Source organism: Papaver somniferum, unplaced genomic scaffold (assembly GCF_003573695.1).
Source record: "Papaver somniferum cultivar HN1 unplaced genomic scaffold, ASM357369v1 unplaced-scaffold_10, whole genome shotgun sequence".
NCBI classification, from domain to species: domain Eukaryota; kingdom Viridiplantae; phylum Streptophyta; class Magnoliopsida; order Ranunculales; family Papaveraceae; genus Papaver; species Papaver somniferum.
Window position 1 is genome coordinate 6,337,685 of NW_020618825.1, and position 72,089 is coordinate 6,409,773.

A 72,089-nucleotide genomic window follows, 5' to 3' on the forward strand; every position below is an offset into this window, starting at 1 on the left:
TTTTAGAAATGTGAGTGAAGATTCTTAAACGGGTTCTCATTTGACAAGCGAATGAAGATTGAAGAGAGAGACTAATAATTTAAGTTGAGGATGCTCTGTATTGTAGTCCATTTGCAGCGACGACCCTATAACCAAAAAATTGTTCCCTAATTGCCGCTACTTACCTGCCTCGGGTACTCATATCCCAAAATTCCCAGCTTGTTTATTGTACAATCCGAAAGAAAAATACTTCTTCGGTCAGGTTGGACACACACATATGAATACAAAATCTGTTTTAAGATCCGAAAAAGATTTTATCATATGTTATTCTCTATTTTACTAGTAATAATGGTAATGTTGTAGGTTTGATTTCTACACAATTTATTATGCATGCGAATCTTCTCCACCGACGTATCAATCAAATAATTGCTCTTGAACATGTGTTTGGCATATTTTGAAATCTAATATACAACATTATTTTATGCTCTTGGTACTACCAATAATAGTAATCCATGTTACTCCAGTTAACCTTCAATTTATTGCATTTAATACATTTTGTTCCTCTACGTGCTAAGCCCTTTCGCCTGAGCCCATTTCACAGATTCTGCAGTCTTCTAATTCAACTTGATCTCCATATATATATATATATATCTAATGCTTTGGAGGGTCTTACAACCAAATATATGGTTTTAGTGTCAAGAATTTTAATTTCAACATCGTTTTATGTGATCACTATAAACATCTTTCTTAGTGACAAACAGTAATTTGTTAAAGTTCTTGCTACGATAGGAAAGAGAAAAGAATATATGCCATTATCATTTAATTTTCTTCCATATGGTTATAGGTAAACTGTAATTTTAGGATTCAAATATTATCACATTTTAATTTCCACTCACTAATTTGTTTTGGGAATTAATATCTTTTACCGACACGGTAGATTTAAATGACTGTTTCCCGGGGAAAAAGGAAGGAATTTAGCACTGAGCTTATTTTGGATGACAATTCAGGTGTTATGATGGCATATCGGGCATTATACTGCAAATGTTAGCTCACAAGGGATCCCTATTCTCGATAAGAATCTAATTTTGGATGCTGAAAGAAATGAAGTTGTTTGACCATGTTAAAATAAAACATCAACGGAAAAGGAATACAGACATTTTCCTGTATTTATAACTTACGAAAGCAAAAACACTACTAGAGAAAAGAGAAAAACAAAGATCAACTAAGAGATTTCTTTCTTAAGTCTAGGGAAACACCATTTGCCTATATTGATCAATCGGTGCAATTAGGGATGCAGCCATCTCGCTTGTCTATACGATCATTCATCTGAACACCCAAATCATAAATCTTTCCAACTTTCCAGTCAGCTGGCAAATCTTTGTTGGAGTATACAAAAGATCGATCATATCCACTGTATACAAACAATCTAAAACTTAGACTTCCTTGAAGGGCGTTCTTCATTTCCCAGACTGCTCCATGTTTATGGTCCATATCTCTCTCGACCCTAGTGAAGTTATTTTGTGCATAGACTGTTACCATATAGATTCCTGTTTGGCCACCTTGGTTGAGGAATGTAAGTACTAAATGATCAGGTTTCTTGCTGCTTTTATCTACTCTTACCGACAGATTGTGGTTCATGTATTCACAGGATACTCTATACACAAAAGAAAAAAAAATGATCAGTGATTTAATTTAATTAAATTTATTAAATGGTACATCCTCTGTATTTTGAACAGTGATACTTTCTAAAAATAGAAAGACATGTATTTTGGCAGACAAAAATTATAGCTAAAAGTATCATTAACTACAAAACAACTTGGAATTACCTGATATAATCCACATCGACAGTTTTGAGTGCTAAGAGTTCTCTGGCTTTACCCTTAGCAGCCATAGAGATATAAGCTCTGTCGCTAAGAATCAAATCTATATTTGCAAGGTCTTTTATTTTCGGAAGACTACATGTTAAAACCACATTTGTACCTCTTCCTCTGCACAATGTCTTGTTCTTACAAGTTACCTATATGCATCAGAAAAATGTGAGTGATTTAAGCATATAACCCTCTTGGTCAGTGTCCATAAAGAAATTTTGATTCGCAATTATTATAGAGAGATAACATTTTTGGAATGGATTCAGGTATTTTTATGTACATGTAAGCAGGATCCACAGGCAACACCATTTTCTCCGAGTAAGGAAGGAATACCGGCTGCAATATATCCCTTGTTGAAGCTTTTAGCTATTGAACCATACCCACATGCTCCAGCTGCATTCATTAATTGAACAGGCAATCAATATACATGAACAAGTTATACAGATAAAGAAATTTGTAGCTAGAGGATTAGCAGATCTTACAAGGGATGACAGCCTTGGATAGAGGGAAATAACCAGCCTTGCTTTTATGCAAACAAAGAGGGTTACAAGGAGCAGCACTCACAGATGAGGAAGCGAGAAACAAGAAGATAATACACTAAAAAGTGCCATCTATGTATTCTTTGTTGTTAGGGTAGATTTGCTATAATAGTGTGTTGAAGATGAGAAGAAGTTGATCTTCATTTATAGACAAACAAAATATTTAGCCTTAATGGATGCGGCCTCTAGGCTCTAATTCAATAGTTGACTGCCTGATAAACATGAATTAGGATTATGTTCCCTAAATTAGATGTCGCTAACGTTTTAATAATCACTAAGATCAATGCTTCTCACATGTGAATCAATGCGCTTGCCAAGGCTAAATAATTATAATGAATCAATGCGCTTGCCGGGGATAAATAATGATAAACCAGCGCGAATACAGAGATAAGTAACGGTCATTTTATTTATTTAGACTAGGTGTGATGTCCGTGCTCTGCAAGGGCCCAGATATATAATTTTTGGGTACAAAAATAATTTGTGATAGTTGCTGTGCCCGTGCGTTCCAATTTCCTAAAATAAAATTTGGGATTTATAGTTGTTGCGCCCGTGTTGCATGGTCCCAAATGTTTCGTAGAGAAAACTATGTTTTGGTGAATAAAAAAGGCTTATGGTTCATGGTTAGGTTTTTTAAAATATTTTTGTGCCCGTAAAATAGAGATAGATTCTTTTTTACCTGTGAAGTATTTTTTTCACTCAAAATATTATTTTTTTTACCCGTGAAGTATTTTTCTATAACTCAAGATATTTTTTTCTTTTACCGATGAATTTTTTTTTTAACTCAAGATATGTTTTATTTTTTTCAAAGGAATAAATTAATAAATGGGTACAATGTATTAAAAAACAAAATAAACTTACAAAGTTCTTTTTTTTACTTTTACAGTGATTTTTTTTACTTAAGGAATTATTTTCGAGTGGGGACGATAAGATTTTTCATATTTAATGTTTTTTTATTTTAGTTAAAAAATTATTTTACGGTGGGACCAGAAGCTCTTATTTCCTGTTGGTGTAAATTTTCACAAAAGATTTTATTGATCTAAATATTCTCTGGTGGGGCCAGTAGTTCTAAGAAGAGAGCTTTGTTAAGCTTTTAACCATAACAAAGGAAAATCACCTGAAATCATATTATTAATAATAAGTCGAAAATATTCCGATATAAAACTACTTAATAAGCTCCGATTTCCCACGTTTTAGATTATATATATTATTTTATTTTTCCACACTGTTTCAATTCATAAATTATGTTATGTGTTGTTGTGCTGTACTGTAAGAAAAAAGCAGTTAAACGTTTGATAAAATATTAGTTAAAGTTAAAGCAGATTAAAAGAGCAATTTAAATGTATTTGGTAAAATATCAAATTCAACCATTATTATTGTAGCTAGTGACTAAAATAGACTCCGAAAATGGTTTTATTCAATTGTTTTAAAAAAAATTAATCTTTTACTATTAAAAATAAATATATATATATATATAATATTAACTTTACTAATTATCAATATTATTATAATGCTCAAAAAGATTATTTTACTTAATCACTTTTTATATATATATTAGTTTTCAAACAAAAAACCTAACTAATTATTTAATTTTTATTTTTATTTTTATTATTGATATATTAAATTAAATAGTATACAAAATAGTTTGAAAATACAAATATAATATTTAAAAAATAAAATATAAAAAATTAATTGTACATAATTAAGGGAAAGTTTTGTCATTTATAAAATAAAATAAGGATAAAAAGGACAAACAAACGTTATATTTAGGTGAGACTAAAGCTTATGCTTTTTAGCAAATAACATTGAAAAGTTGGATAGTTTTGGAAGTGCTTTGCGTGAAGAACATTTTAATTTCTTTTTGACCGTGTTTGGCAGATTTGACAACCGAATAATTAGATGAGATACGAATTATCTTAGCTTGGTTATAATAAATACAAAACTAAGTAGTTTAAATGTTGTTTGTCTCTGTGCATAACCTATTTCGGATCATTTATATAGGCTTTTGTTAACTTGTATCCCTGAATATATGTTAAGGAGCGATTATTGGCTGTTTTTATATATTGGGGTTAACAATATTCTTGGAAATAACAACTTTCTTAATAAAATAAATATATTCAATTAATGCTAAAAGAAATTCCTTAATTATCCCTCGTAAGTATATTTTAGCCTAATTATTGTTTCCCTTCTCACGTTTTACTTTTCAATCCTAACTCCTTTCCCGTTTTTTTCTCCTTAAGCCGATTTTTTTCATAGACAAAAAAAAAAATTAGATCTCTATATATTCTTCAAAATATATTGTCTCCTTGTTCACATTTAATCTCATTTTATCGAGAATCAAAATTTTCAAAGTTTATATAAAAGAATCAACCATCAAGAACTGCTTCTAAGAAAACCCTAATCATATATATATATGTGATCTTATACTTAATGAAGCTGCTATACTAGGATTACAGTAGTATGAAACATAGTGAAATCTGTTATGGGTTTTATGATAATCAAGTTTATCATTGATTATCGAATTAAATGTATTAGATCAGTGTGAAATCTTTTATGGGTTTTATGATAATCAAGTTTATCATTGATTTTGTCATTTTATTAGGATTACCTTCTAGCTAATTTCTTCATTGATTCAAGACTACCCATTATTATTTCACCAGACTGATTGAAAAGATGAATCAATAAAATAGTGAAAAAAGAGAAGATGGATTAAAACAACCTGCTCCTTGTGTGTGGGGACACCAACACCAATTAGGAGAGTCTAGTTATTTTAGGTAATAGTTTATGTTTCCTTATTCGTGATTTTCTTTAGGTACAAGTTACTATCAACCAATCAATCAGCTAATACAAAACTCATTTCTTTATTTGTTATTTTATTTGTAAATTCTATCTTAGGGTTCTTGTATAGTTTGTTTTGGGTTAGAACCCTAATATCTCTCATTAGAGCAGGTTTGATTATTCTCAAATTCCTCAATTTTTTTCTTTTCTATATCATGAAGTTACTAACTTTTGATGGAGTTGATCATGAAGGATGGATCTTTCAAGCTGATCGATATTTCAGCTTACTTGGTACAAAAATTACTAAAATGCTAAGGGTTGTTTCTAATCTTAAAGGTGATGGCATTGATTTGTATGAATCGGTAAAAAAGTCTCTTGTAAAGCTAACTTGGGAAGAATTTTGTTCTGAACTTCCTTCTCAATTATAATCTCGCAAGCATATGGACTTCTGTAAAGATGCAATAATTACACGCCCATCGCGCTTAGCTGCTGCATTAGAGAAGTGTCTATGTGCAGTTAAAGCAATCCGAGCTACACCAGCTGCGTTACCAGTTCCACTAGAAGAATTATTAGCTCACAACAGTGAGGTTTAAAAAGTAACGAAATTTGCAGAAGAAATTACTATGAATGTGGTAATTGATTCAAATTTATTAAACGATGAACAAAGTATGGCCGAGAAAAACGCCACCGAGCATTTTACTAAGAAAAAAAAATCGGTGGAGAAGGGATTGTTCAGTCGTTGTAAAGTTTTCCTTGTACTGGATGTAACAAGCCAGAAAGTTTACAAGGTACAAACTGTATGGAGCTGATATCTACTGAATCTAGGGAAACGACATCCTAGCAGCTGATTCAATCTATTACTGCTGATGAACATTATGAACCACCGGTCAACAGGAACCCAAATCTTCCAGGTGAGAATGGTTTTCATCGTAGTATTAGCTACACTAGGTCGTTCGATCGCGGGAAATATACAGTATACACTATACTAATTGGTAAGAAATACTTTACTCCGTATACTCGACTATTATTTGACCGTGGCAAGCAATTTGAATGTTTGAGGGTATGCTTTAAATCTTGGACGGAAACTTGTTCTTTGGTTCCGAATAAGAAGTGTTCGATTTATGGGGAGAATTGCACCGTAAAAGTTCTTCTTAATCTTGCCCCTAAACATGGGTATGAATTGAATATGTTCGTTATGAAATCAAGTGTAACTGCGTCGGAGAAAATTGGTGACAGTGAAGATAGTAACAAGAAGGAGTCATAGTCCAGGAGCGCGGAAAGAATTTTTGGATGATGTTAAATTCTTTATTTTCAAATCTCAAGGTGAAGATAATGTTCTACATTTCAGCTTTCGCTTATACAGCGTTAAACTTCTTTCTTGTTACCGCCGACTGTGTATTACATATCTACCAAGGAAGAGTAGTTCGTCCAGACTCCATGCAAGGATAATGAGTTTGTGGAGTGCAAGAATTTATTTCACAACTGCTAGTGCTAATATGGCAATTGCATTAGTGTCGCCAGTCCCTTTCATAACTGAGGTTACTCGCCACAAATTTGCAAGCAAAGACACTACAATTATTTTCGTTGTTGCTGCTGGATTTGAAGTTTACTGTAAGAACGTTGATGAACCACTTCACGACTTATTTGGATTAATAGTTCATTTCAATGGTTCAAGCCTATCAAGATTATGGAAGCCACCTTGGTTAGCTGATGCAGAGTCTAATGATGTGTCCATGATGAGTTCAGACGATCAATTTGGGGACAAGCTGCATTTCAAGGAGCTGGGAATGTGAGGATTCAGATTATATTTTTTGGCTAGATATATTTTAGCTTAGTCTTGTGATCCAACTTGAAGACAAGTTGTGTCTCAAGGGGTTGGGGATATTGGGACACCAACACGAATTAGGAGAGTCTAGTTATTTTAGGTAATAGTTTACTTTTCCTTATTTGTGATTTTCTTAAGGTACAAGTTACAATCACTATATATTCATAGTTTGTTCTGGTGTTAGTTATCAACCAATCAAACAACTTTTTATTTTTTTTATTATTTTCTTCTTTTATGTTTATAATCTTGTGGCTGATCTCCAACTCACTAGATCAAAGTTTTGTGTTCTTACGTGGTTCTTGTGCTTATTTGCTCTAGAACCCTAACATTGTCTCAATTAAACTAATGACATCTTTTTTAGGGATTTTTGATCCATTCCATTGATTTGGATAGATATTTATTTTCTTTCAAATTTTTGAGGTTTGATTAAAAAGGATAACATGAAAATATGGTTGGGATTAAAATCTTTAATTCATGTACTGTATATCATAAGTTTTCCATGAGATCCCCTTGAGTTTTAAGAGAGATGTAGGAGTAATGGATGCGGAGAACGAAGTAGTGAATGCGGGGAACGATGAAGGGGCAATAAAGGAATATAAGCGTCACTGATAAAAGAGTTTTGTAATTTCAAAAAATTAAAGAATTCAAAGAAATTCTCTAGGACCGATGCAAAATATTAATTATTTAATCACTCTTATCCCTTAAAGTCTATACAAGATAAGAGGACCCCTAGTATGATTGATTACTATGATTGATTACTTTATGTATTTCATATTACTGTGTTGCTAGTATTTTTTTCCTTGTTCAATACTAGCCCGTGTGACACCCAACTCTAAAATTTTCGGATAATCTGTTTTACAAAAACTAGGATACCAAACTAATTTAAGCATCCCAAACTTGGCTTGTGTCATTTCTCCAAATTTATATTTTTTACTTTCTTTGTTGTTGAAAACTTGAATCTTCAAGTCGTCTTCAATAATCAAGCCCGTCAGTGAACAAGATCTCCATCCGACCTCCACTCTGTGGCATCTTCAGTACTTTCTTTGTTGTTGGAAACCGATCTCCAGCCAACAAGATCTCCGCTTTATGGCCTGTTCAGTACTTTCTTTGTTATTGGAAACCGATCTCCAGCCAACAAGATCTCCGATTATAGCGTGTTCAGTCAATGAGGCCAACACCCCGATAGGATTCAGTTTAGGCTGCTTTACAGCGTCGTAGGCCCATGGTATTCTAAATTCTGAGCGCTGAAATCTTCTCTATGTTTCCTGGATATTTAGTGTTTGGTTTTGGAAATAGAACAACCACGCACCGTCTTAATGAGCACCTATATATATAAATACAAAATTATAGGTGCATGTCTGTGAACATAAATAAAGGAAGAGAAGAGTTATAGGTGATGGTGGGGTTGTTAATCTGATATATATATATATATATATATGTAGGAAATCACCAACTCTAAACATGCAGATCTCAGGACACGGCCAACTAGCAAACCATGAAAAGAGACTCCCACTTCTCTCGTTTTTCATCCCTCTATCAAACTTCCGACAAAGCTGAGAGCAGTGAGTGGTAAAGCTTACTGTTACCAATTTATTTGCATTAGTTATTGCGAAACACACTTTTCTTGTTTCTTGATAACTTGATTCTCAATGCGGCTTCTTTAATCCAGCGTATTTACCTCTTAGTCTTGGTCTGTTTTTCAACTTTTTAGTTTCTTTGGATTTTGGAAGGTGTCATTCCTGCCGGTGTACAACGGGTAAAAGTACTAATCACGAGTAGTGATATAATTGATCACTTTGTGTTCTTAGTATTTTTTTCCTTGGGTTACGCCTGCCTGACGTCCACCCTTAACGGAACCATCTACGTCTTGTTCCAAATTTACCTCTTAATTATTGTTTTGGTTTGTTTCTAAGAATTTCGGTTTCTTTTGATTTTTCTTAAGAATTTATGTTTTTCTTTATGGTTCCTTTTTGTTCTGTAATATTTGGGGAAGGTGCCTGTCATTCGTGCAGGTGCAATAGGGGCTAAAGTACTAATAACTATCAGTAGTATGATTGATTATTTTAGGTCTTTTCATAATATTTTGTAGCTAGTACTCTTGCCTTCTGTTGTACTTGCCCGTGTGACATCAACCTAACTAACATCTTTAAGTCGTATACGCATTAAGAACGAACTATCTTTATGGAAATCCAAACTTGGGTACCAAACTTGGCTACAGTGCTGTTTTTCATGTCTTTCTGATTAATTTCCTTATACGTATACAAAAACTATACATATAACTAAAAATTCTTTACTTTCTTTGTTGTTGAAAATTTGACTGCCAAGTCCGTCTTAATTCAATCTGAATATTAAAATACACAAATCAAGTAGGAAAGAAGAAACTTACCTGTAGCATATTTAGCGTTTTTTACTTAAAACTGGTCCGAAGTAAAGATATGATAATAATCCTTGGGAACAAGACGTAGATGGTTCAGTTAGGGGTGCATGACAAGTAAAGCCCGAGCTCCACTCCTTGTAATTCATGGAACATAGAGAGATACGTAGAACTTTTGATTGCTACAGTTCCTAAGCCTCACAGGAAGATTTTTCAGCAAGAAGCCATATACACAATCCTCTACAAAATTCCATGAATAATTAGATAAAAATTAATGACCATATATATCTTGAAAGAGTCATTTGTATCCAGAGTAGTCATTATATCGTTAATAATTACTGAGATAACATTTTTTGTTAAGGTTCTGTACATTATTTTGAGTGTTTTCTTTCTTCTTTTTCATTTTATAACAAAACAAGCACTGTTTTCTTTTTTTTTTTTTGGTATGCGATCTTGTTCAAAAATTACTTCATCGTTTTGGTTTGTCTCTAGATCTTTTAGTTTCTTTTGATTGATTTTTCTTAGGAATCTGTTCTTTTATTCGATATATCTTCTTCTATTATTTCTTTGTGCATCACGGATTTCCTTCGATCCTTAATTTTTTTAATTAATATTTGAGGAAGGTGTCATTCGTGCAGGTGCTTCAGGGGTGAAAGTACTAACTATCAGTAGTATGATAGATTGATTATTTCAGGTCTTTTGATCATATTATTGTGTTGCTCGTATTCCCGCCTTCTGCTGTACCTGCCCGTGTTACACCCAACTAATAAACCACTAAGAACATGCTTCAGAAAAAAAAAAAAAAAAAAAAAAAAACGCTATAAGAATGAACCAACACCAAACTTGACCACGATGCGGTTTTTTTCCTCCTTTGTTTCTTGTGATACGTATTCAAAAATTCTACATGTGCTTTCTCAAAACTTTAAACTCGTTACTCACTTTGTTGTTGTTGAAAATTTGATTCCTAAGGACGTCTTAAGTCAGTCAGAATTGACAAACAAATTAAATAGGACAGAAGAAACAAATTAAACAGCATATTTATCGTTTTATTCTTCAAATTGGTACCAAGTAAAGAGATTATCCTTGGGGATTCATGTCCACCCAGATGGGTCTAACAAGGTCTACTTACGTGTCTATGTTCCATGAATTACAAGGAGTGGAACTCGGGTTTCTCTGGTTATTGCGCTCCGACTAAATAACCCAGAAAACGGCGGCATATAGTCTCTTCCAAATTCCAGGACCTCTAGAATTAAAACTGAAAATAACCAGTTTTTAACAACTTAATTCCATAACAGTAGAACCTCTAATTTCAGGCATATTAGCCGATGAGATAAAGAGGTTCCAAATCTGCTGTATGAATATGGACACTACAGAAACAAAAGTTGACAAGTTTCAGGCAGCACAATGATAGATTTAGCGCGTGCACATATGCTTGGTGCATGTTGCAAGCCGCACAAATACTTTCCTATTGCACTTCTTACCCAGTTGAACAATAGTCACTTAGGACTTGCTACCTAAATATATCATAAGCTAAGGCTTTACTCTCGTACAGTGTGAATATACTGATGGTATACACCTGAAACAAAATGGTAGAGTAGAGCAATCTAAATATATGGCATGTAAACATTGCATATATCTAAATCTCAAGCAATCTTTTCAGTGAAAGAGTAGAGCTGAGAAAACAACTTGAGCAATTGAACTTAGAAAATGCAAGGAAATGGTTGATAAGATCTAAATCTGAGCACCTGAAAGAAGGAGATGCCAACACCAAGTATTTCCGTGCATTGGAAAATGGAAGAGGAAACAGAAATACTGTTCAAAAATTAGTGATAAATGGGGAAGACAACTTCTGTCAAAAAGACATTAAACAAGAAATCTCAAGCTACTTTCAGAATTTATTTCAAGAAAAACATCCAATAAGACCACAGCTGGAGGAATCATGTTTCACCAAGATATCAGAAGAAGAAAATCCAAGCTATGTGTAAAGCTTCATACATATAACCAAAACTAGTTTCAACATAACTTCCCATCTTCATCTAGGAAACGACAACTTCTAATCGGCAGAGAACTACGGTTAATAATCTTTCCCGCGATGCCGCCTCTCTCGCTCATACAGTCACACTACTTGCCTCCATTCTTACTCTGTAAAAAACTTATACCGAAACCCTAGAGCTTAGCTGATTTTATAGAAAAAATTGGGCGAGTTACTAAAATGCCCTTAAACTAGTTCCATTGTAAGTGCATGCCCGGTTATTACAATTACCACGGTTGGATGTGAACTGCAGCACAGGGTACAATTGATGACTACTTTGTCATTTTAAAGTGTACAAATGCTGCACCCCCATAGGAATATCGCAGCCCCATGCTTACCTGTATGTCGGAGCACAAAGTTTCAGCTCATTTGATCAGTATAGGAATAGCTGTAGTTGAAATTCCTTCACTGGCCTAGTTTGATAAAATTTCATTCTTCTCTGACTTTGAGCACATTGAACTGACGGGTTACCAAAGACAGCTCAAAAGTTAGAAGAACCCAAACCTTAACACAAACCTCAAAAGTCAAAACAAATCAAATGAACCCCATACTCGTCAAGCTACTATACCTGTAGTCCAAATTGTTTCTTTGAGAATCGTATATAATTCTGGTGAGGCCTTGACACACCCCTGATTACAGGAAACTCAATGCAACAAACCATTCCACAAAACACCAGGCGTTTTTCCTATCATATAAGCCAATCTCAATTTTGATATTCAAAAACATCCATAAACACGTCAGTTTGTAATATGGTAGCCGGAGTGGATCGCACGCTAAGCTAATATTACCGGCATAAGGTGGAACAAACTTTTTCTAATCTTCCTAATTGAAGTATGTGTTTTGAAAAGATTTCAACATGAATAAATAAGAAGACATTTATGCCTGTTTCCTGTCTCAGAACTTCGTTTGCTAGCCTTTTTTATCATGAATATTTGTTCTTCTTTTAGGCCAGACTTAAGCGACATAACTGGCATATCAAAATGTTGAAATCAGGAGATGAAGTCACCGTGTCAGCTAGGGAAATCAACAATGAACAGCATAAATATCTCGAGGTCAACCCTGAAGATGAGCATTGTCTTGCAATGTTCTTGGGCCCTGTCGCACCTCCTCATACAAGAATTGCTGTTTTTCAGAAAAACAAGATCTGATTTATTCCACTTGAGCTTTATATTTGTTTAATTTGTATTGCAACGAAACTGAGTATTTAACTACTTTAAGTTAAAGAACCAACCATGTCTAAGTTTGTTCGCTTGTCGTTGTTCCCAGAAATCATCTGAGAATAAAATCTAGAAAATAATAATGTGATACTATCTCCACCCTTTCGTGTGGTATTTATTCAAAGAGGGGACTTGGAAGAAGATTCAATTGAGTTTGATGGCTTATCAATTAGATGAAGTAGCAAGTCTGTTTTTTAATTTGTTTATTTTGAGGATTTGTTGCTTCTAATGATTTTGATTTAAGTTATGGATTAATTTGAGCCGGTTTCAGTGCACATGAGAATCAGAGCACGTAAAACACTATAAGATCAAAGTAGACGTCTATTTCAGATTCAAATACTGAGAGAGTCGGTTTCAATGTACCATCTGAATCCATACACGACTTTTGGCAGAGGATTTCAGGAGAGAAAACAATGGAGTATTCTAACTTTGATGACCTCAACACTTGGGCTTTGATGTCTGAGAGAAAGTATATTTCATCTTTTTTCCTTGGATGATAGTTACTATTTCGTTATACACATTTTATAGACCTCAGATGATATAATTGAGATATGTAATTGAAAAATCATCAGTAAAAACAATATCAAACTAAAAGTATAAGAAAGAAATGATAAAAAAAACCAACAACATTTATAAATCTAAACTAAATGTTATTTTCAACAGACTAACAATAGATATTGTCCATAAATAGATACAGTCTGTGCAACAAGACTTGGAGGTGGTGGCTCAATCAAAGGAGAATTTGACTGCTGGTATACAACATGATGGGGTCATAGAAGTGGCAGTGGAACCTTCAACAGAAAATTGGACTGTTTGTACTAAAAAGAAGAAGAAATGAAACAGAAAAGGTACTTCGCAAGTTCAACCTTGCTCCTTGAACCCTTTTTCTGTTTTAGATACAGGCGCTGATAGTGTGAATGCAGAATTAGATGAATCTTGTAATGAGGATAATTCTTCACATCTTCAAGACTTCGCAATACTTGTAATGTCTCATATCATATTACTTTCAAGCTAACCTATGCGAAGTTTAACTCTAGTACATAATCAACCGACTCTTAACATGAGTTTTGATCACTAAAATATGACAACCAAACTTGACATACCAACGCTTGGTTGGTTCAGCCGAGCAATGCTCTAACACATCCAATTATCAAAAAGAAAAAAAAAAGAAAAGAAAAAAAGAACTGACTCACCCAATTACCATGACATCCTCAACTAAGAAAGCAAAGTGGATAGAGACAATTAAACCCTATTCAAATAAATCATCCGATACGGAAATTCTTCCACACAAAATGCTGCGGAAATTCTTCTCCTATTCAACTGAGAGAGCTCCAGATTTTCATGATTTCTTAAATAAGAATCCTATTAAAAGATTTTTAGCTGAAGAATATGTTGGTGCTTACTTCCAAGTTACAGTCATTGAGAAATGCTAATCCTGCCTCTAAAGGTTCCTAGGTTATAGCCAATTAGTTAAGTTGATACCAATATACGATACAATTTGTCAACAATTTGGCTCATGGTGAAACTACTATAGTAGATGATTAAACAACCCTGCACAACTTGGCATGAAAACCATCATATATGCTTTTCCAGAATTTCAAGCTATGAAGATGTTATTGACTTGTAGAAGGAAGTGATTAGTGAATCCACCAAACATTAACACCATCTGCAGGAGTCGAACCCATAACTACATGGTTGAGAACCATGTGCTGTTCCATTTGAGCTAAGACGGTAGATACCGGTTTTCAGTTTAAATGGAATTTTGAGCTAAAACGGCAGATATACTGTTTTCAGTTTAAATGTAATTTAATATGAATAATATAAAGTAGATTGAGCAGCTAGTCGTAAACATTTACTTAGATCCTAGATCAGACTTGATGATGGCCATTTGTACACCTACCTAATAGCGTATGAATAAATATTACAAATAGAATAAGACTGAAACACACCTGTTGTCCAGACTAATTTCCAAGATGTAAACCCTTTGACATGCAAATGAATTCGAAGGCATTAATAGCTACTGGTTGTTCTTCTATCTTTTCAGTCGCATGATACCACTGGAAATCTTAAATAGTGCCAACAAAAAATTATTAATATCACATGAAATGCCATCAATATTACCTTTGACACACTTTCCAGCACTCGAAAAGAGTATCGACATCATCGAGGTTTGTAAGAGCTTTCTCCTCAAACACCAGTGCCCGGAAAACTTTGTTGAGCCACATATCTTCAACATCTCAGGGATTGTGATTCGCTGCAATGGCCAATGACTATTAGCTCCAGAAACCCACTCATGTGCTCTATGGGAATCATTATACATATCCATCGAAAGCCTTTACATAATGTAAAGATGAGAACATTCTCTGTCACGTGCTCATATCTACAGTATTGAACATCATTATTACCAGAAGTTAAAGGTTCTCCTTCTCTTGCTAATGGTATCCTGTTGTACGCGAGATTGCATCCCTTAACCCCTTCACACCAGCATAGCATCATCCAAGTTTTTTGCAGGTGTCTTCACATCATGTAGTAATATCCATGTAAAAAAAATGATTGCAGCTCACCTTGAATTGAAGAAAAGCCAAGCCTCTGCTTTGAATTGTTTTAAGCACAACGTTCTTTCAACCATGCCAACGGTTAATGGCTGAGACAAAGGAGTTATGAACCCTAAAATTTGCTAAACCCATAAATTCCAATTCTGCGTAAACCTAAGACGTATCTAAATTGCAACAACCTTTACCAAACAGAATTTCCGAAAGAACTTACAACACTTAGGTTTATGGTTAACTAAGATCGAGTTTCTTTTCAATCGGTAAGAATTTCCGTGGAAACTCATCAGAGATGGAGACGAAACCGTCTCTTCCCTAAAATCTGTTAATATACGTGGCTGAAAGAAAACTGGTTAACCAATACCTAGTTATATGATGAAACGCACAAATCTGTTAATATATGTCGCTTAACTTTCCATCCGTGCCTAATTACTTCGAGCCAGAACAGTGTGTCACAGTGAATTAACAAACTTGAAGATTTACCTGCTTGAGAAGATGAAGAACATATGATTGAGAAACGGTTACATCTGGAAACCTAATAATATATCGCCAACTCGTATTCGTACGGACGGACGGATCCATCCCTCAAAATTATGTCTGCTGCGTGACCATTCGGAGCAGGTAGAAGGAATTAAGACAGAAAATTGAGAACGTCGAATTTGCTGAATCACGAAGGATGAAGGAGAAGGGTTTCACCGGTTTCTTTTTTGTAAGTAAGCTAGAAGAAAAGAAGAGTGTAACAGAATTAAATTCAACAATACAATTAAATTCAACAAACTACAGAAACAAAGAACACGGACAAATAATACGAAGGTGAGCTATTCAGTTAGGTTGTGTTTTTACCCAGGAGCAACTCAAAAACCCTATATATCATACTCCCTCCGTTCCACTTTAGATAAGTGTTTAGGGTTGTTTTTTTGTTCCACATTAGAGTTTTCATATTTTTTCCACAAAACTACCAACAATATCTCACAATTTTTGTTCGAACTATAAGTTTATTTTTAAATACATTAATAGTAATTAATATTTGAAGACTTTTCTCAAAGGCATAAATAGAATTCTTTTTGTATCTCTCTCCATTTCTTAATCTGCGTGAAAACTCCCAAAACATCATCTAAATTGGAACGGAGGGAGTATAAGAAAGTAAAAGTATACCTCGCTAACCATAATTACCAATTCCTCTCTTTCTTTTTCTTTTCTGCGATCTTTATAGGGAGAAATCAAACAAAAACAAATAAAGAATACCGTGATTGATTCAATATGAACCAAAATAAAAGAAACAATCAAAAATAATTAAATAAAAGAAAGGTTTAGGGTTCGTATCTGTTGTTGTAATTTCAATGCGGTAAATACGGTGTTCGTTGCTCGGACTTGAAAAGAAAATAATTTTTAGACTTAATAAAAAATTAAAGATAAAACAAATTAAATTCAAAGGTGATGTAAATATTATGGAAAGACCAGGGGTTAGGATTTCACCATTCACCAAAATTCATGTGATTCAATAATATATTATCATGCAATTCTAGACGTTATAATTCAAATCAAAAACAATTGTGATTCTAATCATTGCCTAAATCAGATTTTCAAAACATCCATTGTTAATCGCAAGCATGAAATATCAAAAGCAATAAACCAAGCATATTTCATCAAGAGAAAACACAATTAATTAATTTCAATTTTCATTCGGTGCAATTAATCATAAAAGGATTGCATAAATAAATTTAAATGAATTTTACCATATAACTTTTGGAAGAATGGCTTCCTCCATCACCCCTGGGATTGGGTTTTAGCTACTCATAATAATCATGTTCTAAAAATAAATATTTGATGCTCAAAATATGATTAAAAGAGTGATAAATATAATACAGAGAAACTACGACCCTCTTTAAGCGTCCAAAGAAGAACGATAAGACACCACTGCTGTAAATAACGATACTCACTGCTGCTGTTGACATTGTTGTTTTAAGACCCACAGAAGCAAGTCGTTGTCACTGTTGATAAACGACTGTCTTGTGGAGTCTGTTCTTCGTGTTCTTCGTGCTCTTTAATGGCAGCAGCAGCAGCAGCAGAACTCCTCCTTCCTGCAGCTCCCGTTCTTCGCTCCTCTAGCCTCTCTCTGGTCTCTGCTCGACCCCAAACCTCTTCTAAAACTTTCTGACATAAAACCAACTATTTATAGGCTTTAAATCCCCTTGAAACTCGATCAAACCCCTTGGAAATCTCCATTATTCTTTACGGGTTGTTTGAAGAATAATCTTCTTCTTGTTGCGTTACAGGCTGTTTCTAGCTATTCTCTCGTCTCAAATATCTTATAGGACTTTTACCCAACTGTTTTGATGTATATCCCACGCAAGATATCCTATACATCTCTCAAACTAATCTCAAACCCTAAACAGAAACCGTGTGCACTGTCTTGACTTTGTGTGGATTTTCTGACTTATCTAGCCCAATTAGATGGGTCTAATCGCTTCTAACAGGTCCCTTATGTCTTGTAGAGTCCGTGGGTACCAAATTTTCCCATTGAATCGCCTCCTAGGTCTCTCAAATCCTTGATCCAAAACTGTTGACGCTGCTGCCTTTTTTTCCGCCAAAATCCAGTTTTGAAACTTTGAAGATGACCTCCCCCTATCCAGTTCCGGTGTCCCTTTAGTGCATGCCCTGAAATGGGGTGCCCCTTAGTAATTAGGTTACCCCTTATCCAAAGTGAGATTCCGTATAGTAATTTTCTCCCACGAGCGCAAAAACCACTTTTTAGCCAATTTCGCCGCAAAAGCTTATTTCTCCAAAAACACCTACAAAGACATAAAATAACCAAATAACTACAAAATCGAGCACTAACAATATAAACAATTGGGACAAATTAGACACATAAATGCGTCTATCAGTATCGAGAGCTGGGAGAGAAGAAACTGGATTAGTCAAGGAAAGAACCGATTTTAATTTTAACAAATCTTGATTGTTCGTAGTGAGGAAATAGACTTATAAGGAAACGCTAAACTCTTGCGTTTAATAAGTGTGGCCTCCTATCATTCCCAGCCGTCCAAGTCAAACGAAATCCAGACGATAATAACCGTGAGATGACCCTTTTTGGCCAATCCTCTCCACTCTTTGACTCTTTGATCAAGGAGTCAATTACCACGTCTTTTTGTAACTATGATTGATTGAAATGCCTCTTTTGATGAAACATTTGGTTAAGAATGATTCTAACAAGCCCAATAATCTATTTAAGGCTACTATCATCTAGTTAACGATGATTTATTACTGGCTCGATAATTTTATTGTCCGTAAGCAATTCCATAACTGTTCATTCTCGTTAAGATAATTCATATGATATTCGACATCCATCACATTTCTATATCTTAAGAAAGAAATGATATTAGATAAATCTTGAATATCTTCTCCTGATCCGCCAATTTTTGGTTCGGAAACATCAAAAACTAAAACTACTCTATAAATAAATAAAAATTTATTTACCGCTAATAAATATTATATTCGACAAAGAAATAACCTTGTTAAATGAATATTTTATTTTGGGTCTCGAAGGTGGTCATTTATCGAGGGTAGAGTTGTTGGACTGTATTTGAAGTGGGCTGGCCGCGCAGGTCTTCCCATCTGATTCCCAAAGTTCACTAGCAACCCTGTGTAACCAGAGTGTAAGTAAAACTGTTTTTCGTTCGTATATAAACAACTTAGTGCGCATACCGTAAACACTAACCCTGGACTTCTTCCCTGATTCCCCAAAAATGGCGATAAACACAATGACAATCTCGACATCACCAAAATTTCTTCATCAAAATTCCTTATACTCTCCTCTAAACGCTTATCTTCTTATTGATTCACAATCGACCCATTTCAAATCCAGAAAATCTCAAGTTTCTCAGTTCACTTTGAGCTTAAATCGATTCAGAAATGCATCTATTGTTCCTATTGTAAAAGCACAAACCACCCCAGGTATTGGATCTTGATTTTTTGTTGAATTGAACTCTGTGTTTGTCTTATGTTGCTGATTCGTATGGTCGGTTGTTATCAGATTACATGCCAGACTCCAAATTTTACAAGATTGAAGCGATTTTAAGGTGAATTGAGATTTTTTTCTTTCTAAATTTTTGAAGGATTTTTTGACTTTTGGATAGAGATTTGTCTTATTTATGTATATTTTTTTTGTCTTTGTGATTTGATTCAAGGCCATGGAGAGTTGCACAGGTCTCATCGGTAAGACATTTCCACTTGATGTTTTAATTTATAAGTAGCAATTTCATGACATTTAAAAAAGATGCATAATGCATTTCCTATTTTTGCACAATATCCTTGCAATTCGATGGATATGTTATTATGCATGGTGACAAATATTTGTGCTAGTAAGTATGTTGAAAGGATTGTATACCATGAGTCAAATGCAGTACATGCAAAAGCTTATCGTTCGTTTTAAGGGATATGGTTGTTTGTTTTGGGGGGTTTTTGGGAGACAGGAACTTAGAGAAAGCACTATGGTAAGGAAATCTTCCATATCTAATGTTTGTTCCATGAAAAATCAACTTCTATGGATGTTTTGCACCACAGAAGTAACACTTTGCGCGACATTGTAGGGAACAATTCCATCAAGCCAAAGACTGTATGGATTTGGACCTATGTTTAGATTCGTTTACTTTTAATGATGTTGTGAACAGATATAGGACAGTTGCTTAGCCAGACATTCATGACCAATTATCTTAAAAATATGTTCTGAAAAAAATAAAGGGATTAAAGCAACTTCAGCATCCATCATTCCCTGCGTGGAAATGTTCCCTGGGATGTTCCAAGATGCGTGGAGCATTTGTTGGAAAAAGAGAGTTTATTTTAGGTGAAAAAGAACCATAGTGGTTGCTTTTTCGTGAAACACACCTTGGGATGGAAGACATCCATGTCATAGTGCTTGCTTCGAGAAATGATAGTATATTGAGTCATTTGATCAAAAAATAATGATCTAGGAATCCAGAAAAAGGACTATCCATATGGGAATAGATGCTTAAATTTAGCTGCTTTTAATGATGTTGTGACATGTAATTTTCTGCATATGATAATTACTTATCCAAACATTTAGTGTGTGGATTCTTCCATGGAAATACCATATGAGTCCTGCTATCACGCACTCGATGCGTAACAACATAATGAGCATGCACTTCTTAGCCACTGGATTCCACATCCATTTATGTGCATCTTTATAATACAAATTTAGCGGCTTAAATGTGCGTGTTTATTATACATTCGAGTGCGTGATAGCACTAGTCTTATCTATCATAGTGCGTGGACTTTGCAAGACATTTATGGCTGATGTGTCGGGAAGAATCTGTATTGCAGGATAGAATTCCACGGAATTCTTCCCGGTATATCTTGTAGAATTTTTCAATGTGCCAGGTAGTATGGTTCTTTGAAGGAAAATCCGGACAGCTGGGACAATTTTTGTAGAGATTTAATATTGTCACAATGCCGTCAGTTCTCTCATAGAAAAATCCCATACCGTAGTATTTGTTGTAAAGAGTGATAGTATGTTGAGTCATTTGATCAAAATTGTTTTTCCTGCCTGGATAATTTATAATTTGCAGCATGTTTAGTTATTGCTACATTTGCAATAGCGAATCTTGTATGTTTCTCTCATAAATTACTACGAGTAGTGTTTCGAATTAGTAACAGTAGTTCAAATTAACATTCATAATCTCTGTGTTGTGATACATGAAGGTTCTGTTGAAGATGGGAATTCGTGGTGTTACAATTTCTGATGTGCGGGGCTTTGGTGCTCAGGGTGGGTCTACAGAGAGACATGCTGGTAATTTATCAAGTTCAAAACTTCATTTAGACTTTGCTCAGCAACTTATTCATTTTGGTGCTTCTGTAATATTTACATATCTCTGGCCATTTTATAGGTTCTGAATTTTCTGAAGACAATTTCGTAGCAAAAGTTAAACTGGAGACTGTAGTCAGCAAAGACCAGGTAATATCACTCCCAAATTAAAAAAAGAAAAAAAGCGATTAAGAAGAACTAAAGTCATTCAAGTTAAAGTTTCTTAAATGAAAGAGAATCAAAGATGAGATTTCTATTGGTAGACATTTTTGGCAATCGGTTCAATGGCATGTACGTTATGAGTCCATCACTAATAAGTGATTTCTCTCATTGGTATCTTCCAGGTTGAGGAAGTAATTGCCAAGATAATCGAGGAAGCAAGAACCGGGGAGATTGGTGACGGCAAGATCTTTTGTAAGACTTTAAGTTCTTTTCCTGTGAATTAATTTTCTTTATGTGGTAGTTCTGTAATGGCTAATGAGGTTTCTTAAACTGCATCATGCAACGTCTTTGTTCGATTGTGTTACAGGCTAAATGAATATGATTTCTTAGGAAAAAGATGTATATATATATAAAGAAACCTTGAAGTTAGTCACCCAATCATCATTTTAGTTTAGAGAGATGTAAAGTAGGAAGTTCAACGACAAAAATAATGAATGAGACGTGCCGTACCTAGCACATTGTTTCCTTGTATGACCTTTCAGTCTGCAGCGAATATGTAAAACGTGAACTCTAGTCTCATTTCAGGTCAAATATATCCGAAAACGTAAAGAAGTTGAAAACATGAGAAACACATGCAAACGACGTGTCCTTGAGGATAATCTTTAACCGCTGCATCTCCTCTTTTGTATTTTATATTCTAGTTTCTACGCCAGTAAACAAAGCCAAGCAGAGCCATAATCCCGTTAGTCCAATTTCCCAAAAAACTTTGCATGGTTTAGAGCTTGATTGTACTAAAGCTTACGAAGTTGAGAAATTCATTTTGATATGACTTTATTGTGTGTGCAGTGACTCCTGTTTCAGATATAATACGAGTTCGTACAGGTATGTTATTTTTTATCCCTCTCTACCAGTTAGCTGGTCATCTCTGTTTCAAGCTATTTTCCGTACTATTCTCAAACTTGGTAACTATGTAACCAATCATATAACTATAATAATATGCAATTAACAGGGGAGCGTGGAGAAAAGGCTGAGAGAATGACTGGTGGACGCTCTGATATGACCTCTACAGTTAAAGTTTGAGCTGTAACCCAAAAATGAGTAAGACTGCATCTGATCCTTACTTGATTTAGCATTGCCGCACAACCTTCTTATAAATTAAAATCCGCTGCATCTTGAATTTCAGATTACACTTGGCCAAAAAGTAACATCAGTTGTTTTTGTGTAGGGTAAAAATGTAGAACGTTAACAGTAGCAGTCGCCTCTATTTCAACATGGAAATAACTGTAAGCTTTTCCTGGGTGACGTTTTCAACCTGCATTTTGAAGATTTTCATTTTAAGGTAAGTGAGAATAATAGGACAAACTTGATTTTGTAAATAAAGACGGTCTTAATATTTGAATGCATAATCTTCTTTTAACATTCTGGATTGGCAACTGTACGAAATATAAGGTCGAATCGATCAGATAGGGTCCGAGTGATCGAGTGATGCTGGCTAAACTGGGCCTACACTTGGACATGCTAGTTTCTAGCTTAACTAAAGCCCTGATCGAGTGATGCTGGCTAAACTGGGCCTACACTTGGACATGCTAGTTTCTAGCTTAACTAAAGCCCAAAACTGTAGAGCGTACCAACTGTTTCCTCACCCGTCAATCACAGGTTAGGCGAGCCACCATGATTGAATCCTTGTTAATTGAATGTCTGCTTCATTAAGTTGCTTATTCCAAACTGAATGGGGTGTCGATGTCGTTATCATTAATTAGACAGTTTAACTAAGCTCATACCTAAGGGCTAAGGCCATACCGAGTTACCCACGGACAATAGTGTCCGCGCCTATCAGCCGTAGCTAATGTGAGCCCAGCATGATAGAATCCGCGTAACTTGGATGGCTGCTCCATTGGGTTGCCCTTATCCAAATGGAAACGGTTGTGCGGTGCCAATATTAATATCATGATGGGCATGGTTAGACGGTTTAATGAAAGGCCATGTCAAAACGGACAGTGGTGTGTCCTCATCTATCAGTCGGCCCTAACTCATGCCAGCCCAACATGATTGAGGGCTGCTCCATGAAGTTGCCCATATCCAAGTGGAAAGGGGTGCCAGTACCGATATCAACATCGTTGCCGACGGGCAAAGGTGTCCTCGCTCATGTGAAAAGGAGAGATCGATTTTGCGAAAACGAGACGTCGATTTTGCTATCGTTAGTCAGTTTAACCCAAAGGCCATACTCACGGACAATGGTAGCTGCATAACTTGAGAGGGGTACTCTATGAAAAGTTGCCCATATCCAAACCGAGGGGGTCCCGAACCGATATTGTCGATATGGATAGGCAATATTTTTTTGACATGCATAATAATAAGTGTGATTCACTCAAGGAGCCCATAAATCTCTTGTGATCAAGGATGAATGGCAACAACAATGGCATGAATACAAGAAAAAAACAAGAAACTTCAATTGAAAGTATGAAACAGTTCATTTCATGCATGAAAGAGACTGCCTAAATGGAAAAGGTAAAGAGAAACCCCCTCCCTCTCAAAAACAAACAAACAAATTGGACCCATTCACACATTACAAAACAAAGAGGAAACACAAAGTTTTGGATCCTACTGTTCATCACAGTTGATGACATCCCAAGCCAAATCCAGATGTTTATGTGTTTACACAAAGATGATGATGCATTGTCATTCCCAACTTTCCATTACCCTTTGGAGCTCTTTTACTTCTTCTTCCTTGTTTGTGTGGTTTGGTTTTTGTTGTCTCTTTCTTTCTCTTTTCCTTCACTCCATCTAATCTATCTCGTGTGCCCGTTACAACTTTTTGTAAAGATGGCTTTCTCTTTTTTATGTAACGTTCCTACTAGTGGTTTTGTTTGCAAGTACTGTACTGCTTGGAATCACTTTGTTTAACATATCTCAAGGCTATCTTTAATGATCTTTTCATTTAGTAATTTTGTAATTTTTTTTTTTAAATTTGGAATTTAGGATGCATTCAAATTTCAACACCATATAATAGTAAACCGGGTGCAATAACCCATCTTTTATTTTATAGCTTGTTTGGACAATAGAAACCAGAGGTAATTTTTGAGAAGCAAAACAAATTTATTTCGCTTCAATGTAATACTGATAAAAGTTTAGCGGCCAGAAACATAAAATGGTCTTAGAAATTAGAAGCCAAAATATATTACTCAATAAAAAAATATTTTTCTTCCTGTAAAAGTAATTTTATAATTTGATTCCCTACCTAATTTCTGACTTTTTCGACATATTTCGGTCAAAAAGTTACTTTTCAAGAGATGTCCAAGCTGTTTTTTTTAGTTTCCATTAAATTTTTAATTCTTTCAACTTAATTAAGTCAAAAGCTAATCCTTTTATGACATCGGAGCGCCTTCTTAATTTTTGTAAATGTTTTAAATGTTTTAACTTCAATAGGTCCAGAAGTTTTGAAAAAAATAAAAGACAGACGTTCCAGCTAGTCTATTTGGCGGGAGGCCAAGCCTACAAAAATTTGTGATCTAGTAGCGGCGTGAAAAAGAAGTAGATGTAATATATTTAAAGACTTAAAATGACTAGACAAATAAAGCTCCGACGTTAAACGGTAAAGAAATTCTCGTTTCTTATTGATCGAAATAGGTCTTTTTTAGTTTTGTGAAACGAGCGTTTTGGTGAGCACATTTGGCAACGTATAATTAGTTTAAAAAGAATAGAAAAAAGATTAAAAAAAAGAAACCAAATTCAATTTGGAATTTATGAAGTCACAATATTTAGGTAAGGACACTTGACAACATATGATTGATTTAAAGATTACAAACTTAAAAGTAAAACATAACTTACCGTGTTTGGAATTTTATGAAAGTTCAAATTCAATTTAGAAATCGAGTAATTACTATACTATGACTATTTTTTCCAAATTAATATATAAAGGGGAGAAAATCCACATATTTTCTGTGAAAATAAAAAGAAAAAATAAATAAAATTTGCACATATCCTCCCCCTATTTAATGTATTTGCTTCGCCACACCAAATCAAAAATACATCTCCACGGGGAGGAGCGAAGCCCGCCGTACACCAAGCCAAAAATGCATATCCAGGGGACGCGGCGAAGCCCCGTGCATACCAAGTTAAAATGAAAAAAATAAATAAATTTTGCACATATTTTCCACCTATTTAATGTATTTGTTCCGCCATAACAAATCAAAAATACATTTTCAAGGGCGGGGTGATGCCCCGCACATACCAAATCAAAAATACATCGATACGGGACGGGACAAATCCCCACACATACCAAATCAAATATATATCGCCACGGAGCGAGACGAAACCGCACGCACGTCAAGTTAAAAAATAAATATGCAAAGGGCACAAATCTAGTAAGAAGTTAAACGCCTTAATTCTCTTGAACGATTTTTTGTTTGTTTCTCTCTTTTTTTTTTTTCTTTTGCCTTTTTCTAGTACGTAGTAGCATGATTAGTGACAATATTATCTTTTACTAGGTTTCTTTTTCTCGTGTACCTTTGTTTGTATTAGGCGAACTTTATAATCATCATAATAACCTTGATGTGTATGTTTAGGGTCACCGTATCCCGGATGCTTGACCACTAGCTAGTCCCCTCTGGATGCATATTGCACCTGCTCTGTGACAGCTTGAGAGATAATCTGTTTTTGTCAATCGAATGAACAAGTGCTTCTATATTGTTCGTATATTTTCCTAGCTTGTCATCTGATTTCTAAGCGTACAAAACTACGACGTTGCAAAATAGACGAGCAGAAAAATACTAGACGCACACAATTTGCGCGAGAAAGAGTAGTTCCAACTGCTCATATCAATGCTGCTGAAACTGAGCATCACCGGGGAGGAATTGCCGAGCTAGCAGATAAGGCTTCTATATCGGCATTACAAAAAGTCAAATCCCACTGTAGTTGGTCCGTGTAGTACTGCCATAGCCCACGCAGTCGAAATGACAGTGCCAATCTGACTCATTCTCAACACAAAATCATCAACTTGGTAAACTGCTGACTCATTTATACGGCTTAGAGCAACCACAGTCATGAAGGGGACTAAATACTAAAAGCCATACTAAAAGCTAAAAAAAATTGGGTATAGTGGAGGTGAAATGCAGTGGTGAAAGACTAAAATTTAATCAGGCGGACGATATAATAGCGTCCCAAGTTAAACGTAAGTATAACGAGCGTATGACAGTGAGACGTGGGTATTGTGAACGTACGTATGAGACGCTGGTATTGCGCACGCTTGGATAGGGTCGTAAGTATTACAAACGCATGGAGTGAGACGGGGATAAAAGATGCGTTTCATGGGACGTTGTACACGACAAACACACAGGTCCCCATTTTGGGCGGATATATTAACCACGCCTGGTGTGAGGCGCAGGTATTATATGAGTTTGGCTGGGCGGAGCTAATAACTGCGCCCCATTCAAACGTTGGTTTTACTTCCGCCTAGATACAAACGTTCATTATACTTGCGTCTAATTTCAAACGCTATTAATACATGCGCCCCACTATATGTTGATTTGGTCTGGTTAGTGACTACATTTAGTCTCAAACCCTAATTTTCCATACCATATATAGCTTTAGTCCCTTCCACTGTGGCTGGTTTTTGGACCAAATTTGGGTATAGTCCCCGAATTTGGTCATGACTGTGGATGCTCTTATACCACTGTTTTCACAATCCGAAGTCACTTCACTATTTTTGGTGTACTTAAAAGTGTCTTTTGTTGCTCCATTGCCTGTGCCCGTTAGGCCGTTACAGCTTTTAAAGTTGACATTCTAGGCCATTTTACGTACAATACTCTGAATATGAGTGCGTATTTGTTAACTGGTAACCCCATGTACACAACGACGATTGGTTACCAAATAATTTCCCAGCAAAAAGCGTTTGATATATGCTAAGTCTGTTCTTATGTCTCTTTACTTTGTATTCGACAATCATGCAAATTGCCCACTGCAATTGGTCCATATAGTACTGCGCCATACCTCAACAAATGAAATGGCAGTGAAAAAGAGGTGCGAAGCTGACTCGTTTTCATTATAAAAACATCATGTTGGAGAGGTACAATAAACTGCAACTCATTCATTTTGTTAGACAAGTATAGACTGTTTTCACATTTCACATAGCGAAGTCACTTCACTTTTCCCCTTTTTGGTGTACTTAAGTTAAGTGGGTATTTTCTTGCTCCATAGTCTGTGCCCGTTACAACTTTTCTAGTTGACACTCTACGCGTTACTTTCTTATTTTTGTATTCCGTGGGAAGTTACCGGTCTATCACGAAATAAGATGTAAAATCTCCATCGCAGGATTCACTGAATTGGAAGTTTCGTGGAATTTGATAACCTCTACAACTACAATGTACAAAACATGTGATAACAAGCAAAATATAACATATGCCTACCTAACATGCACGAAAGGGAAGAATTGAAGAGGTTCAGCAACTTACTAATTTTAATTATTAGCAAAAGTTTGTCAATCAAACGAGTTTTTACACACATGAAAAAGAATAAAGATCAGTTCATTTTATACTAAAAACCAATAATCTTTCTAAATCAAAATATCTAAATATAGTTAGAATAATCTGGCTAGACTGCTAGTGCATAAAAAAGAAAAAAACAAGTTGAGAATTGAAACCGAAGATTGTTAAAAAAATATTGCCGACCTTAAGATCATAGATTGTGACATAAAAATGTGTACTATAGAAGTATTTTTTTTCTTATCGATACAGAGAGATTTTCCATTGTGGTATAAAACTGTACTATACTACTAGTTTACTATCAGTTGAAAGTGATTAGCTAACACTTAATTAACCATCCATTTACGATTAAATTATTATATAACGTTACGCGGCGAAAACCATTTGTTTACTATGTACAATTAACTCCTAATTTGGTATGCTAACCGAATTTTGTACTAAAGATAAAAATTCGAATTTCAATTCATTTAAGCATTATATTCCGAACCTGAAATTCATCCTCTTGATTAGAGTACTAATTAGATGACGCTAGTACTAATTAGATAATGCTATGCGGCGAAAATAATGTGTTTACTATAGGATTAACTCCTAATTTGGGCATGACAACCGAATTTTGTACCAAAGATAAAAATTCGAATTCTCTTAAAAAAGCGTATAAGATGATGATCAAATTGGTAGTGATGGTGGTAGTAATTTGAAGAAATATCCTCTTATCGAACTTTCGGTTTATTTTTGGGTGTTTGAAAGGATGTGAAGAGAACAAAATAGATTCAATTCTTTCTTTCTTTCATATTGCCTGTCATTCACAATATATACTACTACTACTAACAAACTCCCACTTAGTGAAAAATCCGATGAGATAAGCAAATAGTCCGATTTATTTGTGACGTATATGAAGAGAATAAGGAATAAAAATGTCATCTCTTGTATGAAAATACAAACGTTTTATCTTAATATTTAAGTTTTTCTTTTTTCTTCCAATCCAATCTTCTAAACTGCTTACTCTATATTAATAAGAATTTGGCTAAGAATTTATTTGAGTGTAGAAGTATTTTTCTCTACAAATATGCTTACACCAAATAAAATGAGGATGTTTTTCGGATTTTTTTCCATTGGTTGTATGAGCCGAAACATTGCCGTTTTAAATGTGTACAAGTTAAAAATAATGTTAGATAGGTTTGTTTTAAGGGTTGTTCACAAATTAAATGATGCTATTACCCAACTTAATGATGTTTAAAATGTCCAAAACCAACCAACATTTTGTTTTGTTTTACTATAGCTATGTAGTATAATCAACTGAGTCAACGACCGGTCAAGCACCAATTTTAAAGTTTTTCAACTGAAAAGAACCAGATCAGTTGAAACATTACTGAATTAAAGCATCTGTATTAGAACATCATAACATAGTGGTAACGCTAGACGACTTTGATATCTTTGTATCTTTCTTTACGTATCAATATTCCAGAAAAAGGTTGGCACCCCAAAAGTTAATGTGTATTCATTTATTTTTTATGCAAACGTGTTATGAATTGGACACCGATGATTATAGTGTATATAATTGATGAACATATTTTAATCAGAATTTAATGAATCACTGTGATCATTTTGTGTTATCAAAACTTCAATTATTTAGAGGTTTCTTGTTTAGACAGGAGATGAGATGAAGATATTATTAGCTAGTTGCTGCCATGGGTCATGCATGAATGAGGGGTATTAAATGCTAATTACATGACAAAACATAAACATTTTGTGGTTTAGTGACTCGATCACAACTCAAAAAAAGAGCAAAAAAGATACATCTTTTTTTAGAGAGTTCAAAAGAAAAACTTTGTTGCTGCCTATACGACTCGATCTCCATAGTTGTTTGTCGTCAACATCACACTTTCAATAATAATAAATCTATGACCCTCATAAAATAATACTATTTTATTGCTAAATAATGCTGCACCCACAAAAATTAAATATTAGTGCCTAACATTTTCCATTCCGCAGTGCTGTAAATGTCAATCATGGCTTCTTGAATTTTCTTACAACTTGCGGTTAAAAATGTTGGAGCAGCCGGTGCTGTAGTAAGAGTGACTGTAAAAAAAATAGATTATCCGGCTAAAATTACCGGTTGGAGAGGTCTGTTTTAAATGCTCACCACAGTCGGTGTTGTAGGGAAACTGATTAAGGTGTGCTAGTATAAACAACATGCATCATGACTATGTAATTGAATTGTTTTGGACTACAATTAAATGTAAACTTCTATATATAGATCGTTAACGATACATAATCAAATGGGGTAGACATAATTGCATACAAGTAAGAAGGAAGTTAAAAACAGAAGTAGTTATAACGATGAAGATAATGATCAAGTGTTTTGTAATAATTAAGATCACTGTTGTATTATACTTGAAGATCTGATAAATGGTTGTCCATAATTTTTTATTTGCACAAGACTTAACAATGGTCAGTTGATAATTATTTTTTATCAGTGAATTAGGATGTGGATAACTTTTTACCTTAGATTAAGGTAGTATCTTAAGATTCTTTTACCAGAATATCAAATTCTCTTTGAACTCTCCTACGATTATGTTTGCACGGCATGGTATTTTTTTTTTCTTTTTTTTTTTCTCTTTCTGATTCGGTAAACAATATGGTGATGGCATTCTCTTTGAACGCCCAGACGATTATGTTTGCATGCCATTTTAACTTTTTTTTTGCTAGGTAAAAAATTTGGTGATGACGAGTTTCAAACTTGGATTACTGGTATTATCATCCAGTGACTTTAGCACTGTACTAAAATGATAACGCAGTGACATTTCAATTTTATCACTTGGTTTAGTAGTTATGAGAGTCATATAGTTAATGAGGATATTTTTTTTATTTTTTTTTACCACACGTACTAATGAGACTGTCAGCTGACAACTTAACACTCCCTAAGAGCAACCACAGTGGGCGATCAAACCCATAAATATGGTCTAGCAACGAGACGTAGTGGGACGGACTAAAGAGCAAAATCCTGACTATAACCAAATCCTGGACTATATTTGGTTTGGGACCAAGACCAAACCCAAATATAGTCGAGCGAACTTAAAGTGTACGCTTGTTAACGGGAGAACGTATAATGTACGCTTCAAGTGGGGCGGTTGTATAGTCCCCGTTCCATGAGTTGTTGTGTATGGATCACATTATATCTTCGCCTGGCTACCTATCAGGCGTAGATTATATGCCCACATCACATATGGGCTGACACTATATGTTCGCTCGATCATATATAGTCCACTACCGTAGCGTTACAACACGGACTAAACTTAAAATTTGGTCTTTTTTTTGCTCTTTAGTCTTTGGTTTTGATTGCACCACTGCAGTTGCTCTAAGAAAATGTGCATAATAATGAATTATTTTACCAACTACGTACTAAAGAGACATGATAAATGTTTTATGATATATCGTACAGAAAATGGAATTGATTCGAGGAATTAAATTGATATGCTTTTGACTAATGATGATTAATTAGAAAAAATCCAAAAGGAAAATAATAGAGAGGTTACATATAGACATAGTCCAAAAAGCCTGTTTCAGGGATATGTGGTGAAGAGGAAAATCGAATGTGTATATTTCTTAAATAGACAATAATTAAGCTAATTAATTAATAAGTAATCCTTTCCTAATCAAAAACTTTATAAATAAAAACAGAAAGTTACCAATAATAAGCAAGGATTTGTGTGTAAGCACTGTAAGCTAAAAATTGCAAAACGCCATTTAATCACAACAACTCTATTATAGCTAGCAGCAGCTAAAACCCAATCACAAATAAAAAAATTGTTCCAAGTATTACTCCATTAGTGAATGAAGATAAGGAATCTAGATTCTAATTTTGAATAAAGTAGATTCCATATTAGGATAGTATTAGGTTCGGTGGAAACTACTTTACACATTTACTTAATATTTATTTTTTCATCAAAAAATCTAAATTTTTCTGTTAAAAATTGAATAAACTTTTCCATGAGTCTTGTACACAACATGTCAACATGCATGTTTTGATATTGATATTTATTTACTATGTACATATTCCCCTCTTGATTTTATTCTTACATTCTATTTTATCGTTTTCATACATGTTTAGTATCAAAATGATTTAAAGGTTAATTTTTTATTACAACCTAATTCGACATTTGAGGAAACATAAGACATCTCCATGTTTTTTTACTGATATTCAATGAAACGGAAGAATATCACCATGAAAAATCAGTTTATAGGATCACATCCTCCATGAAGATAGCAACAAATATACGTTGCACTATTAACAAATAATACTTCATAAAAGTTTCACCAAAAAGTAAATAAAAAATATATTAATTAAAAGTAGGAGATGGTTTTTCCTTATTTTTTCTTGCCAATTTACTAGTTGCTTTATCCTAACTCAACTAACTCGCAAATAGTTTCTGACTCGTGTTGAGTTAAACATGCAATCAACTTCAGATTCCGAGTCAGATCTAAACAAACAAGGTGGTGCACGCTAATAAGAATGTTATTATAAATACATGTGCCATTACGCATTGATTTTTCAAGTTTGTGCATGCTGACTCAAATTTTTTCTAAGCCACATCTATTGCCAATTGTACTAGTACATGCCTCGTAGCTTGCACACTGATTTTTTTCACTAAAAAGTGAATAGCTAACAGATTAGTTTTAATTAGTGGGATCATAATTAATTACTTAATCACGAAGAGTCGCAATTAAGTGACTACACGAGTAGTTAATTAAGATATGGGACATATGACCCCCCATGCAAAAATTAAAGAGAAGAAGCTAGAGAAACGAAAGTAGTGCAAGAAACCTGAGAGAGTTAGTAGTATGTTGAGAAAGTGATATGAAGGATACTTGCTTTCTGTTATTCCAGCCCCAGCTAGGGGTTACCTAAGAAAAAGTTTCTTTGAGTGTTTTGATTGTTGTTTTCATTCTCATCACTATACTCTATCTCTCCCCCGCATTACCACGTCATGATCCCTTAAACTTGTCTTTCCACTGTTTCTTACTCATCATTTCTCCGTTAACCATTCCTCTATATAAACCCTCATAACTCTCCTCTTTTCTCATCAGCCTAAGCTTCACATCTTTACCTCCTCTCTCTAGCTCTCTCTGAGTATTATTAGTTTATTAGATTTAGAACTTTGATTCTCTCTTCATACATTGTTGAGAGAAACAAAATATAATTTTGTAAGTTAGAAATAAATTAGTAGAAGATCATATCATCATCATCATCATCAAATATCATCATAATGGGTGCAGATATGTTGCCTGGTTTAGCAATGACTTTGGTTCAATTGGGTTATGCTGGTATGAACATCTTCTCCAAGTTAGCTCTTGATGCCGGAATGAACCCGTTTGTGATGGTAGCATATCGGCAGATTTTCGCTACTGTCATTATAGCTCCGTTTGCTATCTGCTTTGAAAGGTATAAACTGATTATCATCTAGTTATCTATATAGGTTCTGTTCACTTCAAAATTCTCTTTTCTTTTCTCATCATCTGATCGGTTTTTCGTACGTGATTAGCTAAAATATTCCGATTCTTTATACAGTTCGACTTGTTTTTTCTTTAAACAATTTTTCGTTCTCGCTGTTTTTAAGAAAATATTTGAGTTGGTAAAGTGATCCCGATCGTATGTATGACGTTTTAGTTCGTTGCGAGTTTTTATTCTTTACAAACAATTTTCTGGTATTATTTGCTAACGTTAGCAATTTTTGTCATGCATTTTGGTTTTCCTCTCTTTATATCTTTATTAACCAAAACGATAAACTTTGCATTACTCTAACACCACCTCCTTCGGCAATTTTTGGTGGAAACCTCAGTTGAGTCGCGTGCACTTAATTATGTATCCCTACCAAATGTAATATTCTTTTTTGGTTTACTCTCAAACAGGAAGACAATGCCGAGGCTAACCAAAACTATCTTCTGGCAGCTTATCTTGTGCTCTTTATTTGGGTGAGCTGTAAAATTTCTTCAACATATATGTGGCTGTTTCTTTTTACTTTCCTGGTTAAGATTATCGAACTAAAATGAATGGTTATATATGCAGGGCAACATTGAACCAATGCTTGTATTTCGTCGGACTGAAATACTCGACACCCACCATCACATGTGCACTAAACAATTTATTACCTGCAATTACTTTCTTGATGGCTATCCCTTTCAAGATGGAGACGATTGGCATCAAAAGGCTCCCGGGACAAGCAAAAGTATTGGGAACAATTGTATGTGTTGGAGGAGCAATGTTAATGTCTTTTTACAAAGGCAGCTTAATCAACATTGGTAGATCATCTCTTCATTGGAGGTATGCAGAGCAAATGGCAGATAGTAACTCTGGTGGTGAATCAAGCAGTTTCCTTGGTCCTCTATTTGTTGCCCTTAGTTGTGTTGCTTGGGCTGGCTGGTTCATAATCCAAGTAAGTAAACATCTTTTACTTTTTACCATTTAAATATATATATTTACACACAACTAATCTCAATTAATTAACTTTTGACTATCTTTTTTGCAGACAAAAATGAACACAAAATTCGTAGCACCTTATTCGACAACAGCAATCATGTGTGGTATGGCTAGCGTTCAGTGCGTACTTATTGCCGTAACTCAAGAACACTCCGTTGAAGCTTGGTCACTCACTTCTAGAATCAGACTCATTGCTTGCTTATACAGTGTAAGTTAACTAATCATTTTTTTCTTATATATTGAATTTCTTTTTTACAGAATGAGTGATTAACTCTCGGCTGATGATCATTGTTGGGTTAATATTTCAGGCGGCCTTTGGTTCAGCTCTCGCATTTGTTGTCATGTCATGGTGCATCTCCAAACGTGGTCCTCTTTACGTGTCAATGTTTAACCCATTGTTGCTAGTTATCGTTGCAGTACTCGGATGGGCAATATTAGATGAGAAATTATACGTTGGCAGGTACATTCATTTATACCATTTCTTCTTTCTACTACATTTTTTCATCCACACAATTTTTTCTTTTTCTTTTGCTTCTACTGATTTGCTTATGCTATTGGTGGGTTTGTGTAGTGCTGTGGGATCAGCTTTGATAGTGATTGGGTTATATGCTGTTCTATGGGGCAAAGGGAAAGAGATGGATGTTCCAACCGGGAAGACAATTGATGATAATGAAGATCATGGTGGAGATATTGAAGCTGGTGATGGTGATATTGAATTACCAAAGATACTTATGATGCAACCCACTAAACCTGCTAATGGAAATATTAATACTCCCAACTAATCATGAAGCTACAAGAAGAATAAGAGATAAGAGAAAGTGAGAGATAATAAAGAGAGTATATAAACATGAATTTAAGATGAACTGTTCCATTGGTGTATGCTCTAATTGATCATCTTTTATCTTATGATATGTGGAGACTAGAGAAGAGAAGAGAGGAGAGGAGGGGAAAAGAAAAATGTTATCTATGTATTTTGGCTGTATTATCTTTATGTTCCATTAGAGTTGTTGTTAATTATATTAACCCAAAAAGAAAAAAAAAAATATAATTTTCCAGCTTTTCTGTTTTGTTTCCATTAGAGCTGTAAAACAAGGAAAAAAAGAAAAAAAATGTAATAGCTTAGTACTAATAAAATAGTTTAACCTTTTTACTAATTTCCTTGCAAGGCTTGCTACCGAGGGGCTACCAAATTCTTTTTGGGTTCAATTTTTTTTTCTTTTTATCCTTTTGGGTTCCTAATCCATGTAAGGTAAAATAATTCTCTCCATTGAATCTACTAGTAACTAGATCATAAACCCTTTAGAATTCGGTAATTTTAAAATATCGTTTGGTCCTTTTTTAGGTGGGTCCATGTCTGTTTGGTCCTTTAGGAAAACACCTTTACTGTTTGGTCCATAATTATTTAAAAATATTAAACTGACAAAAGTACCCTTCCGTGTTAATTTTTACTTATTTTCTTGTAGCAGTTCATTCCAGAAATGAAGTCCATATAAAAACCTAAAAAAACAGAAATGAAATCCATATAAAAACCTAAAAAACAGACTTCATTCCAGAAATGAAGTCCATATAAAAACCTAAAAAAAACAGACTTCATTCCAGAAATGAAGTCCATATAAAAACCTAAAAAACAGAATTCATTCCAGAAATGAAGTCCATATAAAAACCTAAAAAAGAAGATTTCATTCCAGAAATGAACTCCATATAAAAACATATACAAACCAGACTTCATTTCTGGATGAACTCCATATAAAAACATCATGACATCATCTTCATCTTCTTCGACGTCTTCAACAGCAGCAACAAAAATCATCATCACGGAAAAACATCAACAAATCATCATCAACACGAAAAACATTAACAAATCGAGATTTCCAACACGAGCAACAAACAGAAATCATCATCAACACGAAAAACATCAACAAATCGAGATCTTCAACACGAGAAGGAAACAAATACCTCATCATCTTCGTCTTCAACACGAGCAGAAACATCAAAAACGCATCTTTATCTTCGTCTTCGTCTTCAACAGTAGAAAAGAAATCAAAAACGCATCTTCATCTTCGTCGTTTTCATAATCTTTATATAATTCTTCGTTATCCTCATCTACAACACCATCATCTTCATCAAAATCAAACACCAGCAGTAAAAACGGAGAAAGAAAATCAAGAACAGAGAAACTAGATCTGAAAAAATTAGGAGAGAGAAAACAAATATGAAAATAAAGAGGAGAGAGAATGTAAATCTAAGAATGAGATATTTTTTAGTGATTTTGTCTATATATGTGGCCCTAAAAGGGTATTTCTGCCACCACACAATGACATTTACATCATCCATGACATCAGCTTAGGACCAAATCATAATTTTTAGGACCAAATTATAATATATTTTATCAAAAAGGACCAAACAGACAGTTCTGGGTAAATTGGACTAGACTCTCTCTAATATATTATTTCTAGGATCTAATGGTATTTCCTACAATTTTTTTATATAACTAGATCATATTTACTTGTCCCAGTAGAAATCTAAACACACATCAGTTGAATGATTTTTTGTCACAAAATTGAAGGTATTCACTTTTTATGATTAAGATGCACAGACTAAAAGTGTGTCCATCGTCAAGGAATCACATTTGATTATTTTAGATGTAGATTTTCTCTTTTCATCAAGGAACATATAAATTTGGTTCATCAAATTATAATTGTATAATTTTATTATGAAATGTTGGAGTAAAATGAGTAGAAGAATTTTAGATAAGTATATAAAATGGAGATGAAAAAAGAAAACTCGGAACAACCAAAGAAACGGAAAAAGGAATGTTCATTCTTTGGTTGGAACTTGTTGGCACTTGTTGGTACGTTGATTCCTAATTGGGGAAATTAGGGGGAGACCCAAAAAAAATAATATTCTCGTTCTCAGGCCCACAATTAATTTTGTATACCGTGACACCCATAATTATATGAAATTATTATATGAATCAATACATAACTGGTTATGCATACTATCTTTTCAGGCATAACTCGTTATGCATACTATCTTTTTCAAGGGTATAATTGTCAGCGCAACGTGGACATAACATATCTAAAAATCCGCGCCTTAGAATTTTACAAATTTTATATCGTTGGAAATATTTTTAAAAGAGCTATGCAACGAGTACAAACAAGAATATCAAATTTTTGTTTTTAACGAAAAAATCGGAGGTGATCCTCATTTTAGGGAAATTTTTGAAAACTTGATACTTAACCATTATGCAGTCACCAAAAACGATGCATAACACATTCTGCAGACGCATAACGAATTATGCAACCATTTTTCGACTGCATAACAAGTTATGTATCTGCATAACAAAGTTATGCATCTATAACAAGTTATGTAACCATTGTTTTGGTTGGTTTTAGCCGTACATATAAAAAATTGATGCATAATGCAGTATACATCCATATTTACGGATGCATATCAGGTTATGCATCTATTTTCTCGATGCATAATGCATTATGTAGCCATATTTTCGGACTCATAACAGGTTATGCAGGTTTTCTGGACTGCATAACAAGTTATGCAACAAATTTTGTAGATGTATAACAGGTTATGCATCCATTTTCACGAATGCATAACATGTTATGCAGACAGTTTCTTGACTGAATGACATGTTATGCAGTCATAACCACATCATCATCTTCTTTCATGTTTCATTAACTCCCACGCAAACCATTATCTTTCAGTTATTCGGGGGCACTTGGTCAAAATCATGTATTTACACCATCATCTTCTTTCATGTATTTACACCATCATCTGCAATTAAACCTGCATAACAGGTTATGCAGGTTTTCTGGACTGCATAACAAGTTATGCAACAAATTTTGTAGATGCATAACAGGTTATGCATCCATTTTCACGAATGCATAACATGTTATGCAGACAGTTTCTCGACTGAATGACATGTTATGCAGTCATAACCACATCATCATCTTCTTTCATGTTTCATTAACTCCCACGCAAACCATTATCTTTCAGTTATTCGGGGGCTCTTGGTTAAAAATAATGTATTTACACCATCATCTTCTTTCATGTATTTACACCATCATCTGCAATTAAACCTTCTTCACAACTCATCGAGTATTGCTTACTCCAACTCAATTCACGGCTGAGAGTTTCATAAAAATATGAAATTCATTTCAAAATATTCATTGAAAACAAGTTTTAATGGGAACCCTTGCTTGTCACACCCTCCCATAATCTTAAAAACATATCCTTTGAATTCCTGTTGGGAAAAAATAAAAATTAAAACATGCATTTGGGAACTAAGATGCAAACTTAAAAGTAGTTCAGCAACATTTGAACAGTAATACATACGTCACCAAGAGCATCTGCACTAACTTCCGGAGACACCCTCTTGTCGTGGAATGCACACCTACACACAATCAAATGACATTAAGCATAAGCAAAGGCAATATCAAATGACACTAGCACATGGGAGAACCAAATGCAGTTAAGAGTTAGCATCACCAACAACTAAAATAAAACACTATCATGAATTAAGATGTAATCTCCACATTTATCACATATCACATCCATGAAGGACTATTTCATATTCTTGAGGTTTGAAGCTGTAGATTAAAACAACTTGAATCAGCATATACAAAATTTGAACAAATTTTTATCCATACAAACTACAGATGATACTAAAAACAACGACCTAATCATCTTTCAAAATAAACAGTCGAATTAGTCATTCCAAGTTCTAGATTATAGATATTCAAATGCAACTACTGAATAAACAATCATTATAGTGAGAAAACAGTGTAGAACTTACAGTTTTTGGTCATCATCGATTTCCAACTTCTTTTGACAACCGGTTGTTGGACTTTTGTTATCACAGTAGAGAAGAAGAAGAACGCCAGCAATTCACTATGTTCTTCCTTCTTCTTCTCGGCTTCAGGGAGAGGTCTTGATCTATGGTGAATACCCATCGAATCCATGGCCGGCGGCTAGGAAAATAGTGCAACATCTCACGATTGGAACCAGAGAATCAATTCACAGTCGAGAAGAAGAAAAACAATTTCGGAAATTATGGGTGTGACGGAAATTTTAACCCAGAAAATGGGTGCGTGCCTGAACTTTTATGATCGTGGGTTTCTTAGTGTAAAAAATTTGAGAAATGGGTGTGGTGGTAGTTTTCACTTCCTAATTCCTATACGAATTCATACTACGCCTCGGTCTTGGGCTGGAGCTTACGACACAGACATTGACCTTTTCAGTATGGCATAGATTTTTGAAGGTTGAAGACTTGAAGTGGGGATGGAGTGTTGTAATATTGTCTTGTCAAATTGCATCCAATTTAATGAACATAATCAAAGTCGAAGAAATCATTTTTAAACTTTTTAACTTTAAAAAACTCATTTCCTATTTGTGTTTTTCGCCGTTTTATGGATATTTTTTGCCCCGTTTTGGGGCGATTGTTTCAAATTTTAATTATTTGTTCATGGTTTGCTATAGTGTATTCAAGAAAATTGTATTGGATTCACCACAAATGCATTCAGAAGACGAAGTTGTAGAGGAATTAGGAGAGATCTAGACTAGAAGAAGGATGAAAAAGAAAAGAGAGAGACTCGGAGAGAAGATAAGATTAGATTCATTCAACAATGTATTCGTACAAGAGAGGAAATCCATCTCAAATAGCATCTCTACTACTCACGTACAACATGTGAGTATTTAGCTAAAGGCACCAAAAATAAGATAAGGGCAAAACAGACAGGGTGACCCATAATACACCACTAGTCGAGGCTAGGCTATAACAAATGCCTCCTCCTTTAGACATTCTTGTCATCAAGAATCAGTTTAGGAAAAAAAAATTCATGAAGTCAAAGTCCTCCCAAATAGCTTCAGCTGGAGTGGAATTGTCCCAATGAACTAAAACCTGATGCACAATCTGTTTATTCTTCCTTGTCATGCGAGAGCCAAGCACTTCTAGTGGAGAGACCTTTAAGGAACCAGCAGAATCTAAGGAAGGGAGAGTTGTTTGTGGAAGAAACCCTGCATAAAGCTAAAATTTAAGTTGCGGAACGTGGAAGACTGGGTGAATTCTGGATGTAGTTGGAAGGTAAAGATGATAAGCAACCTTGCCTACTCTGGCGAGCACCTTGTAAGGCCAAAAAAACTTTGCGGATAGCTCAAGACTCTGAAAAGGCGAGGGTACCCAAATATTCCTCAAGCTAAAACTTTTTCTACCTATAAGTCCTTTCTCCGAAAGTGATTGTCTATGAACAGAGTCGATACAATATAACTAACAGGTTCACACTTCGTGTGATCGTCTATGGATACGAGATCGAGGCAATACAACAACGAAGTATGTTTACTTGATAATAGGTTCAGACTTAACCAAACACGATAGGATTACTATCAAGTAAAATATGAATTAACGTTTGTGTAATTTACTTTAAATTATAATAACAAACAATTATAATTGCGGAAAATAAAAGTAAACGACACAGCACGATTTTGTTAATGAGGAAACCACAAATGCAGAAAAACCCCGAGACCTTGTCCATAGTTGAATACTCTCAGGATTAAGTCGTTATACAAAATCAAACCAACTTCGTATAGTTGAGACCAAGAAACTAAACCTATAGTTCACCTACTTCCGTCTGTATTCCCACGCCTCCAACTTATGAATAAGTCACATACGTGGAACAATTCTTTTGGTTCGTATTCCAAACAGTAAAGGAACAACAAATCTGTTTGGTAGCAACTCTTTTTAACCAAGTGATGTGAGTTCGACAAAGACTCTTCTGTTTATCTCAATAAACTCCTTCGTCAGGTTCTTAGATCTATCATATTCTTAACTACCGAAGTAATTGTTAAGATTTTGCAATCAATACTTTTAATTACAAAGAATTGTATTGACGTCGATCTACACAACTAATCAATCTAATCTACCAACAGGATAAACTGATTATAGTTGGATCCTCTTTGTTGATGGTGGTTTTTATCTTAGGGTTAAAATCGTAAAACCTTGCATCTGATGTGACGTCACTCTGCAAGGAAACGGTGCCGTGAGTGCTAATCTCTCCACCGACATATTTATTGAGCTGTTCAATATATCTACATGAAATTTACCCAGACTGGCAAATGTAGCAACCATCCCAGATGTCCTGTATATTTCGGCGCCTTGCCTATACTTAAGTTCCTTTGAATGCCTTCTATGCTATGTTCTCCGTCTGAACCCTTAATGTTGATATGGCATGACATGACGATTTGTGTTCACTCGCAGCAGAGTAGCATGAATCTCCAAATATCAAGGATAAGATCTTTGCATAAGGTATTCAATCTGAAAACCATGCTGCTCCCTGGCAATGAACTTAAAAGAACTCTGTGTCAGCACATAGAATTCAATCAATTATCCTTACTTGCAGAAGTTAGGGTTTCGTGCCTCGCACAGTATACCAGACCTTGCTTGTCAAAATTAAGCATATGCAAACTAGGTAATTAATCCGCCATGGATTAGCAGGTGAAAAACCTCGCTCAGAATCAGAAAAACAGGGAGCCGCAACAGCAAAGGGAGGCATGGCCCATGCTTTAGGCCAGCTGGCGCCACTTGTCATTGGATACGCCCCATCCTAATCCGGCCCTATTTACCTCGACCAATCAGGTCGCTTTAAACTCGCCACGCGCACATAAATTGTGTCTAGGCCCATGCTTGTCGGTCCCACTTCCCATCGACCAATCAGGTCGCTTTAGAGCCGCCACACTCTCGCCAGAAGTGTAGTCGTTCCTTATGTTCGGCCTACCCCCTTTTTGTGGCCAATCAAGTTTCTCTAAACTTGCCACCACACATTAAAGGCCAAACGCACCCTGCCGCGCCACCATGATGACTGGCAAGCCAAACGCTCCCTGCCATGAAAACATATTGATCGGCATGCCAACATGCCACTCTACCGCGGTAACATGTCAACATGCCACTCTACCGCGGTAACATGCCAACACGCCACTCTGCCGCGGTAACATGCCACTTCGTGGCAACCTTCCATAAATAGCCACCACACGGCAATCCCTACTCATGTGGCCGTTTCCACACTACGGCCTTGCCATAGTTCCTTTGGCATAGCCATGACGCCATTCGCACAAAAGTATCGCCATGCCGCGTCCGCATGCCACACGCACTAATTAGGGTTTCGACATGCCAAACCCTAATTTGGGAAAGTTGCTACCAAAGCCAAATAACGTTTCCCAGAACAATGAGATTGATGTGGCAACAGGGCCAATGTTTTCACGACACATGTGGTCCAACACCACGGCACTAAACCCTAGCATTTTCCATGGCGCCAAACCCTAGCCTTGGTCATGCCACCAAGCCCTAACTTTGGCCACAGAGCCAAATCTTAGCTTTGGCCGTGCTACAACACCACAGGCATGGCCATGCCACAATGCCACTAGAATGCCGCTATGCCACGGCTACTGGTACACCTCTATGCACGGCTACTGGCACACTGCTATGACACGGCCACTAGCATGTCGTCATGCCACGGTTACTAGCACGCTGCGATGCCACGGCTACGCCACTGGTATACCACTAACATGACGCTATGCCAATGGCGCCACTCCGCTATACAACAAGATGCAGCCATAATCAATGGACATCCTTCCTCATGAGATGCAATCTCGGCCATCCAAGATCGCCACCAAACTGACAGACCTGTGGTGAGTTTCAGGCGACCAGGTGCCTAAATCTAGTGGCCATGGCTACGCCAGGCGCGACTTGCATCAACGTGCCACTGGCATGCACGAGCCATGCCATCCATGCCACATTGCCACTGGCGTATACAAAAATACCACTGCGCCATTATCAGGCGCCAACACAAGGTAACCATAATCAACGGCTACCCTCCTTCATGAGATGCATCTCAGCCATCGAAGTTCGCTGCCGAACTGACAAACCTGTGGCAGGTTTTAGGCGACCAGCCAAAACGAGCCTAATAGCATTACTTGTTATTTTCCTACGGTAAGTCTCTTGACTTTTACTTGCCACACGTAGCGAAGTGCTACATGTTTTCCACGAAAACACTCGAGATATCAAACATTACACAAACTTGGGGATGCTCATCGGTATTGGTCTGGCGGTTTACAGCGTGCGGCGTGCAATGCGCCTGTTACAAAAAAGTTTCATGAAGCGGGACAATTAGTGGTGGTGAAAAGTAACAGTGTAAACGAATTTACTTCCTTCATCATGGAAGCATAACGGCTGACGGTTACACGTTACTCTTTTCTTCCACCGCTCAATCGTTTCCACTTCCTAAGAGACCAGGGTACGTTTCAATATGACTTGTATAAATAGGCTTCACCTATCTTCACCAAACAACAAGTTTTGATAGGCAACAATACAGTATCTAGAAATCACCTGGCATCTTTCCATTCTGCTAGCCAGTTCTACTTTTTTATACAAGTCATAAACAACCACACCTTCAGAATCAATGATTCTGGTCTCAACACTCTCTTCGCTTCCCTTCCTAAGACCAACCTTTCTCCTTCACTTTGTGACCGAATCAAGGATGGAACTGCTATTTCTTGCTTTAGGAAAGGATTGTACAGATTGATTTCTCGAATCAAAAGTACTCCCGTGCAGTACAGTGTTTAGGGTCTATAATTGTTTCTCATCCAACACACCCAAAATTACCAAAATCAGCAGAAACGGTTTTCACCCAAAAACACTCTTATACCAAAACAAGTATTGTGCACACCAAAGATTATGAGCTCCAAATCAGAAATCTTCAATATCTTCTTTGTCTTCAAATCTTCTTAGATCTTCAATAAACGCCTGCACACAACAACTTGAATCTCTTGTAATCAATCGAGCACAAAATACAGTCTGTTAACAACGGATTATCACAAGACGTCTTTAGATCTACAAACAGTCTAAATATCCCTGTCGAAAGTTCGATCTAGTTTGAGTGAATCTTATATCAGAAGAGAAGATTCTCAAGCACAAACAAACTAGGTGTAATAAAATTTCAACCACCGTTAGTCAATCAAATCAATCGAAAACACAAGATAAACCATAATTATCTAGTTTCCCACCAACGGTACTAATATATCTTCTCAATCCCAAAGAAGACTTTAAACTGAGCGGTCGTAAGAGATTTCTCCTAATTAGGTTACTATCCTCTCCGAATAGGCGGCTTCACCATTAACAACACCACCGAGGAAGTTTGCTGTCACGAAAGATTAGTTTGCTAGAAATGCAAACTTCAAGTATTTATAGACAAGGAAGTTTGGACACCAAGGAATTTCCAAAACCGAAAATATTATCAAGATATGCAATATATTCCAAATTCGGTTTCCATAATTCCTGGAAATGCTCTGTCCAAAGTAATGACCGAAAATCTCTTTGAAAAATCTTCAACTAAGCACATTAATAATTCTCATTTTCCTAAAATAAACTTAAAAACCTTAAATAAAAGATTCTTAACTTATTTATATTTCGATCCTGGGATTCTCTTCCTTTAGCTATTAAGGAATAACTTTGAACAATTAAAGATAAGCGTTATTGCACATGTTCAAAGTATGTCCACATCCTTACTTTGTAAGTCCTCTTTCATACTTACAATCTTTAAACCGATTTTCCACACTTCCAAACAAGTTTAGAATTGGTTCATCTGACTTTCAAGAACTACGTGATTGATCAAAAACACTCAATCACCAATCATGGGTTTAACGGTTCTACCAAAACAAGTTTCGGTTCTACCTCCATGTGAGTATTGTGCATAGTCACACTATCTTTCCAAAATTCGGTTGACTAGGTACTAGGATCGGTTCCCCACATATATATGGTATCTAACTTAAATGTATTGCACATGTCCATAGGATCGGTTCCCCTTTCTGCTAAAACATGATGCACCTCATACAAGGATCGATTCCCCTTTGTGATGTGTTGCACCTCTACTAGGATCGGTTCCCCTTTACCTAGAGGTGGTCTTACAAAATCACAAACTTCGATCATACCATCTCAGGTGATTACTTAAGATCGGTTTCACTAATAAAAGCCATACCAATAAAAAAGTCAGGCCTTTGTGAATAGTTTTACCAAGAACACAAACAAGTCATGAGCGGTTATACTAATCACACATATTGGTTGTTCACAAGATATGCAATGAATAACAATACCAATAACGCCTGGCGATTTCCTTTTCGATTCACAAAACAAGTTCATGAATTTACTTCCTTAAAACACATGTGAAACATTGTTTGCTAGCATGAAATCCTCACCTCATACCCATACAAAATCACAATAGCATATAAACGATTATGTCGATGTCTTATCTACAAATTTTAATGGTTAAGAAATAAACCTCGTATTGTATTCCTTAATACAATGTCTATTTAGAGTGCTCATGCTTTGCAGTTTTGTTTTTCAATACGCCCGACTTGAAAGATATGTTAGGGAATGAAACAGTTCAAGTCAAATATCACTAACCTCAAGAGGAAGGATGATGTTGTCGTTGTAGCTTCTTACTTCTTCACTTCTTCAAGTCTTCGCAATACTTGTAATGTCTCATATCCTAATATTTTCAAGCTAACCTCTACGAAGTTGACTCTAGTACATAATCAAGCGACTCTTTAAATGAGTTTTGGTTCACTGAAATATGACAACTAAACTTGACATACCAACGCTTGGTGGGTTGAACCAAGCTATGCTCTAACAATCTCCCCCTTTGTCAATTTTAGTGACAAAACTCTTACATCATATGGATAAACAAATTACAAGAATTTATTACACATACGCTTCATTACCGAATTCAACAACACAATAACCTACATACATTCAATCCTTAAATGCGGCTGTTGACTGATAGACGCATTTATGTGTCTGATTTGTCCTCAATGTTTCGTATTGTTGGTACTCGTTTTCGTCCTTATTATGGTGTTTTGTGTATTTTTAGGTATTTTTGAAAAATAAATATTGTTGGAAAAATCAGCTCGAAAAATCACTCGGAACACCCCCGGAGGACACTTGCTATACGGAGCCCAGATTTGGTTAAGGGGCACCTCAATTACTAAGGGGCACCCCAAAAAGGCAGCTTCTATTCGCACCCCACAGATGGTTAGGGGGACACCATCTTCTTCATTTGAAACTTAAAAGTTGGCGGGAAAAATGTGGCAGCTCACTGAGAATGTTTCGATCGAAACTTGAAGATGTTCTAGGTGGACTAAAGGGCTGATACTTCATGGGTAGTTGTGATATGTCATAAAAGAGCTGGTATGGGTGTTTGTTTCGATCAAATTTGGCTGGAAAATCCGTGACAAGGAATCAGGGAAGCCCGTGCATGAGAAGAATAGTTCACGGGTTTTGGAAGATTTATGCGTGTTCTGCTCGTGTATGATGACTCTAGCAACACTCTGGACCGTGAAGAAGATAAATGAGGAGATTTTGCAGCTGTAGAAACACGTGAGAAGCTAAAACAGGGAAGCAAATATTCCTAGAATATTTTTCTTCACTGCCGAGTTTAATGAAAATTTGTGAGAGTTATGGCGTGATATTTTGCTGTTGTTGAGTATATATAGGGTGAGGGGATCATAGAGAAGTGGGTACGGAGAGATTGGGAGAGAAAAAGAGCACCACAGAGCGAAAAATCAAATTTTCAGAGCTGCCATTTCTGTTGCTGCAAAACTGAAGAACACGAAGAACGGACCTGCACCAACAATCGTTTTTGAACAGTGACAGCAACTCATTCTGTGAGTCGCAGTTTACAGGCAGACTTAAAAACGCAACAACAACAGTAGGGCTCTTTGTAACGGTTTTTGCAACAGTTATAAGCATTGCAAACCCGATTTTTATTATAATTCTCCCTTATTCATCATTTGTAACCCTTTGAGCATAAATGAAATCAACTTTTGAGCGTGTTTCCAACATGATGAGCTGATAATTCTCTCGTAACCAAGGAAATGGATGAATCTATTCACACATGAACAATGGGTAACTATTTCATTTTCTCTAATATTTAATTATAATTCACTCAATCACTGCTTTTGCAGAGTTGTTAAAAGTTTACATAATTTTCTTCATTAGTTGTGATTCAATTAGATAGGTTATGCTTTGGTTAGATAATCTATGCTTAGGGGATACAATTAATTTTTGAGAATATGTTTGATTATTTGTGGATTAAGAAATAAAGGATTAAAAGGATAATTAGAGTTATGAAATATTTGACATCATTCACGTGTAATAGTGGATTCTAGTGTCTTGGTTATTTTCCAATCACTTGAAATCAATTTTGAGTTAAGTTTTCTATATTTTTAAGTTCTATTAAGTCTAGAATTCATTGACTTCACAAGCCTCAACGAACTCTTTACTATAACATCATTGAAAATACCATCAATTTTTGGCGCCGCCGACGCGGGCTTGTCTTTAGGATAGAGTTTTTAGATTTATTTATTTTTAGTTTTTTTTGTTTTTCTTTACGTTTTTGGGTTTTTGTCTTTTCCTTTCAGATTTTGGGAATTTGGAGCGAAAGAAATTTTTGCCAAAACTTTTGGCGAATATTTAAAGATTTGAAGTAAAAGGCAAAGTGAAAGGAGCTAAAGAAGAAGAATTTTTTTTATTTTATAGAAAAAGAGAGAAAAAAAAAGAGAGTGTTATTTTATTAGATTGTATTAGGAATTCTTTTTATTTTGTATTTTTCTTTTTCTTTTTGCACTTTATTTTTTGGACCTTTCTTTTGGACTTTGGACATTTGGACATTAATTTTTTTCAAACCCTACGGTAGGGTAGATTAAATATTAAACTGTTTGCAGAGAAGGACGGTGATTACGATATCACCTCGACCCCTCGGGTTCGTACACAACATAGGAGTTGTGTCCCGAGTCGACGACAACGGTTCATCTCCCGTCTGGAACGGGAGGTAAGTTTGTCGAAACACTCGCAAATCCCCTGTCAGTGAGTTACTATATTCCTTCGTTTGCATATATACCGAGGAACTGAAAATGGCTGTTTTAAATTCCTAGTAAAGGGCAAGGACTAGCCATACAAGATAAGGGTTCGGATTTCATCACCGTTCTCTTCTTGCACGCCTTAGGAAAACGAAACCAAACGCGAACCTAAGCTTTAAAATTTGGAATAGAACGAGACCTATAGGATAACGAGCTTAGTAGGAAAGTTGTTCGAAAAATATTGGTTACTCTTTTAGCATACTTCGAAGTTCATGATGGTTTCTGTGAGTTGAATGCGTGACTGCGCCGCCTTGTGATAGCGGTGAGGCCTTGGGTATCAAAGCTCCACTGAGCTTCACTCGCCTCAATTCAACTTACTTTAACTCGGATTGATTCCAGAGTGGTTTTCTTAAATTGTAACGAATTCCCTTTCGAAGGATTAGAAGCTGGTCTAGATAAGTGGAGCCATCATGCTTTTTGTTTGCTAGAATTCAATAGATTTGCTTTGGTGGAGTCAGCCTTGTTTGTGTTTTCATAGAACTTCCCTTCCCTTTTAGGGCTTTTCGTTTTAGTTTTTTTTTCTAGTGTATGCCCGAGGTCATTAGAGAACGGGCTTGGAAAAGAAACACTCTAGGTCGTCTGATTAGTGAAAAACCTAGTAGTTCTTCTTGTGAAGGCGGGGAGCTCGAAGACTCTTCTTTAGAGAGCCCCGTTTTTGGAAACTTCAGTTTTGATAATCTTCTTATTTGTGAAGAAACTACTCCTAGTCCTTTGGTAGTGCCAGAAATGGCAACTTTAAAAGCTTTATTGAACCCAACTAGGACCTCTCGTCCGTCTTGTATCAAGTTAGCTGAAACCGAGGCAAATTATGAACTCAAACCTGGGACTTTACAGATGCTCCCAACCTTTTTAGGAAAAGAGAATGAGAACCCCTATTTTCATGTTAGGGAATTTGAGGAAGTATGTAGTACTCTGAAAATTAAAAACCTTAGTGATGATGCACTGATCTTAGGTTATTCCCCTTTTCTTTAAAAGATAAAACCAAATCTTGGCTGTATAGTTTGGATTCTGAGTCAATTGAAACCTATGAACAACTTACATCTGCCTTTATACATAAGTTTTTCCCAAGGAACTATTAGGACACAAATTTGTACTTTTGCTCAACAAGAGGGAGAATCTTTATATAGGTATTTAGAAAGGTTCAATGACTTAATATCTCAATGTCCTCATCATGGTTTAGAGAAGGTTAGGTTAGTTCAGATCCTCTACGAGGGTTTAGATTATTCAACAACAACCATGGTTGAGTCCTTATGCACAGGTGGGTTTGAGAATAAAACTGTTGATGAGGCGATGACATTTTTGAATGAAATCGCCAATAAGACCCAACAATGGGAAAATAATAGGGAACCCCAGAAAAAATTCTTCTAAGTAGAGGAAATGTCAATAGGGTAGAAGGATCCTATGAGTCAGATGCTAAAATAGCAGCCATAGCCAAAAGGTTAGAAGCGTTGGAATTAGGTCATTCTAGTGGTACTAGTGGTAGAATAAGCCTTTTTGGGAAGACCATACTGTTGAAGAGCAAGCCAATGCTCTTTATAACAACACTAGATTCGATAACCGTCAGAAGTTTGACCCTTATTCAGAAACCTATAACCCTGGCTGGAGAAACCATCCCAACCTTTCTTGGTCTAAGGGCCAGAATCAAGGTCAGTCTAGTAACTCTCAAGCTCCCCCAGGTTTTGGCTATCCTAAGAATCCTTCAGCCCCGGCACAGTTTCAGAACCCTTCGGAAGATTATGAGTTTAGAAGAGTCTCTTGCTTTGTTAACTCGTAACACTATGCAGTTTCAGCAATCTGTTGCTCAAGGTTTAGAAGAAAATAAGAGAATAGGTCAGGCTAACTCTCAGGCTATTTCCGAGTTGAAAACCCAGGTTAGTCATATAAATGAGTCTTTAAGAGAAAGAGGTAAGTTTCCTAGTCAAACTCAACCAAACCCTAGAGGAATTAATGAAATAGGTGAAAGACCATCCGATCATGTAAATGCTATTAAAACCCTTAGGAGCGGTAGAGAGATAGACAACAAGGTTTCCATGCCTAATAGTGAACATGCTGTAGTTCACCCTTCTGAGCCAGAGAATGAGAAGACTGATAGAGTCTCCAAAGAGACCAATGAGGGTCCTGCTGAGCCCGGCTTTGTTCCCAGAGCCCCGTTTCCCCAGCTGCTAGTTCCGACTAAGAGGGAGTCCAACTTTAATGATATATTAGAGGTTTTTAAGCAGGTTACTATCAACCTACCATTGTTGGATGCGATTAAGCAGATTCCGGCTTATGCCAAGTTCCTTAAGGACTTGTGTACACGAAAGCGTAAGCTTAGTGTCCAAAAGAAAGCCTTCCTAGCTAGTCACGTGAGTTCCATTATTCAGAATACCACTACTCCTAAGTATAAAGACCCAGGGTCCCCTACCATTTCTTGCACAATAGGTAAACACCGTGTTGAGAAAGCTTTGCTTGACTTAGGAGCCAGTGTGAATTTACTTCCATACCATGTGTACCTTAAGCTAGGACTTGGTGAGATGAAACCTACCCAGATGACACTCCAGTTAGCTGATAGGTCCGTTAAAATTCCTCGTGGTGTGATCGAGGATGTTCTTATTGAGGTCGACAAGTTTATTTATCCAGTGGATTTTGTTATCCTAGATACCCAACCTGTCCCTGACCCAGAGAACCAGATACCGGTGATTTTAGGTCGCCCATTTTTAGCAACATCCAATGCGATCATTAACTGTCGAACTGGTATTATGAATTTGTCTTTTGGTAATATGACTATTGAGCTGAACATCTTTCACATTAGTAAGCTACCCCAGGAACTGGACGACTCGAGCGTAGAAGAGGTGAACATGATAGGCACCTTAGTAGAGGAGTCATTACCAAACACTTTGATAGAAGATCCATTAGAGAAATGCCTAGCTCACTTTGGGATTGATTTTGATGATGATGATGTGATTAATGAGGTGAATGCTTTGTTAGATTCAACCCCTTTGTTAGACACTAGTAATGGATGGAAACCTAAGTTCGAACCTTTACCCGTTCCCGAGTCTACCCTAGTTCCTTCGTTGGAAAACCTCCCAAGTTGGACCTTAAACCATTACCAGATACCCTGAAGTATGTGTTTTTAGGCCCCTGAAACTTTACCTGTGATTATAGCATCCGACTTGGATAGTGATCAGGAAAGTAGGCTAGTGACTGTCCTTCAGAATAACAAGGAAGCTTTAGGGTGGACCATAGCAGACATTAAGGGTATAAGTCCTATTGATTGTATGCATCATATCTATTTAGAGAGTGACACCAAACCTTCTAGGGAGATGCAACGTCGACTGAACCCTAATATGAAAGAAGTTGTTCGAACCGAGGTTCTGAAGCTGTTAGATGCAGGCATTATCTACCCCATTTCAGACAGTAAGTGGGTCAGCCCCGTTCAGGTTGTTCCCAAGAAATCCGGTATTACGTAGTCCAGAATGATAACAATGAGTTAATCCCAACCCGAATGACCACGAGTTGGCGTGTCTGTATTGACTATAGAAAATTGAACAAGGTCACTAGGAAGGACCACTTTCCCTTCCCTTCATCACCAAATGCTAGAGAGATTAGCTGGACGTAGCCATTATTGCTTTTTAGATGGATATGCGGTTATAATCAGGTTCCTATTGCCCCAGAAGACCAAGAGAAAACCACTTTTACCTGTCCCTTTGGTACCTTTGCGTATAGACGCATGCCTTTCGGCCTATGTAATGCCCCTGCGACCTTTCAGCGTTGTATGATGAGCATATTTTCTGACATGGTAGAACGGTTCTTAGAGGTCTTTATGGATGATTTTTCAGTGTTTGGTTCGTCTTTCGATGAGTGCTTGCATCATTTGTCATTAGTTTTGACTAGGTGTAAGGAAAAATTTAGTGCTTAATTGGGAGAAATGTCACTTCATGGTTCGTTCAGGAATTGTTCTAGGGCATATCGTATCTTCAAAGGGTATAGAGGTAGATAGAGCCAAAGTTGACCTTATTAAAACTTTACCGGTCCCAAAAACCGTAAAAGGTATTAGGTCATTCTTAGGGCATGCTGGTTTTTATCGTCGATTCATTAAGGATTTTAGCTTGATTTCTAGACCTCTTTGCAATTTGCTTGCAAAAGATGTTAAGTTTGTCTTTGATGATGCTTGTTTAGAGGCTTTCGAGAAGCTTAAAACTTTACTCACTACCGCCCCCATAGTCCAGGCACCCAACTGGAACCTACCCTTTGAAATCATGTGCGATGCTTCAGATTATGCTATTGGTGTTGTGCTAGGTCAGCGAGAAAACAAGTTACTTCATGCAATTTACTATGCTAGCAAAACTCTGAATGATGCGCAGTTAAACTATACCACTATGGAGAAGGAACTGTTAGCCATTGTGTTTGCCTTAGACAAGTTTAGACCTTATCTCTTAGGTTCTAAGATCGTAATACATACTGATCATGCTGCTTTGAAATATCTTTTGTCTAAGAAGGATACGAAACCTAGATTGATTAGGTGGATCCTGTTGTTACAAGAGTTTTCTCCGGACATTAGAGACAAAAAGGGTGCAGAAAATGTAGTAGCAGACCACTTTTCTAGACTTGTTGTGGATACCCTTAATGATTCCCTTCCTATAAGGGACAACTTTTCTGATGAAAAATTGTTCTTTGTTACGCAATTACCTTGTTATGCGAATATAGTGAACTATCTTGTTACTGGTCGAATGCCCCAACATTGGGGTAAACAAGAGCGTTCTAGATTTTTAGCTGAGGTTAAGCACTTCTTTTGGGATGATCCTTATTTGTTTTAGTATTGTCCAGACCAGATTATTATGAGATGTATACCTGAGAGTGACCAGTCCAGTATTATTTCATTTTGTCATGATCATGCGTGTGGGTGTCACTTTAGTGCTAAGAAGACTTCTGCTAAGATATTGCAGTGTGGATTCTATTGGCCTTCGTTGTTTAAAGACTCCCATAGTTACTGTGTTACTTGTGAACGTTGCCAGAAATTAGGAACCATTTCCCGTAGGAACATGATGCCCTTGAACCCTATTTTAGTTGTCGAGGTCTTTGATGTGTGGGGTATTTACTTTATGGGTCCATTTCCTAATTCTTCTGGTAACCTATACATCTTTGTCGCTGTAGACTATGTCTCTAAGTGGATTGAGGCGGTTGCGCGAAAAACCAATGACCATAGGGTTGTGATTGATTTCTTGAAAAATAATATTCTTACACGTTTTGGTACACCACGGGCTATAATTAGTTATGGTGGGTCGCACTTTTGTAATGGACCTTTTAGGCTTTTGATGAAGAAATATGGTATTACACATAAGGTAGCTACCCTGTATCATCCACAGACTAGTGGTCAGGTTGAGGTTTCCAATAGGGAGATATAACGTGTATTAGAGAAAACAGTTAATCCTAATCGGAAAGACTGGTCGTCTAGGCTTACTGATGCCTTATCGGCTTACCGTAATGCGTTTAAGACCCCCATTAGAATGTCGCCTTATCGGCTTGTGTATGGCAAGGCATGTCATTTACCTGTCGAGTTAGAACATAGATCTTATTGGGCTGTTAAGCAGCTAAAATTTTCTCTTGACAAGGCAGGAGCCCATAGGAAACTCCAGCTCAATGAGTTGGACGAGATTCGTATTGATGCTTACGATAGTGCGAAGGAGTATAAGAAAAAAATGAAACTTGTGCATGATAGAAATATTTTAAGGAAGTCATTTTCTCCAGGTCAAAAAGTTCTTCTGTATGATACCTGCTTGCATCTTTTCCCTAGGAAGTTACGTTCTCGGTGGACGGGTCCTTTTATTGTTCGCACTGTCTTTCCTCATGGAGCTGTTGAGATCGAGACACCGGATGGTAGTAGCTCTTCGAAGGTTAACGGTCAGAGATTGAAACCCTTTTTAGAGCCCTTTCCAACAGGTGATGTTGAGGAGGTCCCTCTGGAGGACCCTGTTTACCCTTGATTGACCATCGAGGCGATTGTATGTTGTATATTAGTTTTTGATTTCTCTCTTCACCCAGGTACTATCTTTCCGACTTCTCTCTTTACTGATTCCTCATGTTACTTTACTTTTTGGTATTGCTCTTTCATTAGAAACATTGAGGACAATGTTAGATTTAAGTTTGGGGGTGGGGAAGAAACTTTTTGTTAGCTTTTAGTTGCAATAAATAAACTCCAGAGCCTAGAAATTTATGTTTATTAAGGTTGGCACTAACTGATCTAAGTGGATGGGAACATTTTGATTGTAGGAGTTGAGGAACCAATATGATTAGATGGAAACATCTAGAAGAGTCTATTCATAAAAGCACAGAGCTCAGGTGTTAGAAAAGAAAATATGGTAGTTTCGCCATATCCTCGTGTTGGAAACATCGAAAGAATCCTGATCACTTATTTTTATATTTTTTTACCATTACTAGGGTGAAATAGAGTGACTGAGATGAAAAAACAAAATTGAGACCAGACCACCAGACTAACCGGAATAAATACAATAAACTCGACCACTCACAAAATTGAGACCAGTCCATTAGGATAGGTTCACCTTAGTCAACATCATCCACATTTTTCTCTACATCCATCTTCTTAATTAATCTATCCATGTGATTGGTTGACTCCGGTTTATGATGTCCAGAAACTATCTGAGTAGAGCTCTGTCACTTTATATGAATTTTAGTATGCTTGAGTGCAAACTCGTGTACAACAATTGGAATTTCGCATCAGGGTACTTCCTCCTGTAGTCAATAAGTATGCCAACCAAGGAGATTCTTTAGTGCCTTCCAAGATTCTGCATAGATAGCTTGGGTCTGGAGTAATGGTTTTGTGGGCACACCTCAGGTAAACCCTCCCGATATTATCTCGTTTTTATTTATTTTTTTATTAGTTTTGCTCGAGGACTAGCAAATAATAAGTTTGGGGGTATTTGATAGACGCATTTATGTGTCTAATTTGTCCTCAATGTTTCGTATTGTTGGTACTCATTTTCGTCCTTATTATGGTGTTTTGTGTATTTTTAGGTATTTTTGGAAAATAAATATTGTTGGAAAAATCGGCTCGAAAAATCACTCGGAACACCCCCGGAGGACACTTGTTATACGGAGCCCAGATTTGGTTAAGGGGCACCTCAATTACTAAGGGGAACCCCAAAAAGGCAACTTGTATTCGCACCCCACAGCTGGTTAGGGGGACACCATCTTCTTCATTTGAAACTTAAAAATTGGCGGGAAAAATGTGACAACTCTCTGAGAATGTTTCGATCGAAATTTGAAGATGTTCTAGGTGGACTAAAGGGCTGAAACTTCATGGGTAGTTGTGATATGTCATGAAAGAGCTGGTATGGGTGTTTGTTTCGATCAAATTTGGATGGAAAATCCGTGACAAGGAATCAGGGCAGCCCATGCATGAGAAGAATAGTTCACGGGTTTTGGAAGATTTATGCGTGTTCTGCTCGTGTATGATGACTCTAGCAACACTCTGGACCGTGAAGAATATAAATGAGGAGATTTTGCAGCTGTAGAAACACGTGAGAAGCTAAAACAGGGAAGAAAATATTTCTAGAATATTTTTCTTCACTGCCGAGTTTAATGAAAATTTGTGAGAGTTATGGCGTGATATTTTGCTGTTGTTGAGTATATATAGGGTGAGGGGATCATAGAGAAGTGGGGACGGAGATATTGGGAGAGAAAAAGAGCACCACAGAGCGAAAAATCAAATTTGCAGAGCTGCCATTTCTGTTGCTGCAAAACTGAAGAACACGAAGAACGGACCTGCACCAGCAATCGTTTTTGAACAGTGACAGCAACTCATTCTGTGGGTCGCAGTTTACAGGCAGACTTAAAAACGCAACAACAACAGTAGGGATCTTTGTAACGGTTTTTAGAACAGTTATAAGCGTTGCAAACCCGATTTTTATTATAATTCTCCCTTATTCATCATTTGTAACCCTTTGAGCATAAATGAAATCAACTTTTGAGCGTATTTCCAACATGATGAGCGGCTAATTCTCTCGTAACCACGGCAATGGATGAAGCTATTCACACATGAACAATGGGTAACTATTTCATTTTCTCTAATATTTAATTATAATTCACTCAATCACTGCTTTTGCAGAGTTCTTAAAAGTTTACATAATTTTCTTCATTAGTTGTGATTCAATTAGATAGGTTATGCTTTGGTTAGATAATCTATGCTTAGGGGATACAATTAATTTTTGAGAATATGTTTGATTATTTGTGGATTAAGAAATAAAGGATTAAAAGGATAATTAGAGTTATGAAATATTTGACATCATTCATGTGTAATAGTGGATTCTAGTGTCTTGGTTATTTTCCAATCACTTGAAATCAATTTTGAGTTAAGTTTTCTATATTTTTAAGTTCTATTAAGTCTAGAATTCATTGCCTTCACAAGCCTCAACGAACTATTTACTACAACATCATTGACTAGGTACTAGGATCGGTTCCCCTTTGCATAAAAACGTGTTGCACATGTCCATAGGATCGTTTCCCCTTTCTGCTATAAACCTTGCTGCACCCCATACAAGTATCGGTTCCTCTTTGTGATGTATTGCACCTCTTACTAGGATCGGTTGCCCTTTCCCATATTTGGTCAGAAAAAACACAAACCCGATCATACCATCTCAGGTGATTACTTAAGATCGGTTTCACTAATAAAATTCATAGCAATACATAAGTCAGGCCTTTGTGAATAGTTCTACCAAGAACACAAACAAGTTGTGAGCGGTTATACTCAATCACACATATTGGTTGTTAATAAGATATGCAATGGATAACAAAACCAATAACACCTGGAAATTTCTTTTTCGGTTCACAAACAAGTTTATAATCTTACTTCCTTAGAACACATGTAAATATTGTTCCCTAGGATGAAATCCTCACTTCATACCCATACATAATCACAATAGCCTTCAAATGATTATGGTGATGTCTTATATACAAAGTTTAATGGTTAAGCAATAAACCTCGTATTGTATTCCTTAATACTATGTCTATCTAGAGTTCAAATATACTTCATAGTTATGTTTTCAGTATGCACGACTTGAAAGATACGTTAGGGAATGAAACAGTTAAAGTCAAATATTACTAACCTCAAGTGGAAGGATGATTTTTGTCGTTGTAGCTCCTTGCTTCTTCACATCTTCAAGACTTCGCAATACTTGTAATGTCTCATATCTTAATACTTTCAATCTAACCTATATGAAGTTGACTCTACTACATAATCAAGAGACTCTTAACATGATTTTTGGTTCACTAAAATATGACAACCAAACTTGAAATACCAACGCTTGGTGGGTTCAATTGAGCCATGCTTTAACATATTCTTTTATGCTAAACCAAAACCGATTCATCATATTGTGACTTTTTCACATATTGTTTCTATCAGAACCCCCCATGATCCTTTGATAAAGCCTACTAACATGGGCTAGAACTTAATCCTGCTAAATCAAAAAGTCACCCAAACCATAAGGGTTCACAACATTATAAGATCGAATATCAAGGTAATAAAACCGAAATCAAACATCCCATAAACATACATAGCAATAATCATAAAGCATTCAAGCACATGCTATGTAAATCAAAAAACTATCACAAGAAAAATTATAAATTAAATAATTTTTTTATAGACTTAATAAATTAAATAATAGACTTAATACAATCATTGAAAGAAATCAAAAATTGATGTATATTTCCTTTTGCAACTTAGTCCTTCATATCAGTGCTAAATGAAGGCGGATTACTACTTTCAGTCTTCAGCTTGTGAATTTCTTCAAGTAGAAAACCTTATTGCTTGACCAGAACTTCTTGCAGGTAAGAAATTTTTCTGAAGGATTCTGCAAGAGCATGTAATTCTGTCTTTGATTGAACACAAAAAGTGTGGAAATGCTTCAATACACTGGTCTTTCCTCAGCGTATTCTCTCTTTCCTTCTTGGTAAGCCAATCTGCCTTTTTGATTTTACTCTTAATATCAAGAGAAGATCCAGACTTAATCTTAAGTTGGTCTTTCTGATCTAGCATCTTGCCATAAGAAGATGTTGGATCCAGACTCATGGTTCAGACAAAGAATGACCAAAGAAGGAATCTTTTTATAATTTTCATACTTCAGAAAATATAATATTCCTATAAATACAAATGTATCAAACATTTTAAAATACTATATTTTATTCCCATAATCTACATATAAGTGCCTTGATTTTCCTTCTTCCTCACTCAATTCGGCACACAAGGTGAGGAAAGAATTCTAATATCGATCAAGTGGTATTAGTATGATATTTTCTCTCATTATGGGATTTTGAAAAACCAGAGTGTCCTTGATCTAGTATCGTATGAGAAATTATCTTCTTGTTACCTCGAACTAGCGAAGTATCTTGAGATTGACTTGGGTTTCCTATGAAACTTTTAGCAATTCAGTTTTTGAGATAGTTTTTGCACTTTGTCTTATTTTTCCCTTTGCCATTAGATGATTTAATAACATCGGAAGACATGTCCATTTTTAAAATGGGTAAATCACTAATGGAGGAGGAAGAAATAAAATTGACAACTAATGCAATATTAGTTGTTTCCTCTTCTTCAGAAACGTATGAATCAAAGGTTTCATCTAGAGTCACATCCAAAGCCTTGCTTCCAGTGTATTTATTAAGATTGGGACAGTCTTTAGAAATATGAACAAACCCTTTACACTTGAAGCATTGCGGATGATATTCATCATCTTCTTCATGATCCTTTTTGACAGGAACTCGATCATGTGGACGAGAAGATCGATGAGTATCTTTTATGAATCTCTTATTTCTTTTCTTTAAGAGATCTCGAAACTGTATAGTAATAAATGATAATGATTGTTCAATTTCATCATCAGAATTTTCTGCAATATGTTCATCTGAATCATCCATCTTCCTATTCTTCTCCATTGGAGCTTTCGGAATTTCTGCAGCTTTAAAAGCAATTCCTTTATTTTGAATAGACTGTGATTCATGATCAAAGATCTTTAACTTTCCAACGAGTGTGCTTCGTGAGAGAGTTGATAGATCATTTGCTTCTATGATTGCATGCTTCTTAGAATCATATCTTGGTGGCAACGGTCTGAGAATTTTGCACATTATATCCTTTTCAGAGATAGTCTTTCCAAGAGAGAAAGAGGCATTAATTATCTTAGAGAGTTTAAGATGAAACTATTCAAAAGTGTCGTTGTCATCCATTCGAAGGTTTTCCCAATCGGACGTAAGAGTTTGAAGTCTAGCTTATTTCTCTGATGTGTTTCCTTCGAATACGATCTGAAGATTATCCCAAGCCTCTATCGAAGTTTGACATGTTGATACATGATGTTGTAGATCACGACTTACAACATGTATTATAGCATTCAAACCATCTGAATTCTGCTTTGCAAGCGCCTTTTCTTCGTTTGAAAAATCTACTAAGCGTTTAAACTCAGTTTCTGAATTTTCTATCTTTGGACGAATATAACCATCGACAACTAATAGCTAAGTATTAAAGTCTCGTGATTGAAAAAAAGATCTCATAGAAGATTTCCACCATAGATAGTTTGTTCCGTCAAGTCTTGGCAGTACGTTAATTGAAGTCGATTCATGAGAACTCGAGTTCATTCTTATGGTTGGATCGCACCAAACACAGATTGTTAGATCTTTTCGTGTTTGCATGTTCTGATTCCAATTGAAAAGGCGAGGGTACCCAAATATACATCAAGCTAAAAAAATTCCTACCTATAAGTCCTTCCTCCGAAAGTGATTGTCTATGGATTGAGTCGAGACAATACAACTAATCGGTTCACACTTCGTGTGATCGTCTATGGATACAATATCGAGACAATACAACAATGAAGTATGTTTACTTGATACAAAGGTTTGGACTTAACCAAACACAATAGGATTGCTTATCAAGTAAATAAGAATTAATGTTTGTGTGATTTACTTTAATTATAATGCGGAAATATAAAGTAAATGACACAGCAAGATTTTGTTAACGAGGAAACCGTAAATGCAGAAAAACCCCGGTACCTTGTCCATAATTGAATACTCTCAGGATAAAGCTGCTATACAAAATAAGACCAACTTCGTATAGTTGAGACCAAGAAACTAAACCTATAGTTCACCTAGTTCCGTCTGTATTCCCACGCCTCCAACTTATGAATAAGTCACCTACTTGGAACAATTCCTTTGGTTCGTATTCCAAAGAGTAAAGGAACAACAAATCTGTTTGGTAGAAACTCTTTTCAACCAAGTGATGTGAGTTCGACAAAGACTTCTGTTTATCTCAATAAACTCCTTCGCCAGGTTCTTAGATGTATCTTATTCTCAACTACTGAATTAATTTTTAGGGTTTTGCAATCAATACTTTTAATCACAAAGAATTGTATTGATGCCGATCTACACAACTAATTAATCTAATCTACCACAAGGATAAACCGATTATAGTTGGATCCTCTTATATCCAAAAAAGTATTGTGCACACCAAAAATTATGAACCGCAAATCAGAAATCTTCAATATCTTATTTGTCTTCAAATCTTCTTAAATCTTCAATAAACGCCTGCACATAACAACTTGAATCTCTTGTAATGAATCACGCACAGAAAGGAGTCTGTTAACAATGGATTATCACAAGACATCTTTAGATCTACAAACAGTCTAAAGATCTCTGTCGAAACTTCGATCTAGTTTGAGTGAGTCTTATATCAGAAGAGAATATTCTCAAGCATAAACAAACTAGGTGCAATCAAAGTTCAACCACCGTTAGTCAATCAAATCAATAGAAAAAACAAGATAAACCGCAATTATCTAGTTTCCCACCAACTGTACTAATAGAGCTTCTCAATCCAAAAGAAGACTTTAGACTGAGCGGCCGTAAGAAATTTCACCTAATTAGTTTATTCTCCTCTCCGAATAGGCGGCTTCACCAGTAACAACACAACCAAGGAAGTTTGCTGTCACGAAGGATTAGTTTGCTAGAAATACAAACTTCAAGTATTTAAAGACAAGGAAGTTTGGATACCAAGGAATTTCCAAAACAGAAATTATTCACATGTTCAAAGTATGTCGATCCTTACTATGTAAGTCCTCTTTCATAGTTACAATCTTGAAACCAATTTGCTACACTTCTAAACAAGTTTCGAATTGGTTCATCTGACTTTCAAGAACTTTGTGATTGATAAAGACCACTCAATCACCAATCATGGGTTTAACGGTTCTACCAAAACAAGCTTCGGTTCTACTTCCATGTGAGTACTGTGCATAGTCACACTAGCTTTCCAAAATTCGGTTGACTAGGTACTAGGATAGGTTCCCCACATATATATGGTATCTAACTTGAATGTGTTGCACATGTCCATAGGACCAGTTCCCGTTTCTGCTAAAACATGTTGCACCTCATACAAGGATCGATTCCCCTTTGTGATGTGTTGCACCTCTTACTTAAGATCCGTTTCACTAATAAAAGTCATACCAAGACAAAATCCAGGCCTTTGTGAATAGTTTTACCAAGAACACAAACAAGTCATGAGCGGTTATATTAACTGCACATATTCGTTGTTCACAAGATATGCAATGAATAACAATACCAATAACGCCTGGCGATTTCCTTTTCGATTCAAAAAACAAGTTCATGAATTTACTTCCTTAAAACACATGTAAAACATTGTTTCCTTGGATGAAATCCTCACCTCATACCCATACATAATCACAATAGCATTTAAACGATTATGTCGATGTCTTATCTACAAAGTTTAATGGTTACACAATAAACCTCATATTGTATTCCTTGATACTATATCTATCTAGAGTGTTCATGCTTCGCAGTTTTGTTTTTCAATATGCACGACTTTAAAGATACGTTAGGGAATGAAACAGTTCAAGTCAAATATCACTAACCTCAAGTGGAAGGATGATGTTGTCATTGTAGCTTCTTACTTCTCCACTTCTTCAAGTCTTCGCAATACTTGTAATGTCTCATATCTTAATACTTTCAAGATAACCTATACAAAGTTGACTCTAGTACATAATCAAGCGATTCTTTAAATGAGTTTTGATTCACTAAAATATGACAACCAAACTTGACATACCAACGCTTGGTGGGTTCAACCAAGCTATTCTCTAACAGACTCCTTCTCAGTTGGAAAAAAGTCTGACGATAAGGTTGAAGTATAAGATAAACCCAATATGTTTCCTTGAATTCCCTCTCAGTTCTGTTTTTATCATCTTGTTGCTTCATACGATGTTGTGCCTCCTCAAGTGTAGATTTGAGTAAGACTCCCATTCCTTGTATTTGTTGTAAATAGTCATCAACTGAAGCATTGGTTGGTGGTGGAAATGAGAGACCAAATTGTGGCCATATAGTGCTTGAAATGGTGTAAGCTTAATGCTGGTGTGGTAAGTAGTATTTAACCACCGTTCTGGCATCCAATGACCCATTTTGTAGGTTTATAACTTGTCATGTATCTGAGAAAAGCTTCCAGATAAAGCATTCACCCTTTCTGTTTGACCATCAGATATGTAAGGCAGTTCCAAGCTTGGAGAATAATTCTTGCCATAAGTTACTCAAGAAAATGCTGTCTCTGTCAGAAACAATGGAAGTAGGCAATCCATGAAGTTTATAAATGGTTGTCAAGAATACCTTAGCAATGGAAGAAGCAGTGAAAGGGTGGATAATAACAATGAAGTGGCTGCATATAGTGAATCCATCCACAACCACTAGAATAACCTCTACTCCTTCAGACTTAGGCAGACTAGTGATAAAATCCATAGTGATATGCTGCCAAGCTTGGTCTGGGACAGGAAGAAGTTGTAGTAGTCCTCCAGGAGAAGTGTTAGAGCTCTTATGTTGCTGGAAGATATCACATTCTTGAATATATTGGACTAATTCCTTTATTAAGACAACCCAAAATAAAAAACTTTTAGCTCTCTGGTAACTTGCCTGCTGGCCAAAATGTCCTCCAACTAATGAAGAATGAACTGCAGCTAAATTGTGTTTCCTCAAGGTACTCTGGCTACCAACATAAATCCTGTTATTGAATCTAATAATTCCCTGAGAGTAAGAATAATGAAGGGTACCAGTTGGGGAAATCATCAAATGAGGAATGAGCTCCTTGGCCAGACTATCACCATCATAACTCTTAGTAACTTCAGCAAACCATGCAGGTTGAATTTTTGTTAGACTATGACATGTAGAGTCAGTATTTGTTTGATGTGGCACTCTTGATAAGGCATTAACAACTCTGTTATCTGCTCATTTTTTGCGATACAACTCGTAGTCATTACCAAGCAGTTTGGCTAACCATTTTTGTTGTAGCATAGTGTGCATCCTTTGCTCTAAATTTTTTTTGATGCTTTGATGGTCTGTGTAAATAGTGAAGTTAGTGCCTAGAAGATAAGTCCTCCATTTGGTTACTACCATAAAAATGGCCAATAACTCCTTTTCATAAGTTGAATGGGATAAAAACCTTGCACCCATCCCTTTGCTGAAGAAAGCAATAGGCATGTTCTCTTACCCCTGAAATGGTTTTGTAAAGTCAGGTAGAGCCAAAACTGGAGTGGTGGTGATAGCTGATTTGAGATCTTTAAAAGAAGCTTGAGCAGTAGAATTCCAAGTGAAACTGTTTTTCTTAAGCAGTTCAGTCAATGGCTTGCAAATAAGACCATAATTTCTAACAAACTTCCTGTAGTACCCAGTGAGGCCTAAGAAGCCTCTAAAGTCTTTAATGCAAGTTGGGACTAGCCATTGTACCATGCAAGATATATTTTCTGGGTAAGCAGCAACTCCTTCTCCAGATATGATATGTCCCAAATACTCAATATGATATTGTCCAAAAGAAGATTTACTCATCTTAGCATACAATGAGTTTTTTTGTAACATGGCTAGAGTGAGCAGGAAGTGCTTCAAATGAGTAACCATATCAGGACTGTAGATGAGAATATCATCAAAGAATACCAAAATGAATTTCCTCAAAAAAAAGGCTTGAATACATCATTCATAAGGGCTTGAAAAGTGGAAGGTGAATTGGTGAGCCCAAATGGCATGACCAGGAAATCAAAATGTCCTTTATGAGTCTTAAAAGCAGTCTTTTGTACATCAGCATGGAAGATTCTAATTTGGAAGTAACCTGCCCTTAGATCAATTTTGTAAAATATAGTTGCACCATTGAGCTCATCTAACAACTCATCAATAACTGGAATAGGATATTTATTTTTAATGGTAAATTCATTGAGCTTCCTGTAATCAACACAAAACCTCTAACTTCTATCTTTCTTTTTCACCAAAATAATGGGTGAAGAAAATGGTGTATGACTAGGCTGAATGACTCCAGTTGTTAGCATCTCATGTACCAATTTTTCTACAACTTCCTTTTGAACATAAGGGATTCTATAAGGTCTTTGATTAAGTGGTGCGGCTAAAGGTTGCAATGGAATGTGATGGTCATGAGATCTTGAAGGTGGTAAGGTAGTTGGATCTTGAAAAATAATAGAAAAAGACTCAAGTAGGTTGGAAATTGGTGCAGGAGTAGGCTGTTGGTTAGCTGGTGAAACAGCTGAAATGCTGTAAAGGTGGCCAATCAATCCATGGTCAGTTTTCTTGAAATATTGATGTAGCTACTTCCAAGTAATCATTGATATCTTACCAACATCAGGGTACCCTTGTAACTCAATTTTAACTCCAACCCTCATGAAGGAAACCAACAATTTATTAAAGTCAAAGTTCACAGGACTAACCTCTCTCATCCAATCAACACCCAAAACAATGTCACAGCCCCCCAAAGACAGCAACCTCGATCATATCAAAAGAGATATCATGTACTTGCATTTTCCATTGAAATCCAAGATATCTGGCTTCACTTACCAATTTGTTGCCATCAGCTACAACCACCAATAAGGCAGATGTTGGCTCTATGTAAACTCCGCACTTCTTAGCAGCTAATGGGTCTAAGAAACTGTGGGTACTTCCACTATCAATCCAAATACTTATATCTTCTCCTTGAATTTTAATAGTGGAGTGAGACACATTACCAGACAGAGCATGAAAAAAAATCTCCACCTCCTCTTCAACTTCCTGCCTATTGGGTGAGTCAGCTGGTAAAGAGTCTTCTTGAGAAGTTGAGTCTTCATCCTCAGCAGCTAGCATATATAACTGATGTTTAACACACTTATGACACTTATGGAAAACTTCATCACAATTATAACGAAGGTTTTTCTCCTTTCCGGCTCTCATTTCTGTATAAGTTAGCCTTCTAATGGGTGGAATTTGGGTAGCATAAATGGAGCTGGTAGGATTATTTCCTCTACTGACGGGCCTTGGGATTGTAGCCGGAGAAGTGTAGCTTTTATTAACATTGTAGGAAGCAACTTGGACTAGTGGAGGTCTAAGTTGATACCTCTTCTTAGCAGTAGTCTCCAGTAAAGCTTCTTGCATTCGAGCTAGAAAAATGGCATGAGAAAGAGTTTTCAGAGAAAACATCAGCAAATGAAGTCTTAATTCTTCCTTGAGTCCACTAACGAAGCTAGAAGTGAAGTACTCTTCTGAGAGATGACGATTTTTTTGCTAACATCAGGGCTTTTAATTCTCAAAAAGCTCTTGATATTCATTAACATTACCTATCTGACTCAGTCTATTGAATTCACCAACTATATCTTCATGTCCTAACTCTTGAAACCTGAGACATATATATCGAACAAATTCATCCCAAACGACTACTAATTTACTCTCCCGATAGTCATGGAACCAAACATCATCTCTTCCTTCAAGATTAATCGAAGACATATTAACTTTAACATCATCAGGTAAGTTATGAAGTAGAAAAAACTTCTTACACTTTCGGATCCAAGATCTAGGATTAGTACCATCAAAATTTCGAAAATCTGCTTTTGGTATATGTTGTTGAAAATTAGGCTCATGAGTACCAATGAAAAATAGAGGCTGGGTGGTTGGAATTTCATCTGTGTGTGGTATATGTGCTGATGTATTAACTGGTGTGTGTCCTAAGATACATGCAGCTGGATCTTCTTGAAATGGATTTCTACTGCTGATTGGTACCCTTCTTTCCAAAAAATTCATAAATTCAAGTTGGGAATGCTTCTGATCTTGCTTGTGTTGCTCTAGTAACTCCTCAACTGTCTTCTTCTGCGTTTCTTTCATCTCTTATTGAGTTTTGGATAAATCTTCCATGGTTTTAACCATTTCATCAAATTTTTTGGATAAATCATTCATAATAACCATTTTTGCAGCTGAAGAATCGATTGCTCTGATACCACTTGTAGTGGATTCACTACAAATGCATTCAGAAGACGAAGTTGTTGAGGAATTAGGAGAGATCTAAACTAGAAGAAGGGTGAAGAAGAGAAGAGAGAGACTCAGGGAGAAGATAAGATTAGATTCATTGAACAATGTATTCGTACAAGAAAGGAAAGCCAACTCAAATAGCATCTCTACTACTCACGTACAACATGTGAGTATTTATCTAAAGGCACCAGAAATAAGATAAGGTGGCCCATAACACATAACTAGTCGAGGCTAGGCTATAACAAACATCGAGGACTCAAGTCGGCGTAGCTTTTAATCCGTACTCAAGGAATTTTGGGCATCAGAGTTCCATTGATATATAAGATGTTATGGTCAAAATACTTCTCTCTTTTCGAAGAAAAATTAATCAAATTAAATGGCCGAAGTTGATTCCGGATTATATCATCATTCACCACGTCTACAACGATAAAAGTTGGATATCTTCTAATTTAGCTCTCTCTCTTAGAGGTATACTTATAATTGATATATTTATTTGCATTAGGGTTGCATTATCTTGTATTCTAATGTTTTTTTTTTGATCTTCACTATTTTAGTTTGAATAAACAAATAAAATATATAAATCAAAACAGAAAAAAGAAAAAATTCAATATGTATATCTCCAATTTAAAATGCTTGGGTAAATACGAAATGCATGGTCCATATGAAACGTTGAAATAAATTGAATAAAAGAATCCTAGGGAAAGTTGAAAAAAATAAATTAAAAAAAAAAGATTGAAAAAATTGCTCAAATGGCCAAAGAAATGATTACAAGATTTAATTGAAAAAAAAAATGATTTTTTGGGCACCACTCCATTTTGGAGGGGCACCATGATTCTAATTTTCATTAGGTCATTTGGAAGTAATCGAAACAACCCATATCCACATATTTTAGTTAATGGCCAAAATGTCTTTATATTATTTTAATTATTTACTTAAAAAAATTAAAAAAAATTCATTTTTTTTCCAGTTAGGTTTGGTTCGGCCAGGCCCCTAATTTTAGCAATATGCAAATTTGCGTGTATTTTTCCACAAACTCATTACTTTTAGTTTCATTGAAAAAATTGAGTAGTAATCATCAAAGATTCAAAACAAGAAGAAAATGGAAGTGAGAGTAGAAAATTCGGTTAATAGAAGTTTAGAAAAAAATCTTACTTTGGTAAACGAACTTTCTGGAACCAAAAATACGAAGAACACTTCGGCTATAACGAAATTTTTTGGGCGTAATCGAAGTTTTGTAGTGAACACCAAATGTAGAGTTCAGGTAGTTTGCAATTTTTCTTTCTTAGCCAAACTCTTTTCTATAAACACATATGTTGAGCTCGGTGAGTTCTCATTTTTTTCCTTAGCCAAACGTTTCTGGTCACGTTGTTCAACTACTTTTTATTTATGTTCACCTATCCGAACATCAAGTTCGACTAGATTTGTTTTTTTTTCCTTAGTCAAACTCTTCTCTGTAAACCATATGTTGAGTTCAATTGGTTCGCATTTTCCCCCTAGACGAACTTTTCTGTTCATGTTGTACGGCTACATCTTATTTATTTTCTCCTAGCCGAATCTCAAGTTCGACTAGATTTTTTTTGATTTTTCCTAACCGAATCAAATACAAAAAATACAAAAAAGTTCAAAAAAATATTTAGAAAAACTAAAGTTAAAAGGAAAAAAATAAAAAATAGTAATTAAAAATCCCCGAGTGGCATCTGTTATATTAAAAAGATAATAAAATTAAAAATTTAAATTAAAAATTTTATAACCATTTGTCTAGGTTTGATGTTACTGCTAAGAAATGCAATTTCTTTTTCTCACAGATTAGAGATTGTTATTCATAGATGATTTGGAACCCAGCTTGTCGCTAGGATTCCTTCTAGTTTTCTGAAATAATTGTTTTCATTGTAGTTTTTTTTTAATAAAAAATAAATAAAATGAAAATATAGTTATTTAACTGAAGGATAAATTAGTCATTTTGTATAATGTATGGCAGATGGCCTAAGCACATTATAGTTCCCTAAAAAAAATAAAAAAATAAAAAATAAAGAAGAAGGTGTCCAAAAAATCGTTCATTGGAAAAGGATATCAGTTTGTTGTTTTTCAGTGTGTGTGTGGGGGAGCGGGGTACTTCACAGTGGTGGGCTTGACTAGATTTACATGGGCTTGAGCCTAAATACTGCTTGACTAGATTTACATGGGCTTGAGCCTAAATGCTTGAATCCGTTTAGGACATAAGTAAAACTAGGGTTAGTATGGGCCGGTATGGACCGGTTTTTAACTCATCCGCATCCAATCCAATTCACCACGGATTTCAAATTTGGTATCCGCATCCAATCCAACATCCAACGGATTTGTATTTAATGGATACACGGATGAACGGATTGGGTGCGGATAATCCAATGGATTTTGTGTTGGTTAAATTTCATAATGAAAAAAATAAAACCAATATAGATGATTTCTTATAAAACCTACACATTTGATATATGTATATAAATAACAAAGTGACAGGGAAAACACTCTAACCAAACACCTTAAAAATTCCAAAACTATCTGTATATTTTCTAGAAGCCATATAAATTCCCTAATCTAATGAATATGGATGTCCAACGGATTTTCAAGGTTGCATCAGGGCCCAATCCGTAATCCATTGGGTTTCAAAAATCCCATCGGCATCCAAGCCATTAACGAACGGTCTGGCATCCATCCGCAAAAATACGGTTGGTCCCAGTTAAATCCGCGGATTACGGGTAAAATGCTCACCCCTACGTAAAACTTTCATAGAGATGATTTTGTAAAACATTCATAGAGATGACATTAATTAGTATGGTACAGGGGTAGGCAATAGCCGGACGGATGCGGATTAGGGTCATCCGCGTTCAATCCGTCAAAGTTACGGATTTGGAAAATTTAATCGTGTCCGATCCAATGACTCGCGGATTTGGTATCCTCAAATCAACGGGTGATACAGACCGTATACAGATTATCTGAGGATTTATTAAAAGAAAAAAAGAGAGAGTAAAACCAACATGAAATCTTTGGCCGAAGAAGAAATACCATTAAATTAATCATAGGGAAAATTAGGCGTAGGCCCAAAAAAGATAATATTCTTATTGTCAGGCCCACAATTAATTTTAGATACCGTGACACCCAAAATTATCCGAAATTATTAAGAATCAATACATAACTCGTTATGCATACTAAGTTTTCAGGCATAACTCGTTATGCAACCTAATTTTTCAGGGGTATAATTGGCAACGCAAGTTGGATATAACATATCTAAAAATCCGTGCCTTTGAATTTTACAAATTTTATATCGTTGGAAATATTTTTAAGAGAGCTACCCATCGAGTACAAACAACAATATCAAATTTTTGTTTTTCACGAAAAAATCGGAGGTGATCATCATTTTAGGCAAAATTTTCGAAAACTTGATACATAACCATTATGCAGCCACCAAAAAAGATGCATAACACATTCTGCAGAAGTATAACGAATTATGCAACCATTTTCTCGACTGCGTAACAAATTATGCATCTACAAAAAAAAGTCATGCATCTACAACAAGTTATGTAGCCATTGTATTAGTGCTTACATAAAAAAATAGATGCATAACGCTTAATGCATCCATTTTCTCGATGCATAAAAGATTGTGCAACAATTTTCTCGATGCATAATGCATTATGTAGCCGTATTTTCGGATGCATAACAGGTTATGGATCTATTTTCGCAACTGCATAACAGGTTATGCAGATATTATTGTAGGTGCATGACAAGTTATGCAGTCTTTGTTTTTATTGTCTTTAATAGTGACAAAAAAGTTGCTGCATAATGTGTTATGCAACCGTTTTATGGACTGCATAACAAGTTATGCAACAAATTTTGTAGATGCATAATAGGTTATGCATCCATTTTGTAGATGGTAATAGGTTACACAATAGCAATCCATGCATAATATTAGTGCTTCCACACACATCTTTTAAGCAAATGCGAATGGACCTTCCCAACTGATTGAAAATAAGATATAACAAGTAGGTCAAACGAATTACCATATTAAACAACAACATAATAAATGAATCAAGTTTCAGTATAGAACCAAACACATTTAAAACTCACCAAACATGTTTGAAGAACATCTATTGAGAAATATATTGAACTCACCCAATAAAACCACATCAAAACCCAATTTTGCTTGCTTCCAGAAACACAAAAAATTTCATTGGTTTGCTATAAGAATTCCAGAATCACCACCGCCTGCAATTAAATCTTCTTCATGACTCATCCAGTATTTCTTACCCCAACTCCATTCACGGCTGTGAGTTTACCCGAACATTAGCCTCGATGCCGCCAATGAATCCCAGCCTAAGGAAATGTGAACGGCAGCTGCTTGTACTCGGATTTGAATCTGTTATGATAGGAATAAAAGATGAGATCGTCCATGGTGGTGAACTTAACTAGATGCAAATCTTGCGCTTCAATGTAAGTCGTTTTCTACATAAAATTAGTGGTGGATCCATAGGACAGGCGTTTTCATATAAAATTCTAAGGTTTGGAAACCTAAATATTCAAGTCATGTTACTGATTAAAAAAAGAAATCACCAGATTAGTTTCAGCCTATCGAATTGGTTGAGGTGCAAGATCGAATAATAAAAAAGATGATAAAAGACGGAATGAAAGCCAAGAACACCATTCCTTACCAAGTGAAAAGACCTCCTCGAAGTCATTGTGGTATCTGGAACTTGGGGCAGCTGGTCCTCCCAAATCAATAGCAGGTTTCCAGAACTGAAAATATGGGGAAGAAACCTATTGAGAAGAATCACATAAGCACCTAGTTAGGAACTAAGTAGAAGTAGTTAATGATGAGGTTAGCCAAAAACTACCTACAAAATCTGGGAATAAGAAAAGCAGAAGGGATGGCTAACCATATGCTTCTGAAAGACATTATCAAAGGCTTCGTTGAAAAGGGATGGTGGTTTTGGTAGCCAAATCCCGCACCCGCTCGGTAAAGATCTAAGCAAATGCACCACCCATAGTAAATAAAATTTTGCAGACTAGATTCTTTTCCCGAGCATAGCAATGGTTATTGGTGATCAACTTCAGTAAACTATTCCTTTCTCGGCGAAATTGCTTCAATGAAACCGGATGACTTCTTCTTCGCCATAAACATCTCGAGCTTAGAAAGTGTTTATTCTTCGCTGCAAATAGACAACTAATTCAATGATTAATACATAACATGAGATCTAATGTTCCTATCACTAGCAATTCATATAACTTCAATGAGGAATTCCCTAATCTACTGAAGAATTTTTTGATTAAATGGGTTTGTGAAGAACAACACGTAAACATTAAATTTATTAACCAAAACTTTCTTTGAATCAAAGTTTTAAGAATGAAATTAGACTCTTATCGAATAACAATCAAAGTTTTTATGAAAAATTTGCCAAAATTTTCGTTAAAAAACCACCTGATCTGAAAGCTCAAAGTAAAGAGAAGAGATAAGAAAAGGATTCGTCCTTTTAAAACCAATTGTTGATGTAGATCATCTCCTTCATTGTTCCTACAGAATCACTAAAACCTATTCACTTAACTCGGACACTCATATCACAGAATCACTAGTAGATGAAGAACATTTAAAGAGAAGAAGAAAGAAGAATAACTTTTCACGAAGAAAATAATTTTCCAAAATATGGGTTTGCTGATAATTTTTCAAGAAGAAATGGGTGCGTCCGTGAAATTTTCCGACA

General features: G+C 35.8%; 3 protein-coding genes and 1 non-coding gene across 4 annotated transcripts; 2 read left to right on the plus strand and 2 right to left on the minus strand.

Annotated features, from left to right (window-relative positions):
• Positions 1–1,251: 1,251 nt before the first annotated feature.
• LOC113326237 (expansin-like A2) lies at positions 1,252–1,617 on the minus strand. Its single transcript, XM_026574002.1, has one exon. It carries the CDS (start codon positions 1,615–1,617, stop codon positions 1,252–1,254), a length of 366 nt encoding a protein of 121 aa, XP_026429787.1.
• Positions 1,618–18,881: 17,264 nt separating this feature from the next.
• Positions 18,882–22,600, plus strand: LOC113326866 (nitrogen regulatory protein P-II homolog). Its single transcript, XM_026574537.1, has 9 exons — positions 18,882–19,109; positions 19,189–19,234; positions 19,343–19,370; positions 20,874–20,961; positions 21,059–21,126; positions 21,321–21,390; positions 21,985–22,020; positions 22,148–22,236; positions 22,364–22,600. Exons 1-8 carry the CDS (start codon positions 18,902–18,904, stop codon positions 22,216–22,218), a joined length of 615 nt encoding a protein of 204 aa, XP_026430322.1. The 5' UTR covers positions 18,882–18,901; the 3' UTR covers positions 22,219–22,236; positions 22,364–22,600.
• Positions 22,601–32,714: 10,114 nt separating this feature from the next.
• On the plus strand, positions 32,715–35,153 carry LOC113326879 (WAT1-related protein At1g09380-like). Its single transcript, XM_026574546.1, has 6 exons — positions 32,715–33,060; positions 33,528–33,590; positions 33,685–34,051; positions 34,145–34,303; positions 34,404–34,555; positions 34,667–35,153. Exons 1-6 carry the CDS (start codon positions 32,885–32,887, stop codon positions 34,875–34,877), a joined length of 1,128 nt encoding a protein of 375 aa, XP_026430331.1. The 5' UTR covers positions 32,715–32,884; the 3' UTR covers positions 34,878–35,153.
• Positions 35,154–49,143: 13,990 nt separating this feature from the next.
• On the minus strand, positions 49,144–49,250 carry LOC113327443. Its single transcript, XR_003348941.1, has one exon. It is a non-coding gene; the product is annotated as a small nucleolar RNA R71 (small nucleolar RNA).
• Positions 49,251–72,089: the final 22,839 nt, after the last annotated feature.

Coding starts and splice junctions, on each gene's coding strand:
- LOC113326237 (XM_026574002.1), bottom strand. CDS start 1,617: ATGAACCACAATCTGTCGGTAAGAGTAGATAAAAGCAGCAAGAAACCT.
- LOC113326866 (XM_026574537.1), top strand. CDS start 18,902: ATGGCGATAAACACAATGACAATCTCGACATCACCAAAATTTCTTCAT. Junction 19,371..20,873: donor GAGTTGCACAGGTCTCATCG/GTAAGACATTTC, acceptor TGATACATGAAG/GTTCTGTTGAAGATGGGAAT. Junction 21,391..21,984: donor TGGTGACGGCAAGATCTTTT/GTAAGACTTTAA, acceptor TTGTGTGTGCAG/TGACTCCTGTTTCAGATATA.
- LOC113326879 (XM_026574546.1), top strand. CDS start 32,885: ATGGGTGCAGATATGTTGCCTGGTTTAGCAATGACTTTGGTTCAATTG. Junction 33,061..33,527: donor TTTGCTATCTGCTTTGAAAG/GTATAAACTGAT, acceptor ACTCTCAAACAG/GAAGACAATGCCGAGGCTAA. Junction 34,052..34,144: donor CTGGCTGGTTCATAATCCAA/GTAAGTAAACAT, acceptor TCTTTTTTGCAG/ACAAAAATGAACACAAAATT.